This window comes from Humulus lupulus, chromosome 5 (genome assembly GCF_963169125.1).
Source record: "Humulus lupulus chromosome 5, drHumLupu1.1, whole genome shotgun sequence".
NCBI lineage: Eukaryota > Viridiplantae > Streptophyta > Magnoliopsida > Rosales > Cannabaceae > Humulus > Humulus lupulus.
The window spans coordinates 97,951,175-98,023,263 of NC_084797.1; the positions used below are offsets into that span (position 1 = coordinate 97,951,175).

General features: G+C 38.0%; 1 protein-coding gene and 1 long non-coding RNA gene across 5 annotated transcripts; both read left to right on the forward strand.

Annotated features, from left to right (window-relative positions):
• Positions 1 to 14,256: 14,256 nt before the first annotated feature.
• On the forward strand, positions 14,257 to 47,736 carry LOC133777539 (uncharacterized). 3 transcript variants are annotated; one of them, XM_062217201.1, is made up of 9 exons: positions 14,257 to 14,498; positions 15,225 to 15,300; positions 15,924 to 16,074; positions 16,260 to 16,515; positions 36,900 to 36,970; positions 37,203 to 37,308; positions 45,625 to 45,757; positions 46,404 to 46,553; positions 47,432 to 47,736. In XM_062217201.1, the coding sequence occupies exons 4-9, from the start codon at positions 16,445 to 16,447 to the stop codon at positions 47,438 to 47,440; spliced, it is 540 nt and encodes a 179-aa protein (XP_062073185.1). In that variant the 5' UTR covers positions 14,257 to 14,498; positions 15,225 to 15,300; positions 15,924 to 16,074; positions 16,260 to 16,444; the 3' UTR covers positions 47,441 to 47,736. The 3 variants fall into 3 exon arrangements, with proteins under 3 accessions (XP_062073185.1, XP_062073183.1, XP_062073184.1); XM_062217199.1 differs by lacking the exon at positions 15,924 to 16,074; XM_062217200.1 differs by lacking the exon at positions 15,924 to 16,074 and having other exon boundaries at positions 16,263 to 16,515.
• LOC133777540 (uncharacterized) lies at positions 37,944 to 45,618 on the forward strand. 2 transcript variants are annotated; one of them, XR_009868635.1, is made up of 3 exons: positions 37,944 to 38,828; positions 38,946 to 39,466; positions 39,664 to 45,618. It is a non-coding gene; the product is annotated as an uncharacterized LOC133777540 (long non-coding RNA). The 2 variants fall into 2 exon arrangements; XR_009868634.1 differs by having other exon boundaries at positions 37,944 to 38,812.
• Positions 47,737 to 72,089: the final 24,353 nt, after the last annotated feature.

The following is a 72,089-nucleotide window of genomic DNA, read 5'->3' on the forward strand; positions in this document are numbered from 1 at the left end:
AACTTTTTTGGGTGAAATTATACTTGAGTACACCAATTGGGATTTGATGTTCAGAAGCTATGTGTATGTATATATCAAAATTGGGGGCCTAAAATTATGATTAGTTTAAGACCTGGAGTTATGCAATTTCAAGCTTCTTATGTGTGATTTAGCTTGTTGAGCAAGGATTTAGTTTAAGCATAATGTTGGGAATTTTATGTTATTTAACAGCAAATAATTTGTACTGCAAGAATGCTGATAACTAATTTTAGAATATTCCAAGTTAATAGTTTCTTATGATATATTTTGTTGGAAACTGTTAGTACAATGTTTATTTTTACATAGAATTGTATATTCTCAATGTTCTGATAAGAGGAATACATGTCTAAAAGCTCATTTTGTTATTGGTAAATTAAAAGCTTAAATTAATTTTGCTATAATGAGTCTACATCAATGTTTCGTCAAGGCATAATCAATTTAGCAAAGATAATTTGATTAATTCTTTCTACTGCTTTCTGATACTGAATAACTGAGGACCTCATTTCCATTGACTAGAAAGAGTGAAGAAACAATGGATTGGGCAAGGTCATGGAAAGCAACACTTTTCTTGTTGCTAGAAGATGTTCCATCTCATCTCCGCGAAACAAAATGAAATGTAATGAACTAGAAAACCCACGAAGGAAAACAGGTTTTAGGAGAAAATGAGCACTTAAATACATTTGTAATTTCTTATTAGTTTTAATATTTTACGTGGATTTTTATTTTTATATTAAAATAATTGAGCAATTATAATTTATTAGTTTAAAAAATCCAACCAAAAAAAAAAATACAAATTACCAAATAATAATATTTTTTCATTTGCTAGTAGAAAATAATTTATTAGCTACCAATTTTGAAATATTTTGCCACCAAATTTTATTAGTAAAACAACATTTAATTTATTTTATTAATAAAATTATGTAATTTGATCAAAGATGATGATAATGATCATCAGGAGATATCAAGATTGGCCATTTCAACTTTTCAAGCTAGAGAGGAAGAGATTGAGAGAAGGAAGATGGAGGTCAAGGAAAAGGTTGAGCTTCAGTTAGGCCGAGCTGAAGAAGAAACTAAACGCTTAGCTAGGATTTGGGAAGTAAGTTCACTAATCTCTATACATGTCATATAATGAAAATACAATATAATCATATCAAAATGGATCCCAAGTCTTTCACAGATTCTAGCTTTGTTATTTGCTGACTTGTTTGTTTCTCAGCTTTTGTATTTCCTTCAAGAAAAGTCAATTTAGTTCCTCACAGTAATGAAGTCAATTGTGCTTTTGTGGCAACTTTGGTCAAGTCTAGAGATGTTAGAAATATATATATGAGAAAATTTGAACATAATGTTTTTTAAATGGTGGAAATTGGAATGTTAATTATGCAGCAACTAGAAGAAATGCAAGATCCATTGAGGAAGGAAGTTGCAAATGTGAGGAAGAGAATCGACATGGCGAATCGAGAGCTAAAGCCTCTTGGACAGAGCTGCCAGAAAAAGGTGAAACAATATTTGCAAATTAAACTCACCAATCTTAGATTATATGATAATAATCCTTATTTTGAATCAATTCCAGAGATATATGTATATATTTTATAATGTAAATGAATGCTATTTTGTTTGAATTTGCAGGAGAAAGAATATAAAGAAGCATTAGACCTGTTCAATGAGAAAAGCAAAGAAAAGGCTCAGCTTGTTAGCGCATTAAAGAAGGTATATATATATTGTCTATTTTTTAAACTCCATTACTAAAGTTTCCAAAAGAGTCCTTTCTTTGTATGTAAAATTAACCAAAAATATGTTAATGACTACCAATTTTTGAGTAGCTAAAATACTTTTTTATTGTAGTGGCACCAGGTGGAGTTACTAGAGCAGAATCTCAAAACAAGAGAAGCTGCTGCTAACTCAGCTGAGATGAAAACAGCCATGTCCTTGGAGTCAGAGAAAGCAAGCTTTCTCCAAACGATAAGAGAGAAGGATAAGATCCTAGAGCAGCTCCATAAAGAAGTTGAATGGCTGGAGCAAGTTTTGCTCTCAAGAATTGTAGCAGAAAGAACAGATTGCTGAACTTGAGGATGACATCCATAATGTAAAGCAGAAACTGGAACTGCAGCAAAACTCCATGTGTGTTTTGAAGAGGCAAGCAGTTGAAGTTGAAGCAGAATTGGAGGCAAAAGAGTTGGAAATGAAGAATATGGGGTTTCAATTCTAGACAAAGCTGAAAGAGTCAGATGCTTTGATTGATGAGCTCAAGAGTGAGAGAAGAAACTTACTTGAAGATGTCACTAAGTTATCATCAGAAAGAGAAAACTTGTTGGGATTGGTTGAGGGGTTGAGTGACAAGATTAGTGAGATCTCCAGTTCAGACAAACAACTAATGGATCTGTTACAGACAACAATGCCCTCTACTGAGGATGAACACTCTAGCTATCTGAGTGAGAATGTGAATAGTCCCATTGCAGTGAAGAAACTTGAAGCAAATTCTGACATAAGATCCCCATTTAGAGAAATCAACAACTAGAAATATCTATCTTGCTCATGGATAAAGTTGAGTAATTTCAGTTTAAACCAAATATACTTACAGATTCAATACTACTCGATGAATAACTAGGGGCTTGAAATTGTAAACACTTGAACTTTCAGGCATTTCAAAATGGTTCAACTCTATTGTCATAAACTTCCATGCACTAGTCTATGTATCTCATAGATTTCTCTCATGTAATTTGTTCATCTCCACAAGGTTATCATTTATTCTTCCCTTAAAGCATCAAAGCTGATATCATCGGCAAAAAAATATTCAAGAGCTTGCTGAACTAAGAACTAAACAGAGTTCTAAAGAAATTTAAGAATTTAAAAAAAATTATATACTTGTAGCTCTGGAGGAACTAACCAGCAAATGAGAGAAGTCAAGTTCCTTGTGTGTCACTGAAAACTCAATATCGAAAGGTGCAATCTGGGGATGGGCAAAAAAAAAATTTGAAGAATGAGATAAGGTGATTAGTGGAACATCCACCACAAAAACAGGGTAAACATGGATCACCTGGAATAATGAGTTTTACTCTCACCTTAGAAATGGAAAGCTTCGTCAGGCAGAGACTTCGGTGAGGGCGGAGAGACTTCGGCGAGGGCGGAGGCAGAGATGAGTTGAGGGCGGTGAGTCTTCGTGAGGGCGGAGAGGGCTTCGTGAGTGAGAGAAAGTTCAAATTGCTTGCTTGACTGATGTTGGTGGCTTTCTCCTGTTGTTCCAGTCACTGTGGCTCTTGCTTGAGCCGAGAAAGCCCTGCGCTGCACTCCAGTGTTGAATTTCTTGAGAGAGAGGCTGAGAGAGGGCTTCGAAGGCTGAGAGAGAGGCTGAGAGAGGGCTTCGAAGGCTGAGAAGGCTGAGAGAGAGGCTGAGAAAGGGCTTCGAAGGCTGAGAGAGAGGGAATTTTGGCATAAATTCATTTTGCCGCCTGGATTTTAGTCATATGGCGCCAAAAAAATTTAATCCCCACTATTCATCAGCCGTGTTAATTTTAATCCCCCATTAATAATAGCATTTTTAAAAATATGCTATACTTTAATGTAATATATACTCAATATTGTTGTAGTGCGTTATCGGACTTATGACGTTTATTGGTCCTAGGTTTAGCTACTTTGAATAAATCATTGTTAAGAGTGAGGGGTTCATTAGGTCGCAAAATATAAAGCCCATTTTCCAAACATGCAATACACAATTGTGATCCATTTAAAGAAATAGATATATTAAAACTGGTGAAAGTCACAACAAATCGTTCTGATTGCAACATGGAAACTGAAATTAAATTTCTTCTAAAATCCGTAATAAAAAATACATCATTCAAAATCAAAAATTTATTTCCGAACTTCAGGCGAGCTTTTCCTCTAGCTTGGACCGCAATGAACGCTCCATTCCCAACTCTAAGATTTAAGCTACCTTCGTCCACTTCCTCCCATGATTCAAGAAGTTGTAAAGATTTTCAAACATGGTTAGTAGATCTAGAATCAATAATCCAAATAGATTTATCATTCTCTAAAACACATGTTTCCAAGATAAATAAACTATAATCATTACCTTTGTTTTTCGCTGCTAGAAACTTAGGACAATCTTGTTTCCAATGCCCCTTCTCTTTGCAGTGAAAGCATTTACCTTGACCTTTATTCTTTTTCTTTTTCTTTTTCTTCCCCTTAGGCGTCTGTGCATTTGGTTGTGCACTCGTCTTTGCAGCCTTTGCAGGCTTGGGGTTGTCTTTTTGTCCATTTTTCCTCTTGTTTCCAGCTTTCGAAGATGAAGCTAGGTTAGCTTCAGCCTTAGTTGGATCAGCAGCAGTAGTAGTTGCCTTCTTTTCTCCTCCCTTACTTGGTCCACCCATTTTAGACCCAAAAGTCTGAAGCTCGTTCATGAGCTGCGTCAGACCATAGTTGAGTTTATTCAGCACATAGTTGGTGGTGAACGGCAAGAAAGATGGAGAGAGACTGTTGAGGATTAAGCCGACTTGAGTTTCCTCATCTATTATTGCTCCATGCAGTTTAGCTTCCTGAAAGTAATTTGTCATTTAGATCAGATGATCGCGAACATGTTAAGACAGTGCCATTCGAGCATTGTCATATTTCTTGGTGGACTCAAAACGAGTCTGCGCTGACTTGGCACCAAACATGTTTTGGAGCTGATCCATGATTTCGTAGGCTGTCTCGACATTCTTTATCTCTGTCTTGAAAGCATCGACCATACTAGTCAACATGTAGTACTGCGCCTTGTTGTTAGCCGCCTGCCAACGCTCATACTTATCCCTCATAGACTTGGTAGCTCCTTCAGCTGGAACTTCTAGGGATTCCTTAGTCATGAAGAACTTAGAGTTGTCACCAATCAACACAATGTTGATATTTTTCTTCCATTTAAGGAATTTTTCTCCAGTGAGTTTCTCCATAGAAAGTTGAGAAAGGATGGAAGTAGACACAACCATAATGATACTACAAATTATCAATAAAATAGAAATCAATCACATTTGCTCAATAAAACTTCTATTCACACAAATTTCAAGAAATAGCACAACATATACCAAAAATATGTAAGATATGAAAAAAAATATATCAAAAACAATCATATCTCTATTTCTTTAGGTTTTTAACTAATCTATGATGTCCTTGTCCCGATTGGCGAGAGTAAAAAATACCACTAGTTAAATAAAGTTGTAAACTTATTTAATAATGGACACCATAATTAACAACCTACTATTCGATCAAAATAGGAAAACAAAATTTCTTATTTTATGAGCTAGACCCACGGTTTCGATAATCATAGATTTAGTCCTAGTAGTCACCGTAGGGGTGAGTCTAGTAGAATTCGACCTATAATTATCTATCTTTCGAAATCTAACCTTGTCAAAATAACTAATGAACATCTTCCGTAGGAGGACGAATCAAAGCGTCTCGATACCCCATTAAGCTATAGACCTTGTTAAACCAACGGTGGAGATCGAATACAATTTTTAAAACAAGCTCATTATATTATTAATTTGAGTATTTTATTATTATTTTTCGAAAATTAATGACTACGGTTCTCCAAAAAATTATAAGAGTAAAATTTTAAAACCAAAGTCCTATAATTTCCTATTAATTCTAAAGTGTCACATTGAAACAAATTCAATTGATTTAGAATAATTTGTTGCTAATCAATATTTAGGTTTAACTAATATAATGAACATTTACAATTAAGTCCAACTTAGGCAAATGGACCTTAACAATTGGGCTTGCATGGAGGAGGACTGGGTCCAGTATGTTGTTCCCACTACTAAGGCCCCCTAGCTTCCACACAAGGTCCAAAAGATAGAAATTTAAACATTCGTTTTATTAATTGATTAGGTCAACTATAGTCATGCAAAACAAACGGGTCTTCACAAGTGGAATCACTCACAAGAGAGGAATTTAAACTTTACATTTTCTAATGGGCCCAAATAAAACCTATCATTTTATGAATATTTTATTTGGCAAAAAAAATATATTAAGCAAACATATGTGTCACTATATGCATCTAAGCCCAATTGCAAAAATATACATATAGTGCAAACACACATGTTATAATTAGATTGGCCTAATCATGTTACTATATGAGCAAGTCTGTGAATTTATGTAAAAATACCACAATTTATTTTATTTGCAGAAATACCACAATTAATTTTCTAGAATTTATCCAAAATTCGAATTAATTAAATTTTTACAAAAATAAGTCAATTTAAATGAAATTTATCAACAATTAACAAAAGTTAATTTAAATTTCATTTATCAACAATCAACTTGGTTTATGTTAATTTAAAAAATATTAATTTAATTTAAATAGGATTTATCAACAATTAACAAAAGTTAATTTAAATCTCATTTATAAAAAAAAAATTATTAAATGTTTGAAAAAAGTGATATTTTTCAAAATTTAACCAATTTTAAATTTTAAAGTCAACATCTTAACTGTTTTTCAACAAATATATTGTGTTGTTACAACTATAAACAAATATTTTAACAATTTATAAAAAAAAATATTAATAGTTATAATAACCCTAAAATATCTTAAAACAGTTAAACAAATTCAAATATTCATAAAAATATCTAGCTAACAAATTTCAAATTTCAAATAATTTAAATATTAAAAACTATAGAATAAACAAATATTAATATTTTAAAATAAAAGATACAATAAAAATAACAAGTATTTAAAAGAAAATATCTTTAATATTTGATATCTTAATTCTAATATTTTAATATATTAAAATATTTTAAATTAAGTAGTTAGCCTATTTTTAAATTTGAATTTGAATCTTTGTAGAAAATATCTAATTTTTAAATATCAAACAACAAAAATATCTTATTTCAAAAAATATTTTTAAATGATAAAATAATTATGATATTTTGGGTTTGACATATAAAAATCAATTTCACAGTTTTTAATTCTTTAATTTTAATAACAAAAAATTAAAAATATATATGATGAATAGTACCTGTCACCAAGATGCTTCAGGGGTGCAGGGGCTGGGCGTGTGCGTGTGCGCGTGCGCAGGGTGCAGGGGCTGCGCGCTGGTGACGGACGAGTGGCACCTGCGAGGTGCAAAGGCTGCGCGTTGGTGACAACCAAGTGACACACGCAGGGTGCAGGGGCTGCGCGCACAGAGTGCAGCCAGGCAAAAAAATTTTAAAAAAAAAATTGTGCATTTTTTTTTCAAACAAAAATCATTTTCTAATTAATTTTTATCATGTTTTATACAAAATAAAGCATTCATAAAAATTAATGGCATAGAAAACACAATAAAATAACATAAAATTGCTAATAATCACATAAAATTCAATATATTTCATGAAATTCATCCAATTACTCAACACATCAAATAATTCAATTTTTAATATGTTCATGCATGAAAATAATTATTACCAAAGGCTCCGAGGCCATTTATTTGGAAAACTTATACATGATCTTAATTATTTGCATGTAAATCGTATATTAAACATATTAATATAAGAAAACCTATAACATGTTTCTAAAATTGAATTCATACAGAAATAATGATAAGAATACTTACATTATTGTGCAATGAAATAATTGAGTCATTCTTTCAGTATCTCTAACCCTTGTATCCTTTATGTCGCATGGAATCACAAAGAAACTGAACTGTTCTTCAATTTTCTTCATAGCCTTCCAAAGTATCCTTAGAATCACCTAGACTAGAGTGGGTAAATTCTCAACACATGAGATAGATACAATAAGAAGAAGAGAAGAGAATATTGAGGCATAGAAAATGACTTATGCTGTAGAGATTCTAAAAACCTAAAACATCAAAGATTCTAGATCTTTTGATCATCTCTTTTTTCAACTCTCACTTAACATTCCTTTTATAGGCTCAATTAGGTTACTTATTTGATTAAAAAATCAATAAAATAATAGTCAATTATTAGCCCTAGGTCAAAATTCCCATGGGCCATAGGCCTGTGAAATTTCCATTTTAATTATAAGCTCGTTGGACTTGAAATCAATGCCCATATTATTTTCTATTGATTGATTAATTAAATATTATTTAAATCATTTATCAAATTAATTATTTATAATTTGAAACTTGATTTAAACTTATTTATTAATTTAGACACCAATTTGTTTTAATTAATAAATCTGTCCTAAAATCTCTTTTCTTCTATAAATTACACAACTTTGTGAAACTATCCAAAATTGATATGGTCAACTTTGATAATTCTAATTGATAATTAAATCAATTAATTGAGACTATCTAGATGATTTTATCCAAGGTACCATGGGGACCATGGGCCTATGAACACAAGCTCCAATAAGTTATCATAAATCTAACAAATAAATCTACTAACTCATTAATTCCTCATGACTCAACTAAAGACTCGGAATTTCACTCTTGAATTCATAGAACGCTCTATAGGCAATATAGATACGTTATTAAATATCCATTGTTACAACCATAATTGTCACTCAATCATCTATAGACAGTCTACAATGAGATGAGACTAAAATACTGTTTTACCCCTCATTGTATTTTATCCTTAAAACACTTAGTTCTTTGTAAATGATATTTCAGTAAACTAGTATTAATTAATGAAATGAGATCTCTATCATTAAGCACCTTGAACCAAACTAAAAGGAAATCATTGTTTCACTTCTTCACCAGAAGCTATAGATGTTCATATCTATGATTAACACTCCCACTCAATTATACTACTGAGTTCCCAAGATGTAAGTATGGGCTAGTCCGTAGGGTAAGCTGGTAACGAACAAGTTAAAGAACTCAAATAATACAATCAGTTAGAATACTAATCACTCAGCATTGAGATTGAATTGACCTATGATCAACTATATAGTATGACTAGAATAGATAATAATGGTAAGTTAACTTATCTCATCTACTGTTAGTATCGGTCCAGTTCAATGTAACAAATACATCTGATCTTATCCACTATGGTAATGTTCTGGAAAGAACATAACACACAATGTGTAAGTAGATCATATCATAGATTGGCAAGTCAGTGTAAATCTTGTGCACTGACTAATCTTACAACTAACTTATTTTTAAACATATAATCATATCAATATTCCACTATGATTACGTCACTATACATATGATTAGCTATATGCTCGGGATTTATAGAAGTTTATACTAAACAAATAATCATGAAAATAAAACACGCGAGCAAAGTGATTGACCAAGTCAAAAAATTATTTCTATTATTTTATTGATAATAAAATGAGATTACCAAGGAATTAGGTTTTAATTAAGGCATAAAACCCCAACAGAGGTAACCCTGACAGATCCTCTGGAAACACATCCAGAAACTCACATACTAGTCTGGTCTATCCTGGTCCCATTGGCATGACCTGAGTGGTATCCACCACACTAGCTAATAATCCTATGCATCCCCCTTGCAATAGGTCTCTAGCTCTAAGTACATATATCTTAGGTATACATGGTCCATGCACAATGCTAGCACATACAAAGGGACCCTCACCCTCAGGCTCAAAGGTTACCATCTTCTTCTTACAATCTATCGTTGCCCCATACTTGGCTAACCAATCCATACCCAAGATCATATCAAAGTCACTCATGACTAGCTCAATCAAATCAACTAACAACTCTCTACCATCCATTCTCACTGGTAATGATCTGACCCATCTCCTGGAAACCACTAACTCCCAGTAGGCAGCAAAGTACCAAACCCCACAGGATAAAAGTCACAAGGTCTACACAGTCCATCAATAATCTTACTAGCAACAAAAGAATGCGTAGCACCCAAATCAATCAAAACAGTATAAAGGATTCCAGCACTAGAAAGCTGACCTGAAACCACCGAGGGACTAACATTGGCCTCTGCCTGAGTCAAGGTGAACACACGAGCTAGCGTGAGGTTGTCCACCTTTTTGGGCTCTTCCTTTCTGGCTTTCGAGCATTCCTTCTTCAGGTGTCCCACAATCCCGCAGACAAAGCAGGCCTTCACTCGACATTCCCCAATATGGCACTTCCTGCACCAAGTACACTCGAGCAGTCCTTGCTTTATATTAGCCAAAGCATTGACCTCGAAGTTCACCTTTCGAAAAGCTATGAATTTTCTTTGGAAGGAAGTGGAGAGTTGATGCCTGGAGTAGATGGATCTTGGTCGATGCTTCTTGAACCACTTGTCGGCTGGTCCCGTCAAGGTCAACGCGAAGATGTTTCTCCTGTGGCCCCTTGGCTAGGATTTCTTTGAGGTTGGCGAGGTGCTGGCAGAACACCACCTCCAGGCCTAACACATTCTGTCACAGGGTGCTTGGGCGGAAAGCCCTGGGCTCCACGGACGCTAGAGGCTTGGAGGTGTCCTTGGGCACCATGCCCTTGATTATCATTGGTCCTTCTCGGTGTGTGAATGGGCTAAGAAGCTCGGCGAGCTCTTTTTCTCCTTTTTAGAGGGTTCTTCATCAACCTTCCCTTTGCCACGTTCCTGTGGCGCAGGTGAGGCTCCAGCTCCAACTGGGTGCACGAGTGACACTCTAGCTGGTAGAGCAGGTGGCACGCCAGCTGGCTTCCTAGTGGTACTTCGCCACGAGGGTCCACTTGCAGTCCTTGAGTCACCAAAGTGGCCCTCATGGCATTAAACATCTCATGCAGAGCAGTGATATTCCCTTCCTGGGCATCTATATTTTGATGCTAGGAGGCGATTTGGCCCTTGAGGGCCACCACTTCTGGTGTGGCTCCTCTGTGTAAAAGGATTGAGAGTAGTCACTCTCGTAGTACTCACCATCTTCACCATTGTACGCGATGTTCTTGTCGTAATCTTCCTAGGCCACCTCAAGGTTTGTTGGTGGAGGTGGTTGGTTGGGCTCTCCTCCCTCAGCGACAGTGGGAGGAGTAATGGTGTTTGACGTGTTTCTTCTGGTGGTCACCATTGTTGAATCTTCAAAGTTTTCTTTAAGGTCTCAATAAAAGCACTAAAATGTTGATTGTCTTTTTCACTATAAACTAATTAAACAAAAGCTTAAAGAAATGCAGTAAAGGACATAGGGATTTACGTGATTCAGGTTATTAATTAACCCTAGTCCACGAGATGATTGTATTAGTATTTGAGGATTTAAGCTTCTATGGAGTTTCAAGCAGCGTTTTAGCAATGCTCTGAATACAAAAAGTTGGGGGATCCTTTACAATGAGTGCCCTAGCCCTATTTATAGTGGCTGAGGAAAAATAATTCCCTTAATGAGGATTTATTACAAACATTCCCAATTAATTGGGGTCTAATTGCTAGTTAATACACATTCTCGTAATAAAGGTGGTGGTGGGCCTGTGTACACGAGGCCCATTCCGAGGTTGCGACCCACAAACTTTTGGGGAGACACGCCCCTGACATTGTCAAAGGGTAGTTGCAGTTTTCTCACGTCAAGCGGCACATTGGGACATGCTGCTTGTCGACTATATAGACTCGACACCACTACTTGAGGGAGCAGTAACATTGTCAGATGGCTGCTGGTGGTCTAGGGTCGCTGTGCATGACACTTGGCACTTCACCCCAGACCCCGAGGAAAACTTCTCAAGCCTGGAAGACTAGATGAACAAGAGAACAGGAGGACCACAATAATGGTCCTCGAGACGTAGCCTTACTTTGAGGCATTCACCTCCAAAAAGCGGATCACAACATATTGGGAATGACCTACCTTCCGAGGAGCTCTAGGTGAGCTCTTAAGGACTTCATTTTCTCCCGTGGAGCTTAATTACTTCTCTAATGAGTGGCACGTGTCCGTTGGTGAAAACACGGACAACACTTATAATTTATCATAATTAGTATTTTTGCCTCCTGAACTTATGACACCACCAGATTGTGCCCCCTAAAATATACGACCTGTTAAAAATTCCCCCTGAACTTTTCCATTTATAGAAACATAGTCCTTCTATTAGCTTCCATTCCATTTTTTTGTTTAAACTCTGATGTGGCATTGCCACGTCAATCCCGTGGGTAAAAAATTAGCATTTTTGCCCACTGAAATTTGATTACTATAAAATTATGCCCCCTTAAATTAAAAAAATAATTTAAAATAAAAAATCCAATTTTTAATTAATTCTTATAAAAATAATCCAAATATTAATTGAAATCTTAAAAAATTAAATAAAATTTATTTAAACTCTAATAAAATCTCTAAAATTATCTCTAGATTTAAAAAAACCAAATATCCAACAAATATGAATGAAATAAAAAATCAAATATCAAATTAAAATTCACTCTAGATATTAAAAAAAATTAAATATGAATGAAATAAATAAATTAAATATAAATAAAATCTTAATACCCATATTAGAAACCTATTTATTTTTGTTATAAATTAAAAAGAAATGATTCCTCCATGCTCGGTTTTGAGTTGCACAACTCCAATCGTTTCATTTTCTTATAATTTTTTATTTTTTTTAAAGAAAGAAGATACGTATAATGTGATTTGAATTTGAATATATATTTAGTTTTTTTTTTGACAAAGAATGTATATTTAGTTTGGTATTTAGGTTTTAGTTTCATTTAACTTTGGATTTTTATAATTAAATTATTATAAATTCGAACCAATACTAAGATTTTTTTTTCAAAGATTCAATGTTTTTCTTTTTAATGTTATTGTTTTATTTTAATTTTTAATTTTTTTTAAAAAATTTATTAGGTTTGAATTAATTTTTAAATAATTAATACGGAAAGTAGATTTTTTTTAAATTTTTTAATAAAAAAAGGTCACGATTTGGTAATGGTCAAAGTTCAGGGGGAAAAATGCTAATTTATCATAATTAACAATGTCACATCAGCGTTTAAATAACAAAATAGAAAAGAACATAATAGAAGGACTAGGTTTCTGTAAATAATATATTTCAGGAGGAGTTTTTAACAGGCTGTATATTTTAAGAGACATAATCTGGTAGTGTCATAAGTTCCCAGGGGCGCAAACATGCTAATTATTCTATAATTTATATTGTATTTAAATGATGTTGTATTATATTGAACAAATTAGTCTTTTTTATTTATAATATTATGAAATATTTGAACAAATTTAGCTAAAGAAAGGCTAAAAAATATTGGATGGATCTAATCCAATCAATATATATAAAAGGGGGACACATCCAATGAATTAAACTGATCTAATAATTGGTTATAATCAAATCAGAAGACACAAATTAATTGAAGTGAAATTATAGTAAATGACCAAAATAACGACATCAATAAGTTAATGTCCTCATTTTTAAAATTATAGAGAAATGACAATTTTACATTGTTGATTACCTAAATTATCATTTTCTATAATTTTATTTATTTATTTTGGAGTATGTGACTTTAATATAGTCGTATATGCATATTAATTTTGTTTAATTAGTTTTTATTTTAAAGTTATATTGATTTTATAAGTTTTTATGAGGTGTTAGTATATACTTTTCCAACTAGTGGATATTTTTTTTAAGGTATGATATATATATTTATGATATTTAGTTTCCTTTTTATTATATATAATAGTAGTATATAATTTTATATTATGGTATAAACATTTGAATGAATGTATATAATTTTGTTAGCATAATATATATTTTTTAGTAATAATTTTGTAAATTTTAGTATTATATTATTTTTTAACTTAATATATAGTTTGCATATTATTAAACAATTAAAACAAATCAAAATAACATTAAAATAAAAACTAATTAAATAAAATTAATATATATATACTATAATATTAAAATATTTAAAATAAAATAGAAAGCGATAAATCACATGTTTTAATATGTAATATTAATATAAAATTAAAAAATAAAAGTATGATTGGTATCTTATTGGATCCAATTTTATGTTTTCAAATACTTAAAATTAGTGGGATCCATTATAATTAGTGATTGGTAGTTTGTTTTTGAAAATCAAATTCAAATCTGTATCCAAAATTTGTTAAGGAAAATTGGTCAGTTTTGTGAAATTATTTTCCAAAATCCCACATATCCAATTTCTGTTATATTTTTAAATTTAATACCAATCACATATTCAGATTTTTATAACTCAAAAACAGTTTACTGATATTGATCCAATCACATTTTCAGAACTAAATTCAAAATTTTATTTCAGAATCATACTTTTCAAAATTACAATTTTCTAATCACGATCCAATCATACCCTACTAATTTCCCTACTAATTTCCCTACTAATTTCTTCCACGCACGCCACCATTTTGCACAAGACCCTTAATTGAATTAGATGCTTAATTGAATTAGATGGGTTGTAAAAAGCAAGAGATAATTTTATCTCTCTCTTATTAACCAAACCTCTCCCTGTCTCGATCTGCTTCTTCTCACGCTCTCACCCACACCGCTGGCCATGCTTCCCCTCCATCAATCTCTCTCTTGTTAACCAATAACCACCCTCACACACGGCCCTCACCCACCGGCACCGCTTCTATCACTCTCTCATCCTCTCACGGTTCGGTAATCTCGGCAGTGAGCGGTTCACACAGTACGGTAAGCTCTTATTTTTCTGATGCTTGGGGCAAACAGAAAACTCATTGACACTACCTCATCTGATGCTCGCGCCTCTCGGCTTGAATTCCATTCGGAACAGAGACAAATAAAAGAGTTTTAATTATTTGTATTTAATTTACATATAAAAATTCTCCTTTTTTTGTAAATACTACTTTCAAATTAGATAGATCTTAGATATATTTATATATATGCCTCAAGAAATTGAAGCTCATTCATGCTGTTATTTTTTAATGCAATAAACACTTTTAGTCAACTAATTAAACAAAAATAAATCTACCGGGCTTATAACATGATAAGATATTTCTATACAAGAAGTCAAACATATATAATATATATTTGTACAAGTGAGTTTTCGTATATTTATGTCAATTTGTATTTTCATTCACTAAAATTAACTAGTTATATGGTTAATTAACTAGAGTTATAAATAGTTATACTGCAATATTGGAGTTTAATAAATGATCATGCACACCGAATAAGTTATATATATAATATAAATATATATGTTTTAGATTATTAAATACTCATGAATTGTGATGTTAGATTCATTTTGGATATTGGATAACGCTGAAGGTCGAACTCAGGGTGACCATTCTCAAGGACCCTTAGAGACGTTGAGGCTGTTATGCTATTATACTTAGTTTTGTAATGTGTCTTTTCTTATTAAAACAGTACTAATTTTGATTTTTTTAATACATTTTTCAGGTTTATCATCATTTTGGAGTGTATCGATCCGCTGTTCAAATTGGATTTTGTTGGACATCACTAGTATTATATAGTGGTTAGTTTTTTTCCTAATTTTTTTACTTGTTGAAGAATAATGTTATGTTATGCATGCTCTGGGATTGGTTTGCTGGATAGTGGATGATAGGATGCTATTGCTATGTTTAATTGTTTATATTGCTATGAGATTTGTGTGTTACCTAGTAGATATCATAGGTCTAAAATCAATTTTTATTATTTAGGTAGAATTATGGATACTCCTTCTATTAATGTAGAAGTACAAGATGAGGTTGTTGTTGAAGATAATGATATGCCCGATGTCGAAGTAGAAGGAGAAAAAGCGAATGAGAAAAATAAAAAGCATAAGAGAAAGTCAGATATTTGGCAGTTTTTCACTAGAATTGTGGGTGGTGATCCTGAGGATCCTAGTTAGGCTCATAATATCCATCATATACATACATATAATACATTAAATTACAAGTATTTAACAGATCTTACAAATTAAGTCGAATCTGAATCCAATACACCAAGGATTTCAATGTTTTTCCTTTCAGTGACCTTAGAGATTGGCATTTTTGGTTGTTATTTAAGTTGATCCCATATCATTTTCTGTACATGAAGAAGATAACTCATCATATTTTGTAAATTTTCCTCCCTCTAATACTTTTTTATCTTTTAAAGGGAAAAAAAAACTAGGAAGCACGTAGTTAAACGAGTAACAGGTCATTCAAGTCCTTGAAACGTCAAAATTCCTACAGAATTAAACGAGTCTTAAATTAAAGGGAGACACATCTCCAAAAACCACTCTAGGGTTTCATCATCAATAGAAACTGTAAGTATCCAATTATTGATATCTAGAAGCATAAAATTAGTCCAAATTTGAGTGTGAAAACCAATCCAATTAATTGGATATCCAGGTTGGGCTAGGCCGATGCACAGGGACCAGCTAGTAGTCATTGTATGAAATATATCTTTTTTATACCATTTTTCCCTGTATCATATATGTTGGATCCTCAGCAGGTAAATCAGACGGCTGTGAAACAGTGGACTCAGTTCCCTCAGTTGCAACCAAGGGGTTGGATAATTACCCTTATGTTTTGCGAACAATAATAAGGCAACAAGCAAATAGGGTTTCTTTTTGGGTAGAGAAGAAACCATAGTTTGGCTAGATTTTCAACTGTTTTAGGCGAAAGTGAAGTGCTATGGCAACATCTGGGTTGTTTGTTTGGCTCAATAAGAAAATTGTTGATCCTCTCATCCAAATACTTCGCAGGTACTTGCTTCCAAAATAATTAATGGTAATTTGTTGGAAGTTGTTTATACTTAATCGTTGCCGTACTAGTTTATCATGTATATCACCTAGTTGGTCAGTTATATTGGTTTGGGAAACTATGCATATGATGTTTTTGAACGACAAGATTTTTATATTTTTTGAAAAAAAAAGAAAAAGAAAACTATGTATTAATATGTGAAAAAAAACAAAGGAAAAACATCTTAGCACAAGGCTAACCCATACTAATACAAACAACTTCTCCGTAAACCAAGGTTTATAAACCAACGTTTCAACCCAAAATTTAACCTTCTCCCATATACTTTATGCTGAATTTTCTCTATCGTCAAATATTGACTCCTGTCCCCAATCTTGATATCCTCCTACCTCCCTACAGTTTACACAATAGCAGCTGAGAACAAAAACGAGGTGTACACCTTTGAATGCCAAATATTTTAAGCAACTTAGACCATAGCTCTTGATTCAGGGTGCACTCCATAAATGAATGAGTGAGTCTCCCCATTTGACCTAAGCAAACACTCCATCGTGGACAACAATCAATATGGGCATATACTGTAGTTTTTGTTTATAATACTTCTAATTTTATTTTATTGATGAATAGTATGGCCTATATATAGGTTAAATACAAAGAGCTAGACAAAATATAAGAAAAAATACAACCTAAACTTAGCTGTCAATTACAACCTAAAATTAGAGGTACAAAATGCATTTACAATGATATTTATACACTCTCCCTCAAGCTGAGTTGTATATGTTATACAAACCTAGCTTTGAATTAATTCTTCAAAACTTGTTCTTGGTAAGGCCTTTGTTAGGATGTCGGCAATCTGTTTCTTTGTAGGAATGTAGTTAAGCTCAGTGATCTTTGAATTCACCTTCTCAGAAATGAAGTGCCTGTCTATTTCAACATGTTTAGTTCTATCGTGGTGAACCGGATATTTAGCAATACTAATTGCAGGTTGACTATCACTGTACATTTTAAAGGACTCGGGAGAGTCAAACCTTAATTCATTCATGAGCCTTTTGATCCACATCCCTTCACAAATGCCTAAGGCCAAAGCATGATATTCTGACTCTGCACTACTCTTTGAGACCACAGACTGCTTTTTACTATGGCAAGTAACTAAATTACCCCATACATAGGTGCAATAACCACTGGTTGATCGTCTGTCGGTCAGCTCTCTAGCCCAACTAGAGTCTGTGTAAACTTCCAAGTCTCTATTGTTGTGTTTTTTGAAGTGCAAACCAAGACCTAGTGTCATTTTCAGATACCTTAGAATACGATACACTGCTTCCAAGTGCTCCTCACAAGGATTGTGCATATGATGACTAACAACGCTGATAGGGAAGGCGATATCAGGTCTGGTATGAGAGAGATAAATTAGTTTTCCTACTATTCTTTGATAGCTCCCTCTCTCTACTGGAGTTGAATCCTCTCTTCAATTAACTTTCAAGTTTGGATCCATGGGAGTGTCAACCAGCTTGCTCCAAATCATTTTAGTTTCCTTTAGAAGATCTAGGATATACTTTCGTTGAGATATAACAATTCATTCTTTCGATCGGGCTACTTCCATACCAAGAAAGTATTTGAGGGTTCCTAGATCTTTGATTTCAAATTTGGAGGCAAGAAGTCTTTTGAGTTCGAAATTTCTCCCAAGTCATCTCCAGTTAAGATTATGTCATCTACATAGACAATGAAATTGCTAGCTTCCCTGTTGAAGAGAATTTGAAAAATAGAGTATGATCAGTCTGCCTTTGAGTATATCCATGTTTGACAACTAACTTTGCAAATTTGTCAAACTATGCCCGAGGTGACTGTTTCAAGCCATAAAGAGATTTGAGAAGTTTGCACACTACTCGACCACTGAAGTGTTTCTTCATCTCTGGTGGAATTTTCATATGGACTTCTTCTTCGAGATCTCCATTCAAAATAACATTTTTCACATCCAACTGATATAAAGGTCAGTCACAATTTACAGCAAGTGATAATAAAACTCTTAATGTATAAAGATTGGCGATGGGAGCAAAGGTCTCCTGATAGTCAACACCATATGATTGAGTGAATCCCTTGGCAACTAATCGAGCCTTGAATCTGTTGATACTCCCACATGAATTATATTTGACGGTGAAAATCCACCTGCAACCAACTGTTCGCTTTCCTTGAGGTAACTCAGTGAGAACCCAAGTACCATTTTTCTCAAGAGCATTCATTTCTTCATCGACTGCAGTCTTCCATTTAGGATCTTTCAAGGCTTCATAAATGTCTGTGGGAATCTAAATAAGATCAAGAGAAGAGACAAAAGCTCGGTACATAGGTGTTAGTTTCCCACAAGCAACATACTTTTTAATGGGGTGATTGGTACAAGTTCTAACACCCTTTCGATGAGCAATTGGTAGGTCGAGATCATAAATAGGAGAAACTAACTCATGAGTCACAGAATCCTTACCTTCATGATTTTCGAGGTTGAGAGGGCTTTTAATAGTGTTTGAGCTGTTCTTGTCTTGTATGTTGACCTATATATTTCCAACTTTTCTTCTGCTATAGACATAAAGTTCTTTGTTATCTATATCAAATTATGCTTGAGTTTGAGGTGGTGGTAAGTTTGAAGGAGTGTTTGGATTTTCTGGGAGGAAGGTGAGGTCGGATTGACTATAGAGAAGGACGTGTTGGGTGTGTTTTTTGGATTGATATTTGGTTGGATAGGAAAAGAAGGCAAGGGAGGACCAGTTGGTTGATCTGGTTGGATAGGAAAAGAAGATAATGAAGGACCGGTTGATTGATCTGGCTGGATAGGCAAAGACTGAGCACTTTGATGTTTGTGTGTCACAACATTGGGTTGAGGAAATGCAACTTGATGATCCTGAAGAGTTTCCAAAGCTGATATTCCTGTGAATGCTCCCCCTAAATACCAGATTTGGGAAAGAAAGATTGATGTTCAAAAAAGGTGACATCCAGTGTTATAGATCCTTTTTGTAATTGGGGAGTAACATTTGTACCCTTTTTGAGTGTTGGAATACCAGATGAAGAGATACTTGTGAGACTTTGGATCAAGTTTTGTTCTTTTGTGATCATAAACATGGACAAAAGCTGTACATCCGAAGACTTTAAATGGAAGATTGGAAGAGAAGGTTGAGATATGAGGGAATATTGCAAGTAACAGATCTCTGGGAGCTTTGAATTGCAGTACATGGCTAGGCATACGATTGGTGAGATAGGTGGCTGTGAGTAAGGCTTCCCCAAAACTGTTTAGGAACATGATTTGAAAACATAATAGATCTAGAAACTTCAAGAAGATGTTTATTTTTCCGTTTAGCCACTCTATTTTGTTGCGGAGTATCAACACATGAACTGATGTGAACAATACCTTGATCTAACAAGTATGGACCAAGAATGGAGTTAAAAATATTCCTTTCCATTATTAGTTTTCAGGATTTGGATCTTTCACTGAAATTGATTTTGAATCATGGAATGGAAAATTTTAAAAATGGAAGCAGTTTCAGATTTTTCTTTCAAAAGGAATGTCCATGTTGTCCTAGTATGATCATCATTAAAGAATACAAAACATCTAGATCCATTAATATTTGTTACTTGTGAGGGTCCCTAAATATCACTATGTATCATCGAAAAAGGTTGTGAAGGTTTGTAAGGAAGACTGGGATAAGAGTTTCGAGTGTGTTTAGCAAGTTGACATACTTAACAATGAAAGAATTTTGATCTTTTGTGGACAAATAAATGGGGAAATAGTTTTTCAAGATAACCAAAATTTTGATGTCCTAGTCGAAAATGCCACAACACGACGAGATTTTCATTCGAAATAGACAAAATTGAAAACAGAATTTAAATTGGAATGGTTACCACAACTTGATTTGTGAACTTGTTTACTTTTAGGAAAATCCTTGAGAATATAGAGCCTATCATGCATTTCAGCACTGCCAATCACTTTCTCCGAGCCCTCAACCTGAAATTCACAAAGATTTGGATAAAGTTTAGTTACACAATGCATATCTAGAGTAAGTTTGCTTATTGAAATAAGATTGCAATTTAGTTTAGAGACAAATAGAACAGATGAAAGTAGAAGGTCATCTGATAATGTTACAAAGTCAGTCCCTATCACTTTTGAGAGAGAACCATTAGCAATTCTGACTGTGTGGGAGTCAGCACATGGTTTGAAGGTGCTGAAGACTTGTAAATCACTTGTCATGTGGTTGGAAGCCCCTAAATCAACAATCCAAGCATCTTTGTTGGAGGTTGCAGTAAATGTGTGAGACGTAGAACCTTGATGACACATTATACTGACATTTGCCTCGGTTAAAGATGGGTTTGGCTGCTGCATATGCTGCCCAAGAGGTGTTGGAGTTGCATCAATTTTTTCCTTTGAGAAGTGGCTGACTTCCAAGTCTCGAAAATGGATGACTTTGTGAGAGGAATTGGTGACATGAGCAACTGATTGAGAAGCGGGCTTGGCTGATTGGAGAAGTTGAGGAGCAATCATTGATTTGAGAAGCTGATATTTTTTAGGTTGACTTTTAGATGAAGAGGAGTTGGCTGGAACATCCATTGATAAGAACTTTACAGTGAAATTAAAAAGTATTGGATTGGAATAAGGTTACGAGGGGTTGGAACAAAAAATATTATTCAGTAAAGATAGAGAGGCTAGGGCTAAAAAAAATTCTTGGATTGAAGTTTTGTGATGAAATCGTGAAAGCACCAGGGAAATGCAGCAAGGAGTGCCGAGGAGGATGTTGCCGGAAAAAGCTCGCCATTAAGGTGCTGCACGCGCCTACACGCGCGTGGGAGAGGGGACGGAGATGGAGGCGACGCGTGAGGCTCATGCGCGGCTTTGCTGGGTGTCAAACTTCAGGGTTGTGCCGTCCGGAGGTGTAGGAAGCTTCCTGTGTAGGAGGTGAGAGTAGAAGATTGCCCTAAAATAATTTTCTAAGGTTGAGCTCAAGAGTGCAAAACCCTAATTTTTTTACTGAAAAAGGGCAGAAAAAATTGGAAAGATTTTCCAATTTTTTGATTACTAATGCTCTGATTCCATGTAGTTTTTGTGAGTAATACTTCTAATCTTATTTTATTAATGAATAGTATGACGTATATGTAGGCTGAATACAAAGAACTAGACAAAATATAGGAAAAAATACAACCTAAACTTAGCTGTCAATTACAACTTAAAATTAGCTGTACAAAATGTATTTACAATGATATTTCTTCATATACATTGTAAATTCTCTTGAATGCTTAACTTCTCCAATGCCAATAACCAATCAAACACCCACGAAACTTTAAAAACATAGCCCATAACTGTTATTGTATGAGGCTTAAGCCTCATGCGCCTAAGCCTCAAATAAAGGCGGCTTTTCACTGCCTTGCCTCGAGGCACACGTTGAGGTGTACACCTAAACGATTTTAAAAACCATGGTCCTAGCAATTGATTTTATCGTGCTGATTTAATTTCAGCCTAGAAATAGCACCAACTTGTATGACCTCCAAAAATATCCAAAATGAATTGATGTTGTTCACAAAGAAAGAACATGTCATTTGCAAACTGAAGATGGTGTACTAAGAAGAGAAGAGCTATTGGCTTTAGCTACCATCCTCTCCAAAACATCAACTACTACCACTTTTCTTTTTGCTTTTGAATTCTTCTACTTGCTCATTAACCACCAAAATTGTGTCCAAGATCTATCTCCCTTCTACAAAAGCCCCTTGAGTTTTTGAGATTGTATCTGCATGTACCCCTCTTAATATGAGAGAGAGTACTTTAGAAATGATGTTATACAAACTAGCAATTAAACAAATTTGCTTGTAATCCTTCACTTTGCATCTGTTAAGATTTTTGGGGATGAGACAAGTGTAAGTCTCATTTATGTTACAATGGGTATCACCATACTTTGTAAACCCCCTAAAAACCTCCATCAAATCCTCCTTTATCACTTACCAATTTGATTGATACACTGCTTTTGTAAAGTTATTGGAATTGTGAGCTTTATCACCATCATAATCAAACAAAGCCTATATAATATTTTTTCTTTCAAAAGCTTCTTTCAACTTTTGTGATGATAGGAATTATGAGCACCGCCATTCTTGTTCCATTTTGTAGGTTAGTATGAGGGCAAGGAGAGCTTCTCATAACCCCAATGGTTATGGGAATAAGAAACCCCTTTACCGTGATGGAATGGGATGAAATAGTGGTTTTGATTTTGACAGTTCCAATAGTCGATATTGGAGCTTCAGAACAGAACATAAAGTTTTCATGTTAACTCTCTCTACTGATGGAGAGGCTGTTCGTTTATGTGAAAGAACTAGGTTCTCAAGATACGAGAATTTGCTGACATTAGATGGAGCAAGGTGGCTGATTGTAGAGATCCGAAGGCTTTTGTCTTTGGAGGTTGAGAATAGGATGGGCTTCAAGCATTCTTTAAGAAATAACAATCTGAACGTGTTGATTGAATGCTTCAGGAATATCAGAGGTGTTTTCCTCAAAGTCTCTATGCTAAATAATAACATTGTCAGAAGCGTTATTATACCAGATGAGGGATGGAAGTCAAGTTGGAAGGAGATGAATAATTGCCTCATTGGGATTGTTGGAAGATAGGAAAAGGAACCACAGAGAACCTTATAGATCCAGGGTCTCTAAGAAGTCTTGGGCGTCTGTGGTGTCAGAGAAGGGTGAGGGCGAATGCACTAATATCCAAACAAATACTACCAGTCATGGATTTTCGTGCAAGAAGGGCCATGCCGTGATGTAGATTCAATCTGGAAATCCTTCTTCCTGGGATTCTATTCAGGGAGGCATTCATAAGCTTTTAGGGGAACAAGTTGAACTATCTTTTATGTCTGATGATAGAGCTATCCTTTGGTGTCCTGTATCCATGCAGCAAAATTTGATTTCTAGAGGGGATCTGACTATTTCGAACGACACAAAGGTCTCTGCTTTCCCTTGGAGTTGGAGTTCACAATCGAATGAGAGGAAAATCAAGTGCTGTCACAATTGGATTGGGGTGGATGGGATACCGTTGAACATATGGAATATTCATGTGTTTAAGGTGATAGGAGATTTGTGCGGCGGGTTTATGGCTGTGGACAAATGGTCCTTAGAGATGAAAGATGTGTTTGTCGCCAGATTAAGGTTGGTTGGACATCCTAGAGGCTTCATTCCTGCCTCTATCATTCTGCCCTATGATGGTAATATTATTTCTTTAAGATTATTCAAGTTAAGAGAGTCGAATGAACAATATAGTAGTAGAGGTGGAAGTGTGGGTCAGGAAGAGTCCGCATGGGCCGAAAGGTGATTCAGGGGTGGTGGGGCCGACAATCGGTGTAGAGGAAATGGGGCTGTCAGGCAGGGGGCGACGACTGGTTTTGCAGTGGCCAAGTTGTCGATGGAGGGCGGCAAGGGAAAGATTCAGTCGAATTCTTGGCAAAATCTGAGGCCGGATTCTCTGGATATCTCTCACGGATCTAAAGGGATAGAATTACGTGATTTCTGTTCCCCATTAAAGGGTATCTTTAATTGGCTACTTTTAGACTTATCGGTTGGAGAGAGGAATAAGGATGGCACGTGGTTAGGTTTTGAAGATTTTAAAAACTCCACGTGCCCCAAGTTGAAATACTAGATTGGTCTTTTTAAGAATAGATTGGGCTGGGCCTTGAAATTGGAGAATAGGGTTTGTTCATTTAAAGTGGTCTTTCACTCCTTTAGGGCTCTCTTCAATCCAAACTTAGGAATGGAGATGGGTCTTCGGGGGATTGAAAATGACCGAGTTTCTAAAGGACTATTTCAAAATTCTCTTTGGACTGGTTGCCCCAAAGACCGTGAGGCCTTTTGCAAAGGTAAAGTTTATTTATGGAATGGTACGAAGGGTAATCCTCCTAGAAAACGCTGCGTTTCACTCCAAAATTCGGGAGAGGAGTCGTCGAACCCAGAGGAAACGACTACAAGTCTGAAAGTGTATTACTGAAAGCCAAAAGCTCCATTTGCAGAAAGTACGTTTTTTTCGGAGGAACATGGAGAGGGCTTGATGTTTACAGGGCAAGAAATTGAAGAGGATGATCTTATCTTTCCTTTGGTAGAAGGCCAATTTGAACCTTGTAGCTCTGAAGAAGAGGATACGGACATGGATTCCGAATTCGATAGGGAGGAAGTGGAAGACATTGTGGTGCATGCTGGAAGGTTGTGGAATGAAGAAAATGAGGTGGAAGGGACTGAGGCTTGCGACGAGCTCGGAACAGGGAAAGAGGATGTTGGTAAAGAGGAAAATATTAATGAAGAGGTAGATAGGTCAAATGACTCTTCCAGGCTACTTGAGGTCATGGACTCTTTGGGAATTACACTACTAGCTAAACAAGTAGGCAGCACTTCTTTTCTGTCTAAGAAGAGTCACCATGAACTAAGGAAACTAAAGTTTAATGTCAATTATGAGAAAAGGAAAAAGAAAGTGGAGGATTGTCGTAAATGCTCATGAAGATTTTATCCTAGAATGTGAGGGGTAGTGGTAATAAAGAGAAGCAGGAGGCGATTAAAGAAACCATTTCCAAGGTTAATCTTGATTTGATTGTTCTTCAAGAGGTGAAAAATGTTAAAGTAGATAGGAGTTTTGTGGGGAGTATTTGGCAGTCCAGATTTATAGCCTCCTGGATTTTTCAGCAGGTTTCAGGAAGATCAGGAGGGACCTTAATGGCTTGGGATACTCGGAGTGTCACTGTTACGGATTCACTGGTGGGGCATTTTTCAGTTTCTGTCCACATTGAGGCCGAAGGCAAGGATCCTTGGTGGTTTTCTGGCATTTATGGTCCTGTGGCATATGGAAAACGAGATGGTTTTGGGGATGAGTTAGCTGGTTTGAGTGTCATTTGCGACAATCATTGGTGTGTGAGGGGAGATTTTAACGTGGTTAGGAGAGGAGATGAGAAACTTGATAGTGTGTCTAATACTAGAAGCATGAATAAATTTGATGCGTTGATCAGAGAACTGAGTCTGATAGATCCCAAACTCCATAATGGTCGATTTACGTGGTGGAATTTCAGACAAAGGCCTATTTGTTGCAGGCTTGGTAGATTTCTATTTTCGCCCTTATGGACAGATTTTTATCCCTTTGTTCGCCAGGAGGTGGTGGTTCATATTGTATCAGATCATAGTCCCATTGTGTTAGATTCTAACCCTCCCTTGTGGGGCCCCAATCCGTTCAGATTTGACAATTCTTGGCTTGAGAATTAGGATTTCCCTGTCCTGTGTCAGAAGTGGTGGAATTCATCTAAGTTGATGAGTTGGCTGAGGCATGGTTTCATGAACAAGTTGTCCTCGGTTAGAGATAAAGTCAAGGGTTAGAGTCGGGAGGTTTTTGGGTCAAGAACATTGCTTAAATAGTCCTTGGAAAGACTGATGTTTGAGTTGGATAGAATAGAGGAAGGAGGCCAGTGGAACGATCAACTTCTTTTGGAACGAAGGAAGATTAAGAAAGAGTGGCAGTAGATAGTCTTTGAAGGGGAAAGAGGAGTTTGGTTTAAGTTGAAATGTCTATGGGCTAAAGAAGGGGATTCTAATTCCAGGCTTTTTCATAGTATTCTTAGTGCTCGAAAAGCAAAGAACTTTATATCAAGAATTGAGCAAGAGGACGGAACTATCCTTGAAAAAGATGATGGTATTGAAGAGGCTATTGTGGGTTTTTACTCTTCATTGTATTCTTCGGTTTATAGGAAGTGGATAGGGGTGGATGGCATCTCTTGGGAGCCTATTCCTTCTTTTTTGGCTTCTCTCATTGAGAGGCCTTTCATTGAGGAGGAAATTAGGCATTCAATGTTTGATTGTGATGGGTCTAAGGCTCTAGGTTCGGATGGGTTTTTCATGGCATTTTATCAAGAGAATTGGGACACAGTCAAGAGTGATCTTTTGGCGGTCTTTGATTGTTTCTTTAAAGATGGAGTTATTCACAGGAAGACCATTGAGACCTATATCTGTCTTATTCCTAAGAAGTTGGATAGTTGTCGGAATTGGGACTTTAGGCCTATCAGTTTAGTCACTAGTTTGTACAAAATCATCTCGAAGGTGTTGGCCGGTAGACTTCGAGGAGTTCTTTCCGACACGATAGCTGAGACTCGAGGAGCATTTGTGGAGGGCAGACAGATTTTGGACACAGTATTGGTGGCAAATGAGGTAGCGGAGGAGTATCGGAGTTAAGATAAAACAAAGTGGGTGTTCAAAATTGATTTTGCTAAAGATTACGATTGTGTGGATTGGGACTTCTTGGACTTTGTCCTGGGTAAGAAAGGTTTTGGTGAAGTTTGGAGGAGATGGATGTTGGGGTGTTTGTCTTCTACATCCTTCTTTGTGTTTTTTAATGGGAGACCAAGGGGGAAATTTAAGGGATCTAGAGGTCTTCGCCAAGGGGACTCCCTTTCACCTTTCTTGTTCACCTTGGTTGTGGACGTCTTGGGCAGGATGGTGGATAAGGCTAAGAGCGTTTCGGAGTTAAGGTAAAACAAAGTGGGTGTTCAAAATTGATTTTGCTAAAGATTACGATTGTGTGGATTGGGACTTCTTGGACTTTGTCCTGGGTAAGAAAGGTTTTGGTGAAGTTTGGAGGAGATGGATGTTGGGGTGTTTGTCTTCTACATCCTTCTTTGTGTTTTTTAATGGGTGACCAAGTGGGAAATTTAAGGGATCTAGAGGTCTTCGCCAAGGGGACTCCCTTTCACCTTTCTTGTTCACCTTGGTTGTGGACATCTTGGGCAGGATGGTGGATAAGGCTAAGAGCGTTTCAGCTTGTAGAGGCTTCAAAGTGGGAAATGATAAAGTGGAGGTCAGTCATCTTCAGTTCGCTGATGATACAATCTTCTTTGTTGAAGATAAGGAGTCTTTGTCAGTTCTTCTTGATAGTCTGAAAGCTTTTAGTGTTGTCTTTGGATTATCTATTAATGTGCAGAAATGTCAGTTGTTAGGGATTAACCTGGATGAGGAGTGTGGAGCTTCGAGCTAACGAGATTGGGTGTGAGGCGGACGTGTGGCCTATGAAGTATTTGGGGTTACCTTTGGGTACTTCCCCTCGTTCCAAAGGTTTTTGGGAGCCCGTGGTTTCGAGATGTGCCAAACGCTTGGATAGGTGGAAGTGTGCTTTCCTATCTAGGGGTGGTAGGTTGACCCTTATTCAATCGATTTTATCTTCTATTTCGTTGTACTATCTGTCGCTTTTTCGTATTCCCAAGGGCGTAGTGAAGGTTATGGAGAAGTTGATGCGAGATTTTCTTTGGGAAGGTGCAGATCACTCTGGTTTCAACCACCTTGTTTCTTGGAGGGAAGTTTGTAAATCAAGGGGTCATGGGGGCCTTGGCAATGGTAAGTTGGATTTGAGGAACAAGGCGTTTGTCGTGAAATGGTTGTAGCAGTTTCTTTTGGAAAGCAAGGCTTTGTGGCACATGGTGGTGAAGAGTAGGTATGGGGGGAATGGAGGTCTTTGGGATACTGGTAGAGGGAAGAGGTTGTCTGTCCGTAGTCCCTGGAAAGATATCTCATCTCTGTATGAGGATTATAGTCGGTTGGTCAGGTTCAAGGTTTGGAAGGGGGATCAGATTCAGTTTTGGGAGGATGGTTGAATAAACGATATTCCTTTAAAGCATCATTTTCCTAACTTATTTTTGCTTTACAAGGCCGATAACTGTTTGATTAAGGATTTTGTGGTTTCTGGGGGTTAGGGAGGCCTGGGGTGGGATTTGCGTTTCAGAAGGAATCTGTTTGATATGGAGGTCTCTAGTCTCACTTAGCTGTTTCAATTGTTGGAGAATGTTGCTCTGCTGACAATTTTAGAGGACAGAAGGGCGTGGATTCTTGACACTAGCGAAATATTCTCTTGCAAGTCAGCCTTTTGGAGGTTAAGTTATGCTCATATGGGTCCGAAAGAAAAGTGGGCAATGACTTTGTGGAAGAGTGTTTCTCTCTCACAAGTTAAAGTGTTTAGTTGGTTGGTCTTCAAGAATAGATTGAATGTCCATGACAACCGCAGAGGAGGAGACCCTATCATTGTTTATCCCCTAGTTGGTGCATTTGTTGTAAGAACGCAGGGGAATCAACTAAACATTTATTCCTGGAGTGTCATTTTGCTAGGCAGGTATGGGGTAAGGTGTTGGCGTAGTTTGGTGTCCTTTGGTGCATGCCCCCTTCTTGTTCTCAATTGTTTCTGGGTCGTTTAGAGGGAGGCAAGAGGGTGTCTCGGTTGTGGCAGAGCACCTTGCTTGTGACTTTTTGGGCCTTATGGCTTGAAAGGAATAGTAGAATTTTCAAAGGTGTCTTTAGCTCAGTTGAGTCTATTTGGGAGAAGATCAAGTTTTGGGTTGCAACTTGGGTGTATAGATCCAAGTGTTTTGAGGGGGTTTCATTTTTGGATCTTAGTAGAGATTGGGGTAATTTTTTGCTTAGTGTTGGGGGGAGGGGTTCTGTTGTGGGTGGTTTGGTGGCTTGCTTGTTCTGTTACCAAGGTATTCCTCCGCCAAAAGTGAGGGCTCAATAAATTTTAGAGGTCAATCTTTGACAAAGGCCTTTGTCTCTTTTTCAAAAAAAAAAAAAATTCTCTCAAAGGGTCTTTCTATAAGTAAAGCCACATAATTAAACATCCTTTTCCATTCTATTCCTTTTATATTCTAATGAATGAACTTTGTGTTGACTTATGCAAGTTAGAATAAAAGGTAATGGTGCCAGACACAATGTTTTCCTCCCTGTCTAGAATTGTTTGAGCCATTCTCTTTCAATCCTTGAAATAATATTTTAGTTTCACGAGTTCTTAAAAGACTATGAAACAGTCTTCCCTTTTTTTTTAGCCCATGTACACGTTGACTTCAACCACGCCCCTCTTTCTTCTTCAAACATAATTTGTTGCCAATCCCTTTAGTTTTGACCCTTTCTTCTTAAAATTGCTGATTCCAATTACCATTCTCCATTCTATCAAGAAAAGCCAATGTTCTTTCTAAGTAATGTTTCAATAACTCCTACACCTAAAAACCCTCTGGTTCCACTTAACTTTGTCTTTGACTTGCTGCAATTTACTCATAACTTGAATCTTGACCAACCCACAACTACCACACTTTCCACCATTTTTCAAAGTCAGCGTCAAAAGAACTTTGCTTTAGCCATAACTTGTCTGAATCGAAAAGAGCTAGGACTCCAAGATGGAAAATTAAAATCCAATACAATTGGATGATTAGATACAATTCGAATGTGAACCTCGTGTCTCACATATGAGAATAACTTGTTTCATTTATTGGTGGATAGATGGGATGCTACCTAAATTAGACCATGTGCAACAACCATTGTTGAGTTTCGGGTCTTTCCATCTCAACTTCCTTATTAGTTCATCAAAAATCCTCATTTTTCTATTATTAAGAGTTGTTGAGTATCTCTTGCACCTTTCTAACCAATTTAAAAATCCCCCTTCCCCTCTCCTCTTTCTCTCAAGCACGACTTTCCACCATAAATGGAACTCAACCTAGCCACCTCATCCCAAAAATATGACCTTCCACTACTTTTACTCGGTTCATACACTCTTGAAAACCACCATGGATCTTTCCTTTCAGCCTCAATACGAATGACAAAGCTAACTCTTCTATTAGAAAGTCAAGAATTGTAATTCTCGTGTCCCACACCATGAGAGTTCTTCTTGATCTTCCAACAGTTGGATGCAATCTCTATACTATTTACAAATCTTTTATCTATACTCCTTTTTCAAGAAGAACAATCAAGTCTGATTAATCTTGCATATTGTTGCTTTGATTGCCCCTTCTTTTTTCCACGGGCCCACTACCACTCACATTCTATGTCAAAATCTTCATTATTGTCTTCTTACTTCCCCTTTCTTACTCCGACCCTTACGATAATTTACATTAATGGTCAAGTTTTTCAATGTCGTGTTCTTTTTCCTTGATCTGGAGACAAATTAATAGCTTTTTCCTCCACTAGCCTATTTTGAATCACCTTAATACCCAAGGCGCTAATAGACTTAGATAAATTGTGCCAATCAACTCACTTTTCAAACTTCTTAGCTGGCTAACCTGAGCTTTATTTTTCCACAATGATGGCCGCAAAGTCAAGGCCTCTTTCTTCATCAAAGTTTTTGTTTCTTCCACCATGATGTGATTTTGCTCATCACTTTTTGACCATAGATCTATGATATTGGCTAGATTTTCATCTGCATGCTCACCTTTTGAATCTTTAGAGTCAACGTCATCTTCTTCAAAGCTGCAACATTTGGAATTTACATCCGAGTAGGCAAGTTCTTGGTTTTGTTCCCATCATTTTGATTCTTCTTGACACTTCTTCACTGCCCCATTTGCCATGGTGGTGATGACAAAATTATTCATATTCTTGTTTCTTGTATAGACTCTTAAGGATAAAATCTTTGCCATTTTCCTATTACGAGAATCATAGTCCAATCATCTTTCAAAAGCTTTGTTGACCAAAATGTTTTTGTTGATAGTTCAAGCCATAAGTCCGACTTTAGCCGATTCATGTATAACCACCGTAAGGATTGCATAAACATCTTCTTAGCCAAGCCTAACTCTTCTCATCATTCATATCCAAGAAGAGGAGGTTTGGCATCAATAAGATCGATCATGGACTTTCACCACATCTAGATGAAAGTTATAGCAGATACTGAAAATCAAGAGATTGGAAACTGTGGGAAAATCAAACTATATTTAGGAACATTCCTAACTTAGAATGATTCTTGTAAGGCTGTCAAATATTCAAAGATTTGACAGCTATTCTTATTCTAGGAAACTTATTAATTTGCTAATTTATTTTTTGTATATTTGTGATTTGGTTCACACCTATCATATACTTGTATAAATATATGTTCACTGAATAGAAATAATAACAGATAAAATTTTCCCAATATTTGTGACTTGGTATCAAAGTTAAACCTACCCCTTCTCTCTCTGCCTTCTTCATTTCCTTCAACCACCATGTCAGATGTTACCCAAGAATCCACTCCAGCCATTCCTAATATTGTTGAATCCTCTAAAATTACCCCTGAATCTCACCCAGTTCAGATCACTACCATTCGACTTAATGGTGAATTTTTTTTGAGATGGTCTTAGTCAATCCGGATGTACATGCGAGGACGTGGGAAGATGGACTACCTAACGGGAGAGAAGAAGACTCCCAAGGAGGACGATCCGACGTACGCTGCCTGAGACGCAGAGAACTCTATGGTGATGACTCGGCTTGTTAACTCTATGGAAGAAGACACCAGCTCCAACTACATGTGTTACCCAACTGCTAAGGAACTCTGGGACAATGTAAATTAGATGTATTCTGACTTGGAGAATCAATCTCAGATTTTTGAGTTGAATCTCAAACTTAGTGACATAAAGCAAGGTGAGGATACTATTACTAAATATTTCACTTCTCTTAAAAGAATATGGCAGGATCTTGATCTCTTTGATACTTATGAATGGAAATCTACTGAGGATGAACGACATCATAAGAAAACTGTTGAGAATAATCGGATCTACAAGTTCTTGGTTGGCCTTAATGTCGAGTTTGATGAGGTAAGGGGGAGAATTATTGGTAGATCATCGCTGCCTCCTATTAGTGAGGTGTTTGCTGAGGTGAGAAGGGAAGAAAGTCGAAGGAACGTTATGTTGGGAAAGAAGGCTGCTGGAACTATTGTTGAGGGATCAGCCTTGGCTTCCAATATGGGAGCAGGAAGCTCTAAACCTGCCTGGAACAAATCTGATGAGAAACTACGGGTGTGGTGCGACTTTTGTAACAAACCTCGCCATACTCGTGAGACTTGCTGGCAGATTCATGGAAAACCAGCAAACTGGAAGAGCAAATCTGGGCGGGGACGTGGAGTACCTACAACAAATGAAGCTGAAACTAGCCCCTTTACCAAAGAGCAAATGGAGCATCTTCAAACATTACTGAAATCCACTCTGCAACCCTCTGGTATTTCTATTGCTTCTGTGGCACATACAGGTAATGAAAAACATGCTCTCCATTCTTTTCTTTCAACATCAACTCCGTGGATAATTGATTCCGGAGCCTCTGACCATATGAACAATTCCTCACATATATTTAAACCCTATAAACCTTGTTCAGGTACCAGTAAAGTTAGGATAGCTAATGGTAGTTTATCACCAATTGCAGGGAAATGTTTAATTAAAATATCTGAGGGAATAGATCTTAAATCTGTTCTCCATATTCCCCAACTTCATAGTAATCTCCTGTCTGTTAGTAAATTATCCAGAGATTCTAATTGTTGTATTATTTTCTATGAATCTCATTGTATTTTTCAAGACCGGAGCTCGGGGAAGACGATTGGCAGTGCTAGGATGAGTAATGGTCTCTACTATTTTGAGGATATTCTATCTAATAATAAAATTGCTCAAGGACATAGTAGTATCAGTTCTTTTACTGTTTATGATCAAATAATGATTTGGCACTATAGATTGGGCCATCCTAGTTTCTCTTATTTAAAACATTTGTTTCCTGGTTTATTCAAGAAATTAAATCCATTATCCTTTCATTGTGATAGTTGTTTACTGACTAAGAGTCAACGTAAATCTTATATCCAAAAATCTTATTGGCCTTCTAAACCATTTTACCTTTTTTATAGTGATGTTTGGGGACCTTCTAAGGTTACCACAATTTCTGGTAAAAAATGGTTTGTTACGTTTATAGACAACCATACTCGTCTTTGTTGGGTTTACCTAATGAAAGAAAAATCTGAAGTGGAAAAATTTTTTACCGATTTTTATTCTATGAGTGAAACCCAATTTCAAACTAAAATCAGCATTTTAAGATCTGATAATGGTACAGAATATTTTAATAAAATTTTGGGCAGTTTTTTAAGTGGAAAAGGCATATTACATCAATCTTCATGTCCTGACACCCCTGAACAAAATGGCTTAGCTGAACGCAAAAATAAACATTTGTTAGAAGTTGCTAGGGCTATGATATTTTACATGAATATGCCTAAATATTTGTGGGGAGATGCTGTACTTACTGCCTCTTATTTGATTAACAGGATGCCTACTCGTGTTTTACAGTACACAACTCCTTTATTTTGTTTCAAGAAAGGATTTCCTAGTTCTCGGGTTTATTATGAATTACCCTTAAAAATTTTTGGTTGTACTGCTTATGTACACATTCCTAAAAGGTCTAGGTCTAAATTTGAACCAAGAGCTGAAAAATGTGTTTTTCTTGGGTATCCCCCTAATAAAAAAAGATATAAGTGTTTCAATCCTCTTACAAAAGATTTTTATATTTCAATGGATGTTTCTTTCCTAGAAACTATTCCATATTTTCAGAAAAATTTAATTCAGGGGGAGAATTTAGAAGAATCAAATTTTTGGGAACTTGTTCCTTTACCGAATATTATATTGGATGCTTCTCCTTCTCTTAAAGATGTTCAAACTATTGAAACTGAATCTGAAATTGCTCTGTCAGATAAAGAAATACTACGATTGATTAAAAATCGTCAAAATCTTGAGCCTGTGGTTTATACTAGAAAGCATGTCATTGAAAGAAATAAAGACCAGCAACTCATCTCAGAACCTGATCAATCTGAAGCCCTGAGTGATGGTCATCTGAATACTCTAGGTAACAATTCTCATTCTATTCATCCTTTGCCTCCAAGTGTTACTAATCCTGAATTCGAGCCTTCTGTAGAAATAGTACCAAGAAACATTAACTCAGATCTGCACCTTCCTATTGCCATTAGAAAAGGGACCTGAGCCTATACTAAATACCCTATTGCCAAATATATTTCATATAACCAACTGTCTGAAACTCATAGAGCATTTACCACAAATATTTCAGACCTTGTTGTGCCTAGAAACATACAGGAAGCACTAGAGGAATCAGCTTGGAAATTAGCAGTGTTTGAAGAAATGAATGCCTTAAAAAAGAATGATACTTGGGAGATGGTTGAGCTACCTGAGAAGAAAAAAGTTGTAGGCTGCAAGTGGGTTTTTACAGTAAAAACCAAAGCTGATGGGAGTATTGAGAGATATAAAGCTAGGCTTGTTGCAAAAGGCTTCACTCAAACCTATGGGATAGATTATCAAGAAACGTTTACTCCTGTAGCAAAAATAAACTCTATCCAAGTACTTCTTTCCCTTGCAGTGAACTCTAATTGGCTGTTACATCAATTAGATGTAAAAAATACATTTCTTAATGGAGATCTGGAAGAAGAGGTATTTATGAGTCCTCCTCCTGGCTTTGAGAAGAGTTTTGAAGGGGGAAAAGTGTGCAAACTGAAGAAGTCCTTGTACGGACTTAAACAGTCTCCAAGAGCATGGTTCGAGCGTTTTGGAAAGTTGATAAAACACAATGGAAACACTCAAAGTCAAGCTGATCATATTATGTTTTATAAACATTCAAAGGAAGGTAAAGTTGCTATCTTAATTGTTTACGTAGATGATATTGTGCTAACAGGGAGTGATCATTGTGAACTAGAAGCTCTAAAGAAGAAGTTGGCTGAAGAATTTGAAATCAAGGACTTGGGTGCATTAAAATACTTTCTTGGAATGGAGTTTGCTAGGTCCAAAGAAGGTATCTTCGTAAATCAGCGTAAATATGTCCTTGATCTTCTGAATGAGACTGGTTTGTTGGGGTGTAAGCCCGCTGAAACACCGGTTGAACCACACGAAAAATTGCAACCCGCTCAAGAGGAGAATGTAAAGGACAGAGAGTGCTATCAAAAGCTGGTTGGAAGACTGATTTATCTATCTCACACGCGTCCAGATATAGCATTCGCAGTGAGTAATGATAAGTCAGTTCATGCACTCACTTGGACCGAAACACTTCAAAGCTGTTTATAGAATTTTGAGATACTTAAAGGGAACACCTGGGAAAGGACTCATGTTCAAACCACGGGGTCATCTACAAATTGAGACTTATACAGATGTGGATTGGGCTGGTAGTGTAGTGGATAGAAGGTCTACCTCAGGCTATTGTTCCTTTGTTGGAGGTAACTTAGTTACATGGAAGAGTAAAAAGCAGAGTGTGGTTGCTAGAAGTAGTGCTGAAACAGAATTTTGAGCTATTGCTCAAGGTATTTGTGAGATCTTGTCGATAAGAAGGCTACTTGAAGAATTGAAGGTATCACAGTCTTCTCCTATGAAGTTGTATTGTGATAATAAGGCGGCTATCTCAATTTCACACAATCCAGTTTTGCATGATCGTACAGAACATGTGAAAGCGGACAAGCATTTTATTAAGGAGAAAATAGAGGATGGTTCAGTGTGTATGACTTATATTCCTACTGAACAACAAGTAGCTGATGTATTCACAAAAGGATTGTTTAAAAAACAGTTTGATTTTTTGAATAGCAAGCTGACTATGGAGGATATTTTTAAACCAGCTTGAGGGGGAGTGTGGGAAAATCAAACTATTTTTAGGAACATTCCTTACTTAGAATGATTCTTGTAAGGCTATCAAATATTCAAAGATTTGATAGCTATTCTTATTCTAGGAAACTTATTAATTTGCTAATTTATTTTCTGTATATTTGTGATTTGGTTCACACCTATCATATACTTGTATAAATATATGTTCACTGAATAGAAATAATAACAGATAAAATTTTCCCAATATTTGTGACTTTCACCATAATGTTCACCTATCAAAATGTTTTTGTTGATAGTTCAAGCCATAAGTCCGACTTTAGCCGATTCATGTATAACCACCGTAAGGATTGCATAAACATCTTCTTAGCCAAGCCTAACTCTTCTCATCATTCATATTCAAGAAGAAGAGGTTTGGCATCAATAAGATCGATCATGGACTTTCACCACATCTAGATGAAAGTTATAGCAGATACTGAAAATCAAGAGATTGGAAACTTATCTTAGAGAATTAGCAAGAACAACTCCAGCTCTTTTTGATCCTCTTGGTCTATCAAATCTGTGGTTGCCAATCGAATAATTCTCAATCCTGATGACTTGATGCCCGTAGGCAAATATCTCTTCCTTCTCACTGAAGGTTCCTTCTACTGATCTTTTATTATCTAAATCCGATGAGAAGAAGAATAAGAAATAGAATGCATAGCGGAGTTTCTTTGAAATATTGAAAGCAAAGGAAATGGAACAAATTGGCTGATATTCGAGAGACCGCCCCTCTCAACACCAAACACAATCAGAAACTCCTTACCCTTTCCACACACAAATCACTACCTACTTCCTCTATTAACAAAAATATGGAAAGTTACCGTTGTTTCCTTTGCCTCACATAAGTGACGAGGATGGGAGGCCTAACTTGACCATATGCAAAACAAGGTAGTAGTAATGGTTAAAATGTTCAATTATGTGGAGGAATAAGATGTTATTAATAATGTTTCGAGTTAGCTAAATTTTTTTGTTCCTACTTTAGGGGTGCAGAACCCAAGCTGTTGGCCTTCTCTGCGGCGGTGGGCATTACTTTGGGTCTATTCCCAATATGCGGTTTGTTCTTTTTCCTTCATTTTGCTCTTCTTGCTTATATTTGATTCGCATAATGTCATAGAATTATGTTCAAACCAAGATAAAAGAGCTTTAAGGATATGTTGAGAATAATTATTTCACCACAAAGTTTATTTTTTTTTTATTTTAAAAATTTCTAGTTAGGATTTTGATTTTTTTTTTTCATCGAGTTCTTTTAAGGCTAACCTCCAATCTTGTAATGTTTTGATAACAGGTGTCACTGTGTTTCTATGTGGACTGGCTATTGCATTGCTTGGGTCGCAATGCCATGCTGCGACTGTGATGCTAGCTAATTTTGTTGCCACTCCAATAGAATTAAGGTACTTATTCTTATGTCATCATAATATTGTATCACTTTTGATCATTTGCATTACATTGTGATTTAGGGTATGTTTGGAAATTACTGTGCAATACTACTTTAGTAATTACACAACTTTTTAAAAAATTACATAGTACTTTGAAATACATAGTTAGTTTGGATGTCAAATAGTAATTATATTTGAATTTTCATTGTCATGGTGGACGAATACAATTAGTAATTTCATAGTAAAATTATATAATGTGATTATTAATATTTAAAACTAATAGTATTTAGTGAAATATATTTAAAATAAATTTATATATTTTGGTATTTGTCATTCCTACCAATTAAAAATTTAAGTATATAATATTTTATCATTCAAAATATGTAAATATACTAGTAGTATGAGCACATACAAGGTATGTGCTCTTATAGTATTTTCATCCATAATTAATAAAATTAAATTTGAATTAGAATTAATTTATGTTTTAATAATTCATCCTTAATCCATTAAATCAAACAAAATTATCTACAAATTATTTTTAAAATTTATCCATAGTGCTAGTCATTGATTCTTTTTTCCTTGGCAATTTTTGTAATCTAAAAGTAGTAACACAACTAATTTTGTATTATTAAAATTGAAATCAAAGTAAAAAAAATAACAAATTAAGACTAAATTAAAATTGAACATAAAATTATACGGATTATTTTGCATATGACAAGACCATTAATATTTATTTTTGTAGGAAATATTGTTTTATTATTATTATTATACAATATCCCTTTTAGAATGGGAAACCAAGCTTTATAAAATATTTACTTCTTATATTTAGCTAATTATAGGTTGACTTATTTCTTCTTATAATTTCTGTAACTATGTTAGGATATTTTGTATTCATTACCAAATATCCTCATTCTCTGAACAGTGCCTATTTAAAGGCATAGCTCTCATGCAATAAAATATTGAAGTCTAATTTCCACATGGTATCAGAGAAATCCCTTTTAGCCTAAAAATTTCAAAATTTTTTTTTCTCAACCTTCTTTTCCCCATGGCTTCTCTACCTGATACTACCCTTTCAAAACAAACCGCCCCCACTACTTCCATCACCTCTGATGATACTTCAGTCGATTCTTCTATCATCAAAGCTCTCTTTGATGCCTTTCCCACATCATTTGATCATCAAAACTCCCTCCAAATCACTATCCATAAAACTGAATGGCCAGAATTTTCTGCAATGGTCCTAATCTGAAGATATATCTCTGTGCTTGGGGTATCTCACTGGTGCTATCGCTACGCCTGTTGCTACCGATCCTTCCATGCCAAATGTGACTCTGAAAACTCCCTCATCATGGCTTGGCTCATCAACTCCATGGAGGTTGATAATGGTAAGACCTATTTATTCCTTCTTACTACTCGTGAGGTGTGGGAAACTGTTCAGGAGGCCTTCTCGGATTTGAAAAGTTCGGCTCAAGTCTTTGAAGTCAAATCAAGGCTTCGGGACCAGCGACAAAATTCCCTTACGGTAACTCAACATTATGGTATTCTTTATAATCTTTGGCAATACCTTTTTTATGTTCCTAAATGGAAATGTTTTGCTGATACTTCTTTTTATGAAAAAAATGCTTGATTGAGAGACTTTTTGATTTTCTCCATAGCCTGAACCGAGACCTTGATAAGTTGCGTGATCGTCTCTTGGGAAAAAATCCTCTTCCCACCATCCGAGAGGCTTTTGCTGAGGTTCGAAGGGAGGAGAGCAGGAAAAGAGTCATGATGGGACTCCCAATCACTGCTGAAAATGACCAATCTGCTCTTGCTGCCTGACGCTCTAATGATGGTGATGGCACTCATGGGAATCGTTGTGCACGCCCCCGGTGCTGCCACCGCAATAAGGTTGGTCATACCAAGGAGAAGTGTGGGTAATTCATGGTAAATTTGCTGATTGGAAGCCTCGTTCCTCAACTCATTCCAATTCCGACAGCTAAGCCTTGACTGCTGCACCACCCAAGCCTTTTCTATTTACTCCAGCTCAAATTACTCAACTCCATCAGCTTTTGAACATTGCTTCTGCATCTGATCCTTCATCTGCTGCCTTCAATGTTCAAAATTCTGCTTGGATTGTGGACTCAGAGGCCTTGGATCACATCCAATCAGTTCACCACTTACACACCTTGCCCAGGTACTCAAAAAATTAAAATTGCTGATGGTTCCCGCTCTTCTGTGGCTGGTCAAGGGTCTATTCAGTTATAACCTTCTATTGTCCTTCGTGATGTTCTTCATGTTCCCAATTTATCTTGTAATCTTCTTTCTATCAGTAAACTTACCCATGATCAGTAGTGTTTCGCCTCTTTCTCACCACTTTACTGTACTTTTCAGGATATGTCCTTGAGGAAGACGATTGGGAATGTGAAGACATGTAGTGGGCTGTATTACTTTGATCCATTTCCTCCTGCTCAAGTGAATAAAGTTTCTGGTTGTATTTCTTCTAGTGACAATGATATTATGCGGTGGCATTTTAGGCTAGGCCACCCTAGTTTTCATATTTAAAATATTTATTTCCTAAGTTGTTTTGAAATAAAAACTTTAGTTTATTTAAATGTGAAATTTGTCAATTTGCTAAGCATACATGTGCTGTTTTTCGCCCTATACCCTACAAATCAACGCAACCTTTTACTCTTATTTATAGTGATATATGGGGACCTTCTAGAATAACAAATACTACAAATACAAGTTGATTTATCACTTTTATTGATGATCACACACGTGTTAGTTGGGTTTCTCCTTAAAAATATATCTGATGCTACCATGACATTTAAAAAATTTCACTCCATGATTAAAACCCAAATCAATGCAAATCTTCAAGTCTTACACAGATAATGGAACTAAATGTTTTAACTCAATCTTGGGTGATTACCTTCTCTCTCATGGCATAGTTCACAAAAGCTCATGTGCAGGCACACCCCAACAAAATAGGATTGCTGAGCGCAAAAATAGGCATTTATTGGAAATTGCTAAGGCCCTCATGTTTACAAATTCTGTCCCCAAACAATTATGGGGTGAGGCTATCCTTACCGCTGTCTTTCTCATCAATAGAATGTCATCTCGAGTGTTAAGATATCACACTCCACTCTCTATGCTTCTTAAAACATATCCACATACACCACTTGTTTTTAATCTTCCCTTAAAAACGTTTGGATGTATCTCTTATGTTCATGTCCTTGGTCCAAATTATTCTAAGTTTGATCCCCGAGCTCTCAGGTGCGTTTTTTTGGGCTACTCTTTTACCAAAAAATGGTACAAGTGCTACCATCCCTCTAGCCTCTACTCGTCGTATGTACGTCTCCTTAGACGTTACATTCAATGAAGAGCAGCCATTTTATCCCAACTTTTCACTTCAGGGGGGACGGTGAGTGGCGTTTCTAGTTGGGATGCGTGTCTACCTAAGGCTACTCTTGAAATTGCTATTCTTGAAATTTCAGAATTTACAAGCTCTTCTGAGCAACAATCTTAGCTGCCCAAAACTAAGGAACTCTTAGTTTCCTCTCGTCGACAAAAAAAATCATCAAGTAATACAGCTGATTACTACTCCAACGTCTCATGAGTTTGACTCACAGACTACTCCTGATGTAAGTAATCATTCTCCTAACCCTATTGTACCTACTGATGTTCCTAATATTGACTCTTCCAGTATGGTGGAACCCGAATCTGAGTTACCAATTGCCAAAAGAAAGGGAGTTCGGTCTCAAGAATTTGGATGACCAATTCTTGATGTAGTGGATGACTCAAGAATTTGGTCTCCTGGGATTAATGGTATTTTCTCTTGTAAAAGTGCCTTTCAAAGTTTAGTCTCATACGAGTATAATTCACAAGGAAATTGGGCTAAGTTGGTGTGGAAAGGTTGCGCTCCATCTAGAATCAAAGTTTTTGGTTGGCTGTTAGCTTTGGAAAAAGTAAACGTTCAGGAGATAATGCAAAAGAGAAGACCTTTCCAGGTGTTGTCTCCGGGTTGGTGTGTCTGCTGCAAGAATGCTGATGAATCTTTGTCACACCTATTTCTTCAGTGTCCTTTTAGCCAAGGTCTATGGAATAGATTACTGAGAGAATTTGGATTAAGCTGGTGCATGCCAAAGAAATGTGCTGATCTCCTGTCTTGCAAGATAGATGGGGGGAAGAAGTCTGCTAGATTATGGACAGCTACTGTATTGGCTATCCTTTGGGCAATATGGTTAGAAAGGAATGGCAGAATTTTTGACAATATAGAAAAGAAGAGTGTAGAGGTGTGGGATAAAGTTAAATTTTGGGTTGCAACATGGGTCTATAGGACAAAATACTTTAAAAACCTTTCATTTCAAGATCTCAATAGAGACTGGGGCTGTATTTTATCCTACGATAGTGACCATGATTAGAATCGTATCTTATGTATAACTTGTACTTATGTTCTAGGTATTGGTTTTTCTATGTAATGATCCATGTTTTCCTCCGCCTTAAGTGAGGGTTTCTAATGAAATTGGGGGTCAATCATTGATTGACCTTGTCTCTTTTTCACAAAAAAAGAAAGGGAGTTCGAAGTTGCACTCAACATCCAATGTCGAGATATGTCTGCTATAGTAGACTAACTCCACACTATAAAGTTTTTCTAGCAAAAGTCGAGCAAGTGGTGGTTCCCAAGAATATTACCGAGGCTCTCTTACAGAAGGAATGGAAGAAAGCAGTGTATGAAGAAATTGAGGCACTGGAAGCCAACACTACATGGACAATAATCAATAGGCCTAAAACTAATCATGTGATGGGCTATAAGTGGGTGTTTACAGTTAAACACAGGGCTGATGGAACAATAGGCTAGTATAAAGCGCGTTTTTGGCCAACGACGTGAGAACGTCAAAAATGACAAACCTTCAAGAGAAATAAAACGACACAGACGGTTTTTGAACAGAAAGTAAATAACACGCAATTTTTATAGTGGTTCAGCCCCAATATGTTGGTAATAGCCTAATCCACTTAGAGTTGTGATTATAGATCTGTACTCAAGATCAGATGAACTGAGCCAACTGAGTTTCTTCAGTACTGATTACAAGAATACAAGAATTCGTTATGATACCAGCACTTTCTCTCTCTAGAAAACTCAGACCCAAAATTTCCCAAAAGTCCCTCCCAAGAAGAGGAAGCCCTTTTCTGATCCCATAAGCCATATATTTATAGGCTTAGGATCATACATCTGATATCCCCTGAATCGGGATATTTTATTATATTTATTACATTTAAATTACAAAAAACATTCAAAATGTAACAAAACCCCCAATTTGTGAGAAGAATGAGAGATTCCCGCGCGTGCCAAGACCGGTTCTTGTTGAAGCCGTTTCTGGGAATCTTGACTTAGTCCTCCTCTATCTGGTCGACCCATATCTCCTACTGACCACTCATGCAAGTGCTGGTCGGACACATGCATGCTGGACATATGCAAGTGCTGGTAGGACATACACTTGCTGGTCGGACATGTGCATGGTGATAGGACGTGCATGCTGGTAAGACATGCACTCCTCTCGCCTAACATGGCACTCTCCTCTAGCATGCCATATCTCTCCTCTAACATGGCACTCTCCTCTCTTCGGACCAAGATCCGACCACTCCACCTTGGGCTCTCCTCGGACCAAGATCCGACCACACCATTGGGCTCTCCTCGGACCAAGATCCGACCACCACCCTTGGAGTACTCCTCGAACCAAAGTCTGACTGGGCACACCCTAGCCCAAGTACTCTCCTCGGGTGCACTTGGCTTGGACATGCCACCTCTCAAGCAGTCCAAACTCTTCCCTGATGCACTGGGCTGCTGCTAAGCCAGATCACCCAACTACTCCATGCCACTAGCCATTTCTATTGCCACATCATCATTTTCAAATTTTGAGGATAACATAAAGCAAGACTAGTTGCAAAAGGGTTCACTCGTATATATGATGTAGACTACAATGAGACGTTTGCTCTTGTCGCCAAATTAAATACAAAATGGGTTCTCCTATTAATTGCTGCCAATCTTGATTGGCCCTTATAGTAACTAGACATAAAAAATGCTTACCTTAATGAACATTTGGAAGAAGAAGTGTTCATGATAATTCCTCCAGGGTTCGAAGGAAGATATGGAACAATGTCTGTCATCTGAAAAAATCCCTCTATGGCCTAAAGCAATCCCCAAGGGCGTGGTTTGAAAGATTTAATTAGGTGATAAGAAAGCATGGATATAAACAGGCTCAGTCAGATCACACCTCACTCACAAGAGGGTAAGGTTACTATCCTCATCGTCTATGTTGATGACATGATAATATCAGGTGATGATTGTAGCGAACAAGAAAGACTGAAAGGTGTGCTAGCCCTAGAGTTTGAAGTAAAAGATCTCGGATCGATGAAGTACTTTCTTGGAATGAAGGTTGCAAGAACGAAACAAGGTATTTCAGTATCTCAGAGAAAATATATTCTGGATCTTCTCAAAGAATTTGTAATGTGGTTGTAAACCAGTGGCGACACCGGTTGAACCAAAAGGCAAGTACAAACAGGTGACAAAGAGATGTATACACGGTTAGTAGGCAAACTGATCTATCTATCTCACAAGACCTAACATTGCATTTGCTGTGAGCTTAGTCAGTCAATATATGCACAATCCTTTAGAAGAACACTTGGAAGATGTGTACAGAATCCTGCGCTATTTGAAGAAAACAGCAAAGACTGGATTATTGTTCAAGAAGAATGAAGAAGGTGTTGAGGCCTTCACAAATGCGGATTGGGCAAGGATCAATTGAGGATAGAAGGTCAACTACTGGATATTGTACTAAAGTTTCGGGGGAACTTAGTGACTTGGAAAAGTAAGAAGCAACCGATAGTAGCTCGAAGTAGTGCCGAAGAAGAACTTAGAGCTCTCGCTCAGGGAGTATGTAAACTGATCTGGATCAAGCGCATACTTGAAGAGTAAAAACTCCAAAGAACTAAGCCTCTGAAGTTGTATAGTGACAGGAAATCAGCAACCAGCATAGCACATAATCCAGTTCATCACGACAAACCAAGCATGTAGAAGTGGATAGACACTTCATTAAAGAAAAAATTGATGGAAGGGAATTATGTGTTGTTTACATTCCCAGTAAGCAACAACAGTCAGATATACTGACTAACGGTTTATCTAAAGAAAATTTTAATGAGTTAGTTTGCAAGCTGGGCATGTGGAATCTCTATGCACTAGCTTGAGGGAGGGTGTAGGAAATAATGTTTTATTATTATTATACGATATCCTTTTAGAATGGGAAACCAAGCTATATAAAATATTTAGTTTCTATATTTAGCTAATTATAGGCTGACTTATTTCTTCCCAGAATTTCTATAATTAAGTTAGAATATTTTGTATTCATTACCAAATATCCTCGTTCTCTGTGTCTTTAAATTTAAAGGCATAACTCTCATTCAATAAAATATTGAAGTTTAATTTCCACATTTTTTATTAATTATGTATAAATTATTAATGATAATTAAATGTTGTAACTTGGGAACATGATATCATGCACAAAATATATAAATAAACTCTTACATAATAGTTTGTATCATGGTGAACTTTTTTTTTTTTTGTCATTTTTATATCCTCTCATATATTGTCTCATTCAACAATTTTAAAGAAATTTAATTAAACTAACTTGTAAGACTAATTTAATAATTATACAATACCTTAATATATTAGTGTACATATGTGGTTTTTCTCATACATGATGACACAATTATTATCACAAATATATTATTAAATAAGTGATTTACCAATTAAAACAAAAAATGGATATATATATATGGAAATAAAGTAAAACAAAAAAGATATCAATGGAAATATTTAGAACTAAATTGGTAACGACTCCAAATATAAAAAAGGATATCAATGGAAATATGTACATTGATTAGACGATTTTTTTTTCAATTTAAAATAGGCTCTCAGTATATTAGTATGATATATTCAACAATTAAGGAAAAGTAATAAACATATAGATTGATTGGTGCTAATTATTTGTTTTGTTATTTGCTTGAAATTATGTATTTAGTGAAAAAAGAATCTAATGTAAACAAAAAATTCATAAACTTGATTTACTTTGGATTATAATATGTTTTCACTTTTCAAGCATTGGCTGCGTAAAAGCATGTTTTGCATCTCATGAATATTTTTGGTTAAGAAAATCATTGTAGTTTTTCTATCTCATCACTGGGTCATCACATTTTAAAATATTAGCTAAGATGTTTTTTTTTGAAAGTATGATTTTAAATAGGATTAATTATTGTTTTTCTTTTCCTTTTTGATTTGTTATGTTTTTTCGTTTTAAGCCTGGTGGTACCCTTCTTACGCTTTGGTGAAGTTATCTCTGGTGGCTCTCATTTTCCTTTGACATCTGATGCTTTGAAGAAAGTCTTAACTGGAAAAGCATCACATGACGTCTTGCTAAGTATTGCTCATGCGGTAGGTGGCCAATTAGGCATATTGTAAATGTCTCACACATACTTGAGCACTAGCTCACCTTTATACATAAAAGATATGGAAATTTGTTCAAGATGGTACTGGTATTTGTCTTAAGGTTGAGAGAAGGATGATGACCTTGCTGTTGAGTTAATAGAATACTAGGGTTAAAAAGCTTGTTCATGGAAAAGATGATAGAAAGATTATATAATTTTTTTTAACTGGCTCTGAAGGAGCTACTTTAGCTTTTCATTCAAAAGTAAATTGTCACATCCGAAGTAGTAAATAGGTTACTCTTTGTTTGGAACTATCAAAAAATTATTATTAAGAATTTGTTCTTCACTGAAACACAGGAGTCCCTGAAAAAGGATTCTTCATACTCAGACCAATCTACAAGATCAAAATTATATTAATGTAATGAGACAGTTGAAGTGCGTCTATTGTATAGTATTGGCAGATAGTTCAAATTTCTGATACTGTTACAAGTTCATCTAAGTGAGATAACTAAATAATTTTGATGGGTGATGAAATTTATTAATTCCTCAGTAACTAGCTGAGAAAAATTGACAGCTTAATCTTCATATTTTATCTTCTTTTCTGATCTCTTCCCCTTTTTTCTCCTATATTATTATATTATTACTCTTTGCAGTTGCTTGGATGGCTTATTGCGGCACCTTTTATCATGGGGATGTTGTACCTAATATTTTTACCATGTTTCAAGATTTTGGTTCACAAGTTCAGCGTCGTTCCTTTAAGTCCGAAGAAGCCTCTCCTTTCTCAGTCTGAAGTGGTGCTCAAGGTAAGGGATGTCTGAGCAATTTTTCTCTAAAAGTAAATACATGATCCAGTTATCCCTTGAAAGGGAAACTCTGTTTATTTGTTTCTTACACGTATATAGACCAGCTTTGTGCTCAATACTAGTTTCATATTTATATCTTATTCATGTTCATTTGTGATCCAACAATGTTGGCTTTTAGAAAAGTTACGGAATTATCAAGCAATAACCATGATAGGAAATGGATACTTGCTTTTGTGATACTAGCTGAACTTTTATATGATTCAACGTTGATTTGCATGATTATTTTATGAATCAAAGAAAGAATATCTTTAAAATTTTCGAAGCTAGATATAATACTTGTCAGTCAATCGCAATTATATTATCATTTATTATAATATAAAAATCATCATATTCGAATTTCGCATCATATTCTCTCGTTTTTCTTTGTTTTATACTATATTGTGAAAGACAGTTCTTGTTTTTTGTCAAAATTATAGTGAGCTCTTTTGGATAAAAGAAGCTACATTAAATAATTTTAGAAAAAAAATTAAAATTTAATGAAATGTTCATTATGTACAACAACATTCATTTAATATAAAAGATTCATTTTGCTACAATGTTCCTAATTAATTTAATTAGCTGTAAATGTTCAAGTTAAATTTTATTCCAATGTCAATATAATTTTGGGTGCTTCTATATATATTCCATTGTTTCTCTTTACACCCTTTTTAAATTAAATCTCTTATATATTTGTAAAAATAATTTTCACACAGCTTGTTAAAAAAACATGAAGTACATAATTGCCCATTTGTATTTATTTCTTTTTAATTTTTATTTGTTCACATTTATAATACTCGAAGGAACTAAAACATATTTGATACTGTTTATACCCATTTTAGGAAATATGATGTGGTAGAAATACTGATGACATGGACCGTCAGAAGGGTTGTTCGCCGAATTGTTGTTCGTAGGAAAACATAAGTGGATTTGGTTGTGTATTTGGCTTCTGTTTGGATGTTTGGTCCTGTTCCTCTATGTTGTTGATAACCTTGTTATAATTTCATTTCCCAGTTTAGCTAAGAATATTCATAGGCTTAGTTATATGTAATATCATATTTTCAGGGAATTAACTATGGATAGCCATGCCTCATGTAATCCTAATCCTCACTATAAATGAGAGAAGTATGTATCTTTATATTTTTCAGACATACTATTCACTCTAAAACCTCTCATTTGTAATTTAGTTTAAGAAATTCAAAAAAAGGGGTCCAAAACCCTAATTTCTCATTGTAATGAATTAAAAGGGTAAGGGGTAAAAGGAATTACTGAACGGGGGGGAGGGGGGGGGGGGGGGGGGGGCAGCCAAGGGGTAAAAAGGTAATTTTATGTTTCATTTTTACCACCTATAAATAAGAAAATAAGTCAAAAGTCTTCATAAGTTACATTTCAAGACTTAAGCTTCAAGTTTTCTCTCAATTTTCTCTCCATTCTCTCACATTGGCCGACTGCCTAAGGCTTTGATTCTCTGATATTTTCTTTAAAAAACTCTCATTCAATCCTTCCTTTCTCATCTTCTATCTTTGGTATACCTAGTCCTAAGTCACTTGGTTCTAGTTTGAAGTTAAGAAGTCTACACAAAATTAGTTCTATAAAACTAAACTTCTCTTGCCGAAGTTTGTGTTTGGTTAGTTTGTGCACTTAGATGAGTTTATATGATTGTGTAATCTGACTTTTGGGCTTGTGGGGAGTGTAAATATGTAGACTAAAGGCTGAGCAAAGGAGTTAAAAAGCTAGAGGTCACTCAAAGTTCAAACCAAGGTCATCAAGAGGTATATGGTCACCTCCCATATGTTTTTGCTTGAGTTTGTTAAATCTGTCATGTTTAAGTTGTTTGATGTAATTAAAGTAATTATTAGAACTGTAATAATGTGTGTTTGTTGGTTGAACATACAAGCATGGGTGTTTGGATACATGTTAGTGATGGAATCCAACATTCCATAGGCAAAATTGTGATTTTTGTGAGAAAATGGTTAAAACTTGACTTCCAAAGGGTAAAGAGAAATTTATATGAATCTGATTCTGGATTTTCTTGGTTCCATGTTGTAGTTTAAGATGTGTAGATAGATGTTCATAGTGTGTAGAAATGTCTAAAAGGCTTTGAAAAGACCATGTTATGATTTTTTGCAAAATTTGTGTGCAATCTGAAAAATGATTTTTCAAAAATTGGGTAAACAACCAATTTTGGACAATAATTTCCATGAGAAAATTATTCAACTTTTGGCTGATTTTTGAAATGAACATCATTTTGGTATTGGTAAATCAATTGGTAAAGTTTCAAAGAAAAATGTTAAAAAAGGTTGAGAGATATGAATTTTCAAAGTTAAACAAAAATTTCTCGAAGCTCAAAATAGCCAAGTTTGAGAACATGTTTCACTAAGTAAAAATGATTTAAATGACCTAAGTTTTGGTATGAATAATGTTTATATATATCCTAGTACAGGCCTAAGAAATTTCAGACCCAAATAATTAACCAAATGGATTTTATGAATTCTCAAAGTTCACTAAAAAGATTGGTCTTTTTCAAGAAAGTTTTGAAATGAGGTTTTTAGAAATAGTTTTCACCAAGTAAAAATTGAGTTTTTTTATGAAAATTTTTAAGGAAATTCTTGGAATAGATCTGCAAAGTTTGAGAATTTTTTGAGGTATAGTTTTCAAAATATAATTTTCTAAACTGGGCTACTTATAACTTAAAATTTTCAAAGTTCACACTTGGGAAAAGTATGAGAATTTTTCCAAGTATTTGGCTAAGAAAATGTGTCTTAATCTAAGTAATTATAAAATTGAGTTTAACACACTAAATAATTATTGAGGTTAATGTAAATATTATGAAGTTCATATTTTATTAATTTAGTTTAAGAAATTAAAAAAAAAAGATCCAAAACCCTAATTTCTCAAAGTAATGAATTAAATAATATTTTTAAAATATAATAAATTTTTATCTTAATTTCTCTTTAATAATCTAAACCTAATTAGTGATTCTTATAATTGTTTCTTAATTAACCAATTCAACATAATTTATCAAAGCTTATGATTTAAAGTGATTTTACTAGACAATGTGGGATTTTTGGTAAAAACAAAGAAATTGTAAAATTGGTGAAGCTTGAAAGCTTCCAAAACTATATTTTCTTGTCCAGGTTCGATAGTGAGAACGGATCGGGAAATTTTGTAAAAAACCGACTTTCAAATAGCTAGACCCATTGATGGAAGTTTTCTGAAAACTTTAAACGTCGTTATGGCCTAAAACGTGTGAGGACGAAAATACCCTTGGTAGGTATTTTGTTGTGACCTTAATGCCCAAGGTAGAATGCTATTCTACTATGATACCATAATTAATCTGAATACAATGTATGTTAGATACAATGTTGGCTAACAAGGCGGGATTCTCCGATGGAAGATTGTTTGTGCGCAACTAAGGAGAACTTGTAAGTTATTATGATTTATATGTTTGCGACATGAGTTAACTGGTGTATTGCTTGCTAGAAGTAGGAATTATACGCTAGTTAGAGAGAGAGAGAGAGAGAGAGAGAGATGGCTCATTTAGAGGCAATGATTAGGTGGCGCTTACGCTCCATTTATGATTCATAAATGTGGACGGTTTCCATGTTGTCATGTAGTGCAGACATTTTCCACCTACTTAATGATTGTGCAGATGGTTTCTACCTTTTGCCTACCTCATGAGTCTGTGGACAATTTCCACTGGTTATATAATAATGGGCAGATGGTTTCTGCTCGGCTCATGAGTGCGTGGACTGTTTCCACCCTTGATAGGTAGTGCAGATGTTTTCTGCCTACTCGGTCATTGTGCAGGTGGCTCCTGCCCTCGACATTATTGGTTCAGTTAGCTAACGTGAAAATTGTCCATGTAGTAAGTGAGTCATATAACCTAGGAGTTTCGATGAGTCAATGTGGAACCACCAAACTCCGTTCTTTGTTTGAAATTAGTATAAATGCCCTAGGTAACCGATGGTTATCCTCGAGAGGGATTCTTGAGTTAGATATCAGTGTAGAGACTTGAGTCTCCACTACAAATTGAGTTGAGATACTAGAGGATACCTTGGCAACTCTCGAATTGGCTTTTGGGGTCAGTTCTATTATTGGTTGTTACTTTCTACTTCTGCTTTGGTTTAGATTTTTTTTTCTAAGATATTGTGTTCGGGTTCTTCTAAAGGCAAGGCAATGCCGCTAGGACGCTTAGGCGTTCTTGAAATTATTTGGTTAGGGCCCGGATTTATCCATAACCCTAAGTGTGGTTGATAGGATAGATTTTTAATACTTTTTAGTCTTAGTTTTTTCAGTTTTATTATTTTTATTTTATATTTTTAGTTCTTTTTATGTGTGGTTGTTGTATTTTTCAGGTTGTCATTTGTTAAATGGATATTTGAGAAATATTTCAAAATTTATTTGAAATATTATCTTCAATCAAGAGAAAAAACCATAGAAGATATTTATTTGAATTGATTGGAGAAGATAAAAGAGAATTCAAACTTAAATTGTTGGAAAAATCTGAGATATTTTGAATGTGAGATAGTTTCGGTATTTTGACTATATCTCTTGACTCACTTATCCGATTTTACGTGCTTTTGGTGGCGTTAGAAAGCTTATTCAAAGACCTATGAAAGCTTTTTTCACAAGAAAAGTCAAATTCAGATGTTTACATGATGATATATTCGACCTACAAGATTACACAAGCTAGAGTTACGGGATTTGAAATTCAAATAAAGATATTTTGGAGCATTATCAAGTAACAAATGGAAACATCTAGAAAACTATTTTCACAACCTTATCACTATAAAAAGAATGCTTTAGTCTATTTTAGATCTCTCTCTTTCTTCTTGACCTCTCCCTATTTCCTCTCTTTCTTATCTTACTTATTTTTCTATTCTTTTCCATGAACTGATTTTCTTTTCTAGGGTTTTAATGTAGTCTTTTGATACTCAATTATTATTCAATGCCAGTTTTATGATTTCTTCTTCATACTTGTGATCTATTCAATTTGTGTTTAATGCTTATGAATGTTTGGTCACCATTTGCATGATTTATATGATTTTAATTCAAAATCTGAAAAGTGAGAGTTAAATATGCTATAGTTGTTTAGACACAAATTTCGGTATTGGATGAGACTACCGTATGGTTTGTGTAGTTCTTAGGTTTCTATGTTTAATGTCTGTTGTATGTTGAAACTTATCACAGAGATGTAGAAAGTTTGCATATAGGTTGAGATTTATATATCCTAATAAGAATATAGATTGCTTTAGTAAACCTGCTATCACAAGGAGAGAAAGAATAATAAAAATTGTATTGATGATATAATAGAGTGGATAAATGATGAAATTAAATGCCCTAGGTTTTTCATCCATTGAGTTATTTGTTTCTTTTAATTTTCAATTGTTAATTTAGTTATTTTGTTCCTTTTCTTTTTATTCTTGAAATCCAATTTTTAGTAACCAAATAGAACTAATAAATTAATTCATTGGTAATTAATATTCAATCCTTGTGGGAACGATACTTTATTTATCACTTTATTACTTGTTTACGATTGCGTGCACTTGCGTACATAATTTTCGCAACAATTTTTTGGCGCTGTTGCCAGGGATCGTATTTATTAATATCAATATAGTTGATTTTTATTCTAACTTGGTTTTTTTTATTTTTATTATTTAACTTATGTTTTTTTTACTTTGTTTGATTTACGAGGTAAAAAAATGTTCCATCAAGATTACATCTTGGGTTTTTTCCAACAATACAATGAACCATTTTACTCTGCTTGGGGGAGATTTAATGAATTGGTGGAGAGATGTTATCACAATTTCTCAGGGGGGTGTCTTACACTTTTATTTTACAATGGATTAAATGATGTAACAAAATGATGGGTAAACTATGGAGCAGAGGTAACTGGTGAACCTTTATTAAGAAGCTGTCATGATGATATAATGGAGTTGTTGAATGATATGGTAGATTTTGATTACCATTGGCATTGTGATCCTTCACTGCAAGGTTGGAGTCACCAATATCCTCCATCATTCCAAGATCCTAATATTATACCCCAACCATTCGAGCATGAAGAGCATAAACCAGAAATTGAAGAAGTAATGGCTCAATTGAAGAACACTTTAAATCTAATGGTGCAGAATATAGAGTGGTTTAAGGACAATAACTCAAACAATCAAGGTTATGAGATATATTCGAATACTGTAGAAGCACCAATGGTTGAGCAAGAGATTGAGTGTAAAATTGATGAAGTAACTAAGTTGGATACTTGCTTGGTAGATAATGATTGTGGTACGGTGAGTGAAGTAAATTTCATCCATGATCATGAAGTGTTGAAGAACAAATCACAAGCATGTTTATGGATAGCCGTGTGGAGAGTGAAAAACAATTAGAAGGGTTATATGAGGAATTCACAAATGAAGAGGAGAAAAATATGACTTTGGATGATGAGGAAGCACCTGCAATCATTGATTTGAGTTCATCAATGCTTCAATCATATACACCGCCAATGGATCCATATTTTAAATTGAAGACTCCTTCACTATTCTATATCCTTTATGGGTTACCAAAGTTTTCTCCCCAAGTTCATCACTCAAAGTCTTGTGTTGTTGGAGTGACGTGCAGAGTAGATTCATATCTTGGCAAGCTTGAGGGCATTCAGAATGATAACCTTCAAGTTGTCTTGTATGACACTTATTATAGGCGTCGACCACTGATTGATGTGTTTCGACATATAAAACACTAAGGAGGATATAGATGAGAGCCAGTACAATGGAGTAATGCATTGGATTATAGGGAAGTTTTCTTTTTCTTTTATTTTATTTATACATTGGGGACAATGTTTAGATTAAGTTTGGGGGAAGGGATTTGATTTTTATTGCTTTGCTCGTTATAGATATCTTAGTTTTTTTTTTTAGAGTTTTGTTAGTTTTATATTTATTTTATGTTTTGATTAGTTTTTGTTTAGGGTGTTAGTGTGAATCAAGTTGACAATAATTAGCCAATGATAATATGTTGAATGATATGTTGTATAAATTGAATAGGGGGGTGAAACTATAAAAATCTATGTGCTTTGTTGAATAGTTCTTTCAATTTTTATGTTGTCTAAATAATTGAGAGTTTAATCATGATTTTTAATAAATTTTATGTGATTGAATATTATTTATGCTTGCTAAGTTTTTAAAATAATAATAAAATACGAAAATGTTGTTATTCTAGAACTTATTTGCATGTTTTTTGAGACGAAATCCTAGATGATACATGCTTAGGAAGATGATTTAGGCAATTCTTTGGAACGTTTGAGCCTTTCAAGCTAACACTGATGTATTAAATCCTTAGTTACCCATTTTTGAGCTTAATGTATATCTTTTTGTTATTTGACACTTATTTTGAGCCTATTTGAAACTTTGTTATTTTTCTTCCCTTTGATTTCTACTATGAGCATATGAAAAGTGATTGGGGAATGGTTTGTAATTGAGTTTTATACGCCCTGAATTTCCACACGTACTTTGTGGAGCTAGAAAAGGGACTTAACCAACCTGCCACATGTCCACTGTTCATCCAGAGCTGTTTGGTACGGTCCCCTAAACAAATAGCTCAAGCTGATGGATGGTTTAGCTGCTCAACACTTGGAGCCATTGTGTCGACATAGTATAGCAGGCACGAGCTAGCACCACATTAAGCTTGTGGTACATCAGAAGCTTGATGTACCACTAGATCTTTATAAAGTCAGCCACGCAATATAAACGTGCGTGATTAGACATCCCACACCTAATTTGGACCATGCGGCCCATTACCCATCTTTACCTATTGATTAGACCACACTTCATTGTAAGGTTTAGGAATTAATCATCGGTGTCACATAAATGACATGATGGATGAAGAGATCACGAGATGACCCCAATACCTACTCAGAGATCAATCTCCTATAAATACAAAAACCCTGGATAGTGCAAAGGGTTGGATTCTTCTTGTAATGCAAATACTCTGTAAGAATTAGTAAGGATAGATCAATAATATTGGCTGGTGGACTAGGGGGATTTTAACCTCTGAACCACCTAAAAAAGGAGTGACCATCATTCTTTGCAATTAGTTTCCACATTTTCAATTATTATCATTTTCATATTACTGTTTATCATTCAGTACTAATCCATCCTATTTATTCATATAATTTACTATTGGCGAAAAATCGCGTCAACAGTTTGGTGCTTTCATTGAGAGGTTTTTAGATTAGTGCTATCACGAAAACTTGATCATGGTGGTTACTCATTCGAGGCATGGCAATGAGGCGGATCAACATGGTGGGCAGGAGGCTCACCATGTCGCCATATCCAACGAACCAGACCCAGAGGTCCAGCAATGATCGGGGAAGCAGCCGATGGGCCATGAAGACACTGGGAGTTCAGCGCCCCTACCTCCAAATTCGAACCCAGGTTACCTGACGGCGATAGAAATGGAGAACATGCAGTTGAGGAGTCATCTAGCCAAAGTGAATAAGCAAATTGAGGAAGTCTTGGCCCGACTACCCCCTCTTGCAACCGACGTTAACGTCGGAAAGAGGCAAAGCGGGACTCACAAGTCCCGCATGGATAGTCGGCCCAGACCCAGTCGGTCGGTTAGAACCTCAACCCCGAGTTCTGCGCCCATGTCGTGCCATAAATAGGAAACTATGTTTGACAAGTTTCCCAGGGCCCATCAACAAGTCAGCCGGTTAGTCAGAACTTCAACTCCAAGTTCAGCTCCATCGTCGAATGCACCCAGGAGAGCTCGTGGCAATTCGCGAAGGAGGTCCGAGGAAAGCTCGCGCAGGCAACCTGCTCCGGCCAGCCCTCCTGTACCGCGGTCAGATCGTCGGGCATAGGAAGTTGGAGGTGGTGGGTGATATCGCCCAATAATTCCTAAGCGGTTGCAGTAGTAATCGGGCTATGTCGTATCCACAGAGAGGCAAACACAACTAAAGATTAGATTAGTAAATAAAAGATAAAAATAAAGTAGAATTGAAAAGATGGATTTTGTGAAATTAAAATGATAGATTAGAGAAAATGATCAGATAAAGAGCATGGCAAGGTAGAGATGTAGTGCTGTAAAACCTATTCTAATATTGATATTAATTCAAAACACAGTTGCAATTCTACACCATTAATTGCAACTGGAAGATGTATATGTTAACAACACAAATTAAATAATCTAGATTAAATTGAATCTAACTCCAAATTTCATAGCATATCATATTATATATCCAAGAGCGACAAAATACCACTGGCAGAATGCAGTAAAAGACATACAATATAACAAATATACTAAAATAAATTAACAATCTAAGTTACATAAGAAAAGCATGACTGAACTTATATAAAAGATGCTAAATAATTTTAGAAAAGAAATTAGAAGATGAAAAACAAAATAATTAATGAGATATGGAAATGAAGCATAAGAATAATCAATATCAATATTGAGAATGAAAATTACAACAACTACACTCTAACCTCACCAATATTTCTAAAATAATTCACTCATTTTTGTCACCTAAAACAAGCAAAATTAAACTAGAAATAAGAAAAGTAACAAAATAACAAAGTGTATTTTTACCACTCTACAATCTGATGATTTTCTTAAGTTAATTCTGGTTCTCTATTTATAGAGAAAATCTAGTCCCAAATGTTGTAAAATCGTACAAGACACAGTGGAGAGAGTGGCTCATAAAGCTGAAATATGGGACACATGGCGGGCTCTTATTCGCGGCAAATAGGGAGTGGCAGACGTGTGCAGTAGAAGGTGGGAGTGTTGAGGACTTGGGCATCAAGACTTTGAAGACTTCAATGTTTGACTAATTGATATGAGCCTAGTCTGATATTGCTTGAGATCACGATTGGGTCTTGTTCCTGATTCTTGGGCCGAAAAATAAATGGTCCAAGCACTTGATTGGAGGATGAACATATCTCTTTCTTTTCTCTATAAATGTACTATATATAGCTTATTTGGAAAAGAAGACCCAGGTGAGTCTCCAACTTCTCTTTAATGAAGTATATATATATATACTTAGCCTTGGACTAGATGTTGTGCTAAAAAAATATTTCATCAGGCTTTGGGCTTGGACTGGTTTGGGCCTAATTGTCTTCAAAAATGCAATTTTTTTTCTTCTTTTTTTTTTTGTGTCAAAATACATTTTATTTCCTGGAAATTAAACAAAAAGTAAATCAAAATTAATATTTTCAAATATAAAATATATGACAATAAATCCTTGAAAATATTAACTAAAACTTAATTAATTTTACACTTTAAGACTAATAAAATGATATTTTTGAGCACTAATAAGTGGGATAGAGCGACCGCGAGCTAGTTTGATCTGACCATATGGGACTAGCATCGCTTCACCAGTTAGGCATCCCCCTTCGTCGATAAGATATTCATCTCCTCCTCGTCCTGCTCGAGATATTACTGCGTACGGGAACAGCAGGAGGAATCCTCCTCCCGCCATTCCTGCTCATCGCCCGCTAGCGCGCGGAAATGTCCCGGATCCTCTTCCCCAGCAGCAGGCTCTGAGTTTTCCAAATGGGAGCAATTGGACCAAAAGCCATCGAAGTGGCAGATCTGGTGGAGACCTGCGAAATCATCTAAGTTCGGCGTAAAGCCCTCATGCCGCCTCGAGGATCGACCTTCGAGATCGCCTCAACTCGCAAAGGGGAGCGTCGTCCAGAAACGAAAGTCATGCTCGTCGAGAGGATGGTCCTTCCGAAATATGCGACAATGGGAATGTCCCACTAAACTAAGCTCATGCTTGGAGGGACAATAACCCGCCTAACATGAACAACGGGACAGGGATTGTTGAACAACCCCAGAACAACCCAGGTATAAAAGACCAAACCCTCGAAAGGCTAGCTCAAATGGAGGTACTAATGAAGAGGCTCCTGTCAGAGAAGGGAAAGGACGAATACGAATCGGGGGACGAGCTTGAGCTTTTTGCCCCGAACATCGCAGCAACGGCATACCCGCCGGGTTTCAGGAGGCCCCATCTCTCAAAATTCGATGGAGACGGAGACCCGTCGGATCACTTGGGGATGTTCAACACCCTGATGATGGCCCATAATATCGGACCTGAGCTGAGGTGCCTGATATTCCCTTCGAATCTGATCGGGCCAACTAGGCAATGGTTCAAGCAGTGCAAGAAGCAGTCGATCAGCTCGTGGAAGAATTTCTCTACTGACTTCAAGAGGACATTCCGAGCCTCCCAAGCGGTCCGCGTCAAAGCGGATACCCTGGCGGACGTGAAGCAATAGCTCGGGGAGTCTTTAAAAGCTTACCTGAGTAGGTTTGCCAACGTTGCGGCCCGAGCTAGGGACGCAGACGAAAGTTCCAGACTCATGGCTATAAGAACTGGAATCCTTGTTGGGGGCGGGCTGTGGAAAGAAATCCAAAGGAAAGGTGTCAACACTGTGGATGAATTATTGAACAAGGCCCAGGAATGGATAAATTTGGAAGAAGCGAGAGCATCGGTTGCGGGAACCAGCCAAGTCCCTGATCAGCCCGTTGGAGCGGAAACGGACGTCGTGAAAACGACTCAGACCATTATCCAGAATAACCAAGGGGGTGGAGGCAAAAGAAAGGGAAACGGCGAGGGTGGCCAACACGGTCCAAAGAAGAGCAAGCCCGTGGAAAATTCAAACCGGTCTATGCGGTTTATACCGATCTCACAAAATCTAGGGAACACATTTTCCTAGCGAATTCTGCCCACCTTCCCTGGAAAAGGCCAGAGCCCTTAAAACATCAGAAGGCTAAGAGAGAACCTTCAAAATTTTGTCGATTCCACAACGACATCGGTCACAACACCGATGATTGCAGGCATCTAAAGGATGAGATTGAGACACTCATCCGGGCCGGACCCTTGGCTCAGTATGCCTGAAATAGGGTCTCTTCGAATCAGCCAGCCAGGCAAAACGTTCAATCAGCTCCGAAAGCCCCAGCGAATCCGGCCAGAGCCCACGTGGGGCAGGACCTCCCTCCTCCAATAGTAGGAGGAGAGATAACCACCATTTCTGGGGGCCCCCATCTGGCAGGCTCGAGCAGAGGTGCTCAGAAAAGATACATCAATGAATTAAAGTCTCGTAACAGAATCAAATTTATCCCAGAGCAGCCCATACCCAAGCAACAACGATTAGAGAGACACCCAATCAGTTTCACCGAAGAGTATGCCAGTCATGTCCAGTTCCCACATAACGATCCTCTAGTTATAATCTCCCAGCTCGCCAATAGGAGAGTCAGGAGGGTGTTAGTTGATAATGGGAGTTCTGTGAACTTGTTGTTTCGGTCCACGTTAGAAAAAATGGGGCTGTCAGTTACCGAACTGAAGGCCACTTCCATCATGCTGTATGGGTTCTCTGGCGAAGGGTCGGCAACGATAGGCACGATTGAATTAGTAATAACCTTGGGAGAGGGACCCCGAACTGTCTCCAAACTCCTCGAGTTCGTGGTTATCGACTGTCCCACCGCGTACAACGCAATTCTGGGTCGCCCTACGTTGATGGCGTTTGAAGCCATAACTTTTATCCGCCACCTCGCGGTCTAATTCCCCTCCTCTACGGGGGTATGTACGGTCTGAGGTGATCAGCTCGCTGCCAGGGAATGCTATAGCATTTCCATGAAGGGAAAATCACAACCCGGGTAGTAGACGATGACCATTCAAGGCGGAAGTTAGGAACCTCAGGAAAAGGGAACTAGCTCTGGGATAAAGGAATCTCAGCTGGTCGACGACGTAGGTACCACCCTGAGTAACAATATCGACCCTAGAATTGGCAAAGATATGTCCGAGCTCCAGGCTATCGAAGAGCTCGAAGAGGTAAATATCGATCCTAAAGATCCTTCGAGGATCGTTAGGCTCGAAAAAACCTTAGTAATGAGAGAAAGGCGAAGCTACTGAAATTCCTGCAAGTAAATCTAGATGTTTTCGCTTGGTCTCATGAAGACATGGTGGGGATCAGCTCGAGCATCATCATGCATACCCTTAGCTTAGACAAAAGCAAGCCTGCGAAGTCGCAAAAACAAAGGCGTCTGGGCACGACCCGAGCTGCGGTCCTGGACGAGGAAGTTGCTTGGCTTTTAAAGTGCGGTTTTATCCGCGAGGCAAAATACCCGATCTGGGTCGCCAATCCTGTTCTGGTCCCGAAGCCCAACGAAAAATGGCAGACCTGTATCGACTTTTCTGACTTGAATAAAGCGTATCCCAAGGATTGCTTCCCCCTGCCAAGGATCGACTAGTTGGTGGACGCCACGGCAGGACACGAGCTCATGTCCTTCATGGGTGCATACTCTGGTTACAACCAAATCGCTATGAATCCTGCGGACCAGGAGCATACCAGCTTCATGACCCCAACCAATGTTTATTGTTACAAAGTCATACCCTTCGGGCTGAAAAACGCCGGAGCTACATATCAGAGACTAGTCAACAGATTGTTCGTTAATCAGATCGGGAAAAACATGGAAGTGTATGTTGACGACATGTTGGTCAAGTCAAAAACTGCTGATGACCATGTTCCCGATCTGAGATAATGTTTTGAAATCCTAAGGAAATATGGTATGAGGCTGAATCCCAAAAAATGTACCTTCGGGGTTGCGTCAGGAAAATTTCTGGGTTTCATAGTCAACACCAGAGGAATAGAGGCGAACCTCGATAAAATCAGATCGCTACTTGAAATGCCATCACCCCGGTTGCAAAAAGACGTCCAAAGTCTGACAGGAAGGGTGGTAGCCCTTAATCGGTTCATTTCCAAATCAACCGACAAATGTTTTCCATTCTACAACCTACTCCAGGGAAATAAAAAATTCGAGTGGACCGAAGAGTGCGAGCGTGCCTTCCTCGACCTAACAGCACATTTAGCCGAGCCGCCCGTGTTGTCTAAACCAATAGCAGGAGAGCCTTTTTTTCTTTACCTAGTTGTCACAGAAGATGCGGCTAGAGCCGTGCTGGTCCGGGAGGAGGACCGGTCTCAGAAGCCAATCCATTACATTAGCAAAAGGCTCCTCGGAGCCGAATCTCGATATCCGTTGATGGAGAAAATGGCGTTCTGCCTTATCACGGCCTCCAGAAAGCTTAGGCCGTATTTCCAGTCCCATTCAATCCACGTCATAACCGATCAACCTTTAAGGCAGGTACTGCAGAAACCTGAGGCATCGGGACATCTTTTGAAGTGGGCTATTGAGCTCAGCCAATTCGAGATACTATACGTGCCACAAACTGCGATCAAAAGCCAAGCTCTGGCAGATTTCGTGGCAGAGTGCACTGGATTCCAAGAGGAACCGGTGGAAGAACCGGTGCAGACCTGGTGGAAAGTCTTTGTGGACGGTTCATCTAATGAGAACAGGTCCGGAGTTGGAATCATTTTGATTTCCCCAAAGGGACATCGTTTCCACTCCGCGTTACGATTCGGATTCGAAGCGTCCAACAACGAGGTCGAGTACGAAGCTTTATTGGTTGGGCTGAGGGTGGCCAGGGAGCTAAAGGCTAGGGCCATCCAGTGTTATAGCGATTCCCAGCTCGTGGTAAACCAGGTATCAGGGGAATACCAAGCGCGGGGAACCAAGATGGCGGCTTAACTGGCCAAGGTAAAGAAGGAGCTGTCCGCTTTTGAGTACAGCCTAGTCGAACAGATCCCTTGGGAGCAGAACGCCAATGCTGATGCCCTAGCAAAGCTGGCCACCTCCAAGGAAGCCGAAACCTTGAGCCTGGTACCAGTGGAGATCCTAGAGAGACCAAGTGTGGCAGAGAATACAGGAGAGATCGAAATGATCGATGCCAGGCCCACCTGGATGACTCCCATAGTCGAATATCTTACCACAGGGAAGTTACCCGAAGAGTGAAAGGACGCAAGAAAGATACTCTACCAAGCTCCGAGGTATACGGTCATAGACAGAATGTTGTATCGGCGTGGCCTCTATCTGCATCTTTTGCGATGTGTTCTGCCAGAGGAGGCTAGAACCATTTTGCAGGAGGTGCATGAAGGCTTTTTTGGAGATCACACTGGGGGGCAAAGCCTGGCCTTGAAGATATTGAGGCAAGGATATTATTGGCCCACTTTATCAAAGGACTCGATCTCTTACGTACAAAGATGTGACAAGTGCTAGCGGTTCGCCACGATCGCCCGAGCTCCTCCAGTCGAGCTGAAGATGATCTCATCCCCATGGCCGTTTGTGGTCTGGGGGATTGACTTAGTTGGTGCCCTACCCACGGGAATATGAGGAGTTCGCTATGCGGTAGTAGCTATTGACTACTTCACGAAGTGGGCAGAAGCGGAGCCCCTGGCAACAATAACATCAAAGAGAGTCCTCGATTTTGTGGTTAAGAATATTGTCAACCGGTTCGGACTGCCGAAGAAGATTGTGTCGGATAACGGAACCCAGTTTGATAGCGACCTCTTCACCGAATTTTGCGGGAGACACGACATAATTAAAAGTTTTTCCTCCGTGACCTACCCCCAGGCTAATGGGCAGGTCGAGGCTGTGAACAAGACACTCAAGGTGAGTCTTAAGAAGAAACTGGACGAAGCCAAGGGAGTTTGGCCCAAGCAGCTCCCGCAGGTTCTATGGGCCTACCGGACCTCGACGGGGCACACCCCTTTTTCCTTGACCTTCGGGAGCGAGGCCGTCCTTCCTGTCGAAACAAAGATAGCCTCGCATAGGGTCCAGGCCTTCAGCCAATAGCAGAATGACAAATTGATCAGCGCATCCCTCGACCTGATTGACGAAAAGCGAGAAGATTTACAGTTGCACCTCTCACATTATCAGCAAAAGATCACTCGTTATTTTAACTCCAAGGTCCAAAGGCGTGCTTTTGGGTTAGGAGACCTGGTGCTTCGAAGAGTGTTTTTAGCAGGCAAGGACCCCAAATATGGTTCTTTAGGCTCGAGCTGGGAAGGGCCCTATCAAATCATCGAAATCGTATAAGAAGGTACCTTCAAATTAGCCCGGCTTAATGGAGAAAGGGTGCCACAAACCTGGAATGCTGTGCATTTGAGAAAATATTATCAGTGATCAAATCACTCCTTAATGTAAGGCTTGCGTATAAAAGCCAATTAGCTATATGAATAAAAAAAATATAACGGTTTTTTATTTCATTTATGTCTGTACGATCTTGTTTGTGTAATTAGTTCAAGTAACTAGGAAGTAGACTTGCATGAGGGGCAGATCACCCAGCCAACCAGGTCCTAAAACTTAGAAGTTGGTTAAATTGATTAACCAGTGGTTTTTCTAAAAAGCATGAGGTATCGATAAAACTAACGCAAACTAAGTTTTTAAAATTAAATATCCTGGGCACAACCAGGTCCTAAAACTTAGAAGTTGGTTAAATTGATTAACCCGTGTTTTTTCTAAAAAGCACGAGGTATCGATAAAACTAACGCGAACTAAGTTTTTAAATTTAAATATCCCAGCCAACCAGGTCCTAAAACTTAGAATTCAGTTACATTGATTAACCAGTGATTTTTCTAAAAAGCACGAGGTATCGATAAAACTAACGCGAACTAAGTTTTTAAAATTAAATATCCTGGGCACAACCAGGTCTTAAAACTTAGAAGTTGGTTAAATTGATTAACCAGTATTTTTTCTAAAAAGCACTAGGTATCGATAAAACTAACGCGAAATAAGTTTTTAAAATTAAATATCCTGGACACTACCAGGTCCTTAAACTTAGAAGTTGGTTAAATTGATTAATAAGTGTTTTTTCTAAAAAGCACGAGGTATCGATAAAACTAACGCGAACTAACTTCTCATTATCTGTTGGCAGGCTCAGCACTGGTGCAGTGATCAACCGCCGCTTCAACTCTTTAAAGCTGTTCTCACATCGATCTGTCCACACATACTTGGTCTTCTTCCTTGTCAGTTCTGTCAACGGAGTAGCAATTCTGGAGAACCCCTCTACAAACCGCCGGTAGTAACCTGCTAGTCCAAGGAAACTTCTAACTTCAGGAACACTGCTGGGTCTAGGCCAATCTCTCACTGCTTCCGTCTTGCTTGGGTCGACCAGTAACCCATCCTTACTAATAATATGGCCTAGAAATGAAACTTGCGATAACTAGAACTCGCACTTGCTAAACTTAGCATATAGCTTATGCTCTCTTAACCGCTGCAACACCAGGCGCAGATGATGCTCATGCTCTGTCTCTGACTGGGAGTATACTAGGATATCATCAATAAACACAATCACGAACTTATCCAGGTAATCCTTGAAAATTCTGTTCATCAAATCCATAAATGCCGCCGGGGCATTGGTTAACCCAAAGGACATAACCAAAAATTCATAATGCCCATACCGCGTCCGAAATGCAGTCTTTGGTATGTCCTCTTCCCTGATCCTCAACTGATAGTAGCCTGATCGGAGATCAATCTTCGAAAACACTGTACCCCCTTGAAGCTGATCAAATAAATCGTCGATCCTAGGCAATGGGTACTTGTTCTTGATGGTCAACTTATTCAACTCCCTGTAATCGATGCACATCCTGAGCGATCCATCCTTTTTCTTAACAAATAAAACTGGAGCACCCCATGGCGAGAAACTCGGTCTGACAAACCCCAAATCCAGTAGTTCCTGCAGCTGAATCTTCAATTCCTTTAATTCTGCCGGAGCCATTCTGTAAGGTGCCTTGGATACTGGCTCTGCTCCCGGAGCCAACTCTATGACGAACTCAATCTCCCGCTGTGGCGGAAACCCCGGCAGATCCGCTGGAAACAAGTCTGGAAACTCGCAGACAACTCTGGTTTCATTCGGTCCCACTGCCGCCACCTTGGAGGAATCTACTATACTCGCTAGGAATCCTATGCAACCCTCCGGCATCAGGTCTCTAGCCTTTAGTGCCGAGATCATAGGCACCTGCGGTCCATCCACCGTTCCCACGAACACAAAGGGTGCCTCGCCCTCCGGTTCAAAGGTCACCATTCGTCGCCTACAATCAATGGTTGCTCCATACCGCGTCAACCAATCCATCCTTAGTATTATATCAAAATCATCCATCTCTAGTTCAATCAAGTCAACAAACAATTCTCTACCGTCTACCACTACTGGTAAGGCTCTAACCCACCTCCTAGAGACTACCAGCTCTCCTGTAGGCAATATAGTCTGAAAACCCCTAGCATACAAAATACTAGGTCTACACAGCTGATCAATCACCCTAGCAGAAACAAATGAGTGCGTAGCACCAGAATCAATCAATGCAGTAAACAAGGATCCAGCGCTAAAAATCTGACCTGTGACCACTGAAGGACTGGCCTCAGCCTCAGTCTGAGTCAAGGTGAAAACCCTAGCAGGTGCGAGGCTGTCTCCCTGCCTAGGCTCCTCCTTCTTAGCCTGCGGGCAATCTTTCTTCAAGTGACTGGTGCTCCCACAAACAAAGCATGCCCTGGTCCGGCACTCGCCCTGATGGTGTCGCCTGCATCGAGGACACATCGGAAGGCTTCTCCAGCTGTCATTTCCGCCCTGGCGGCCACCCACAGAACCGCGAACCCTCCGGTCAGAACCATAAGGAGCAAATGAGTCTGGTACTCTCCTCTTCTGCTCACTGGGGCCGTTGCCCCGACTAGGCCCAGAAGAAGAAGGCACTACTCTCCTGGTATCACGCCTAGCAGCGCCATCCTTCCAGATCTGATCCTCAGCCCTCTCAGCAGTGGGGCCTTGTCTACCACTTGTGCATAGGTAGACTCTGGAGTCATTGTGATACTCACGTCACGGGCGATCATTACATTTAATCCCCGTATAAATCTGTCCCTTCTGGCCGCATCAGTCGGCACTAGCTCTGGCGCAAACTTCGCCAATCTGTCGAATACCAGGGCGTACTCGGTGACGAATAACCTGCACTGAGTCAGGTTGTTGAACTCATCTGCCTTCGCAGCTCGGACGGCTACGCTGTAGTATTTCTCGTTAAAAATGCCCTTGAATTCTTCCCAAGTCATAGTTGTAGTATCTCTCCGCTGCCCAACTACCTCCCACCATATTCGTGCATCCTTTCTAAGCATATAACTGGCACAATCAACCCTATCCCTTCCTTCAACCCTCATGAAGTCCAGGATCACAGACATCGTACCCATCCACTGCTCAGCTTGCAGTGGGTCTGCTCCGCCCTCAAAGGTAGGGGGTTGCTATTTTCTAAATCTTTCATACAGAGGTTCCAACCTGTTCCTAGTCACAGGTTGAACCGGAGCTGGTACCACGCTAGGCGGTGGTGGTATCACAGTGGCTGGTGGAGGAGCTGGTTGCCTCAACTGACTAAGCTCTTCCTCTGTTTTCTTCAACCTAGCCTCCATCTCCGCTAAAATCTGTTGCCAGTTCTGAGGAGCAGGTGGAGGGTCCTGCCCCTGGTTATCATCCTCGGCCTGAATGCCGCGGAGTCTCGACGATTGGCGAGGCATTACAACTAAATGCCTGCAATCAGTGACACCGCTCATTAGGCATGATAACTAGGTCCAATTTCCACCTCTCAATCTCAACAACAACCAAGATCAATCGACCAAAATGACATACATATATCATGCAGCATACAACGGGCCTTGCCCTGGCATCATGCATATGTTATTTCAATCATCATGCTCATAACAATCTAGGCAGGCACACAAAGCATTAAACACATATTCATGAATATATCAATCGACCATACCAAACCACCCTGAGTCGAGCTTTTCAATGGCAGCGTGCGTACATGTTCGGTCGATCTCCAGAACCAATAAACCTTGGCTCGCTCTGATACCAAGTTGTAACGCCCTACTACCTTAGAGCCGTTACTAAGTGAGTTTAAAATAGAAATCGTGCTTTTGACTGACTCTAAGTGGTTTCTAAAACCAAAAGTGTGGATAAATCAGAATTTAAGACTGTACTCTTTAAAATGTTTAACTTCATTGAAAACGTAAGTATAAAACATCTGGGATCCCAAAATAAGGTTTACAAAATATTTACAACTCAAAAATAGATTTACATCAGGTTAACTATCAAAAGAATGGATCAATATAGCCATTTACAAAATGCCCCCAACCAAAGCAGTCGGGCAGGCCGAACATGTATGCGCCGCCCCCACGCTCTCCATACTCATGGCCGGTTGACAGACTCCTTGCTTTTACCTGCCACACGGTGCACCCGTGAGCCGAAGCCCAGCAAGAAAACCCAAATAGCACATAACATATGCAATAATAATATCACTGCCATAATTCACTGATAAATAGGAAAATCATCGATTTAAACAAGCACGGCCATGCCGCCCCAGAGGCCTTACCAAAGCTTGGGGTCTCGGTCCTTACCGTAGGATAACTCATGTATCCCTTGGGTCCCACCCTTGCTATAGCATCCCATGTGCTGAGCGTTGCTTCCGGCCCCACTGCCGTACCCGGCCCTTGCCGCTCTCGGCCTTGCCGTTCATTCAATTACAATCACACATATCATACATTATGAAATAACCATTCAAACATACAATAGTTTATCTAAGATTACACATTTGCACACAATACAAGCTAGGGCCGTGCCCTACAATCACACAGTGGGCCCATGCCCTAATCTCGGGTGTTACAGTTTTCTTACCTTTAGATTCAGTAGCCTTGATCACCTGACTCCTTGAGCACGATCTTACCCGAGCCCTAGCGCTTACCTAAGAAAAATTCACAAGTCAAAGTCATCACCAACCTCAAGTCGCAAACCTAGCCTCGGGACTAATCCCGAGCCCCCGGGATGTCCTAGATCCCCAAAACAAAGTGGCGGAATCGAGCCCCAAACCCTAGGTCAAAATCCCTTCACAAAAGCCCAAAAATCCCCTCTGTGAACAGTGCAGCGCTACAGCGCTCAAAAGAGGGCGCTGTAGCGCTACAAGCAGAACCACCCTCACCAGACAGGGGCTAGCGCTACAGCGCCCCCTGCCTAGCGCTGTAGCGCTAGTTGCAGCAGACCAAAACCAAAAATCGCATCTTGCGATTTTCTTCCCCCATTTCGACCCCAAACTTGCCCAACTCTTTCTCAAGCCCAAAAACAAACTCATACACACCACACACTCATCCCAAGCACCCCATGAACTCAATCCCAAGCTCAAGCAACCCACAATTCAAAATCTAACCCAATGAACCCAAAAACCAGAAAATCACTCAAACAACAAGGATAGGGTCTTAGAAATCATACCGTGGGTGGAATTTCGACCTTGAACTGAACCCTAGACCTCCTTGGTTTGCACCTTCACAACCTTGACCTGTTTTCCCCAAAAACCCCATCCATTTAGCTCAAAAACACAGCTCAAAACCAGCAAAATCCTAAAACCGAAAACCTCAAGAACTTACCTCAAATCTCTGATGTGATCTTGCTAATCCCTTGCCAATCCTCAAGCCTAGCTTAGGATCCTTGATGCTCAGCTAACCCTAGCTTCCCACTGAGCTTAACCTCAAGAAAAATCAAGTGAAGTGGTTGGGAGAGCCACAAACCGAATCTTCAAAGCCAAACCCTTCAGTTTTCCCCCTCTTCCTTCTCTTCCTTCTTTCTTTCTTTTCAGCCTATGCTTTTCTCTACAAAATCCACTAAGTATAAAGACCTTCTTTATTTTATCTCTTACAAGCCTAATGACCAAAATTCCCTCCCTTACTAATTCTAAACCTTTATGTCCATAAAGGGGCATTTTAGTCATATTACCCAAATTCCCACTAATTCCTCAAGTGTTCCTAAAATTCCCGCTCACTACCCAATACCGGATTAATCATCAAATATATTCCCAGATTCTCAATTAAACTCCCCAGGCTTAACCCAAGCCTGGTACAGGTTCCCGCTTTGACTTTCCGCTAACCCGCTCATTCTAGGATCGTCTCGAGTCATAGATCACAGGTATCAACATAGTCAGGCCCAACATGGCCAAATTACAAATATGCTCAATCAGGTCTACATGCATACTAATTCACATAGTCATGCATCACAATTAATCACATAATCATATAACGTGCATTAAATCATAATCATGCATAAAACTCATTAAAGACACACACAGAATTCCTTTATGCCCTCCAGGCACACTATCCCAGGCCCTAAGCCTTAATACCGAATTTGGGGTCGTTACAACTATCCCCTCCTCATGAAAATTTCGTCCTCGAAATTTACCTGAACAACTCGGGATACCGCTCCCGCATATCCGATTCCAGTTCCCATGTCGCCTCTTCGACCTTGCTATTCCTCCACAATATCTTAACCAAGGCGATGGTCTTGCTCCTCAAGACCTTGTCCTTCCTATCAAGTATCTGAACAGGCTTTTCTTCGTACGATAAATCCCGATCCAATTCCAAGTTCTCATAGCTCAACACATGAGTAGTGTCCGAAACATACTTCCGGAGCATGGATACATGAAACACGTCATGAACCCCTGATAGAGCTGGAGGCATTGCTAACCTGTAAGCCACCTCCCCGACTCGTTCCAGAACCTCAAAGGGGCCAACAAACCTGGGACTCAGCTTGCCCCGAACGCCGAATCATTTTACTCCTCTCAGGGGCGAAACCCTGAGGAATACATGGTCACCAACCTGAAATTCCACGCTCCTGCGTTTCTGATCTGAATAACTCTTCTGGCGACTCTGGGAGGCGAGCATACGAGCTCTAATCTTCTCAAGTGCCTCATTGGTCCTCTGAACCATCTCAGGACCTAAATACCTTCTCTCACCTGCCTCATCCCAGTGAATCGGCGATCTGCACTTTCTCCCATACAACATCTCATACGGAGCCACTCCGATAGTCGCCTGATAACTATTGTTGTATGAGAACTCAATCAGAGGGAGATACCTACTCCAAGATCCCTCAAAATCCAACACACAAGCTCGTAACATATCCTCCAGTATCTGAATTGTCCTCTCAGACTGCCCATCCGTCTGAGGATGATAAGCGGTACTAAACCGGATTTGTGTTCCAGCTGATGTGGGGATCAGACGAGAGATACAAGATGAGTCTCATACGACACCGTACTCACTTCATCCGGGTACCACGAAGATGTATCAGGATCTGCGAACTTTGTATTGGTGGCCCGGGATGAAGAAGGATGTGGTAGAGTACATTGCCAGATACTTAACCTGTCAGTAGGTGAAAGCTGAGCATCAGCGACCAGCAGGGTTGCTTCAACCTTTGGGTATTCTTGAGTGGAAATGGGATAACATTACCATGGATTTTGTGGGAGGTTTACCCAGGACAGTGGGACTTCATGACTCGGTGTGGGTGATAGTGGATAGATACACCAAGTCAGCCCATTTCCTTCCAGTGAGGTCGACATATATTGTGGATCAGTATGCTGAGTTGTATGTGAGGGAGATCGTACGTCTCCATGGGGTTCCTAAGTCTATAGTATCAGACCGGGATCCTATCTTCACTTCCAAGTTTTGGGGTGGTTTGCAGAAAGCTTTGGGGACTCAGTTGAAGTTCAGTACAACCTTTCATCCTCAGACTGATGGACAGTTTGAGAGGACGATCCAGGTATTGGAGGATATGCTCAAAGCATGTGTGATTGATTTTGAGGGTTCATGGAGTAAGTACCTTCCGTTGATTGAATTTTTGTATAACAATAGTTATCAATCAACGATTGGAGTGGCTCCCTATGAGATGTTGTATGGGAGGAAGTGTAGGTCACCCATTCACTGGGATGAGATGGGTGAGAGGAGATATTTGGGGCCAGATATGGTTTAGAAGATAAGTGAGGCCATAGAGAAGATCCGGGCTAGGATGCTCGCATCTCAGAGTAGACAGAAAAGCTACGCTGATCCTAAGCGTAGGGATGTGGAGTTCCAGGTTGGGGACCATGTCTTTCTCCGAGTTTCACCATTGCGAGGGGTGAGGAGGTTTGGAAAGAAGGGCAAGTTAAGCCCTAGATTCACTGGACCATTCGAGATCCTGGAAATGGTTTGTCAGGTGGCTTACAGGTTAGCTTTGCCGCCATCGTTGTCTGGAGTTCATGATGTATTCCATGTCTCCATGCTTCAAAAGTATGTCTCAGATGTGACTCATGTGTTGAGGTATGAAGATTTGGAGTTACAGACAGATTTGGCTTATGAGGAGCAACCAGTTTAGATTCTGGATCGGAAAGATAAAGTATTGCGGAATAAGACGATTCCTCTAGTTAAAGTGCTGTGGAGGAATAGTAAGGTCGAGGAGGCGACCTGGGAGCTTGAGACGGCGATGCGGGATCAGTATCATGAGTTGTTCAGGTAAATTTCGAGGACGAAATTTTCATTAGGAGGGGATAGTTGTCACGACCCAAATTTGCTAATAAGGCTTAAGGGCCTTGATTAGTGTGCCTGGAGGGCATAATGGGAATTATGTGTGACTTTAATGATTAAGATGCATGGTTATGATTTAAAGCATGTTATATGACTATTTGAGATGCATGACTATGTGTATTAGTATGCATGTAGGCCCTAATTAGGTTAGAAGGGCATAATCGTAATTTTTGCCATTATGGGCATAATTGTATTGATATATGTGATAATTGTTGAGACCACATTATTATGTGGATAAATCTGTGATCTGTGACTCGAGACGATCCTAGTGAGCAAAGTAACGAAAAAGTCATGGCGGGGATTTGTACCCGGCTCGGGGTGAGCTCAGGGGTATAAATGGGAATTTAGCGAATATACTGGAGTCTATCTTGACATTGAGGAATGTTTACCGAGTTTTTCGGAAACGAATACAAACAGAATAATAAAAAGATAAGAACTGTAGAAATGCTGAAATGTAACTAAACAAACAGTGTTTTTACGTGGTTCAGGCGTTAACAAGCGCTAGTCCACGAGTCGATGTTATTATACTTGGAAAAGGTTACAGTAAGATGGCTGGTGCACAAGAACTTCACACACTCACAGTGTTTCTCTCGGGTTCTCTTGAAGAAGAAGAAGCTAGAGAGATTTTAGTAGAGTTTTTGCTATGTGATTTGTTGGTCCTCCCTCTTCTTGTAAAATGAAGGGGTCTTTATAGCTAGGGTTTCGGATTAGGGTTTTTCTCTACCTCCATGAGTCTTAATTACACCAGCCATAAATGGGGAATACAATTACTGTAGTAGCATGGCTACAAGACTCTATGTGGGTATATTTACGTGAAAGTATGGGGAACACACAAAGTCAGTCGTCTTTTCCAAGTTGTCAGCGGAACAGTAGGCGAAAAGGTACCCTTAGGCGTGCTGGGATGTGTGCGGCTTTGACCTGACGGGCGTGTCAGGCGGGATCCTGTGTCAGGTGGATATCATTCCAAATATGCCTCCTCCAGGACTCGACCGCTTGGTTTTGTTCTGTGCGAGGCACGGAACTGTTTCCGCGGAGACCACTCGAAGAGCTTCTCCTGGAAGGGGCTTCCCCGAAGGACACCTCTTCGGGAGTCCGGGAGAGCTGACGAGTTTCCGTGTTGTGGTTGCTTGGAAGAGTAATCCGGACACTAAACAGGAGAGGCGAAGCCTTTCTGCCCATCCGCGAGCTCTGGCTACCTACCGTGAAAGACATCGATAATTCTGCTTCCCCGAGGACATCAATCTAAACGCTATCCGGAAATCTGGA

Bases quoted from the DNA above. Each gene is read 5' to 3' on its own strand.
- LOC133777539 (XM_062217201.1), top strand. From the start codon at position 16,445: ATGGCAACATCTGGGTTGTTTGTTTGGCTCAATAAGAAAATTGTTGAT. The intron at 37,309-45,624 runs GTACTTATTCTT...TTTCGTTTTAAG, and splicing joins GCCACTCCAATAGAATTAAG to CCTGGTGGTACCCTTCTTAC. The intron at 45,758-46,403 runs GTAGGTGGCCAA...TACTCTTTGCAG, and splicing joins TGCTAAGTATTGCTCATGCG to TTGCTTGGATGGCTTATTGC.